Source organism: Bemisia tabaci, chromosome 1, assembly GCF_918797505.1.
Source record: "Bemisia tabaci chromosome 1, PGI_BMITA_v3".
Lineage (NCBI taxonomy): Eukaryota > Metazoa > Arthropoda > Insecta > Hemiptera > Aleyrodidae > Bemisia > Bemisia tabaci.
Genome location: NC_092793.1, coordinates 1,283,647 through 1,355,735, shown reverse-complemented (window position 1 = coordinate 1,355,735; position 72,089 = coordinate 1,283,647). Strand labels below are relative to the sequence as shown.

Below are 72,089 nucleotides of genomic sequence, written 5' to 3'. Positions count from 1 at the left end.
TTACTTTTCTTATTATCTTTCGAATGAGGTATCACAAAGGGGGGGTTGCCATTTGAAAAAAAAAGTTAGCCCCCGCCCCCTTTAAGAAGGGCACCCCTCCAAAATTTTGGGGGGACCAAAAAGTTGCTACCTTAGACCGAGGAACATTCCCAAAGTTTCAAACTTCTATCTCAATTTGGAAAAAAGTTACAGGGGTGGTCAGTGACTTTTGGATAACCCTGTATAATAACAATTATATCAGCTCGATCATGATTAATTCATTGATTTCATCGATTATACGAAGCATGAATCAACCATTTTGCTTCCCAAATTGCAACACACGGGAGACTGAATGTAAAATAACGTGAGCGACAAGCCAAGGCGAATAAATATTTTTGGTCGCATTTCGTACCCTCTTGACGGCACGCGGCATCGGGTACATTCCGGGTACATCCTGATTGCATGGCAAAGCATGTACCCTCTGCGCGTCACAGCCTTTAAAATTGCGGCTCGATTCGAAATTCGACCATTTTCTTTATCTGCCTTAGTGACAAGTTGTCGTTGTGAGACTCTGACTCAGCCGCGACGCCGCGCTCCCGGCGGATGGATGGTGAATCATTATTCATGCGGTTAGAGTTCTCAGACCTAACCTAACCTCGTATATTGCTGCTTTTGACCATAACGTCACATCCGCTCCGTGGCCGAACGGCAACGTCACTGGTCCACTTGCCGAAGTGTTCGAATCACTATAATACTTGAAAAATCTTACTGACTCTAATAATCCTGCATGATGATTTTTGGTCCAAATAAGTCACAAAACTCATTTTTTTTTTATTTTAATATTAATTTTATTTTGAAATTAGTTGGGGCAATAAAAAATAGGTCAGTACCTAGTTCAATTAAAGATTTCATGTTAAAGCTGTGCCTTCATGTTATTTTTGCGACCTGATACAAGGCCGGCGCGGAGCGCCTGCTTCAGCCAGAAAGTTTATGTGCGGTATCCGCACCACACCATACAACCACAATACCAACCAACGTCCAATTCACGGACATCTCTTTCCTCTATCCAATGGGACTGACATCCCATCTAAATGCGTTTTTGAAGAAATGATCGATCCCCATCATTGCTTCATCTCCACATATTTATTAATGTTAAAATGATGGGACGTTCCGGCAATAAGTTCTTGTGACAAAATAATTTTTGTCTCTGGAGTCTCCATAATGTATACATCATGGTGATCAAATTTCGAATTTCTCAGAAAAAGGGTTCGCGGAGGGAACCGAATGTCACTCGCGTAGCTAGTGTCTGGGGGGGGGGGGGGGCAAGGGGCGCAGCCCTTTGGCTAGGGCTAACGGGTGCGCGAAGCGCGCCCAGAACGGCTAGTAAGTCAATAAAAGTTCAATTCGAAAGTATGGTAAAATGTTTAGTGCCCCTTTACTCCAAAAAGCAATCCGATCACCTCATCTGCAAATCAAGTCTTTTCTTTTCTTATCACTTTTCATTACGTTTATTTGAAATTTAAGTTTGTAATTGTTAAAAATTATTTTCTTTTTCTCGTCAGTATAATTGACTCAAGAACGTTCAAATTAGTCCTCATTATTTCCTTCCATCAACCCTGTCTTCACTTCAAGAAAATTATGTATTTTTAAACAGGTTCGCACTCGAACTGCGTTGCCACCCAAACCAAGGCATCCCGGTGAGCATATCTAGCACCCTGAAGGTGGCTTGATCTGGTAGGGCTCGATCCTTTTCAGAAGGCATGTCCTTTTGATGACCAGGATGGCACGAGTCCTCAAAGGACTACGTGCAAAACGGGCCATTTGGGGCTCGGGGCCGATTTGAGACTTGCCCTATTCATTCACCTAACAAAGCCCCATCTTTCCTCAAAGTTTCAAGCCCCCCAAAAATTTTGGGGAGACTCGGCGGGGGGTCAAAGTTAAAAACCGGCAAAATTTTCGCGAATTTGTTACTCGTAAATCAAGAAGTTTAGAAAAACGCGGTTTAAACAAGCGTATTTAGCGTGACAAGAGCTTTCAGAAAATGTATAACATCATAGGGTTCTGTCAACTTCAGCTCGAGTTATCGCCTCCGAAGCGCCGGAACACTCAAAAGAGACCCCTTATTTTTTCACGTTTGGGCCGATTTAAAAAAAAGCCATTTTTTTATTTTGATGAAAAACTGATATGTTGTTCCTGACTCTCTGTAGCCCCTGTAGCTCTTTACCGCATACTGGGGAAATGTTTCGGTCGCGAGTTATAAGAGCGGAATGGAGCGAAGGTCGGGAAAATCGGCTATTTTAAACTGCGCGCGGCGACGGATCAGGAGACATGTGGCAACAATGCGAGGTCGGTAGAGGAGTGTGATTCGCCGAACTGAGTGGGAGGGGACGTTTTCCCTCCGATCAACGCCGCGCGCGCAGTTTAAAATAGCCGATTTTCCCGACCTTCGCTCCATTCCGCTCTTATATCTCGCGACCGAAACATTTCCCCAGTATGCGGTAAAGAGCTAGAGGGGCTTCAGAGAGTCAGGAACAACATATCAGTTTTTCATCAAAATAAAAAAATGGCTTTTTTTAAATCGGCCCAAACGTGAAAAAATAAGGGGTCTCTTTTGAGCGTTCTGGCGCTTCGGAGGCGATAACTCGAGCTGAAGTTGACAGAACCCTATGATGTTATACATTTTCTGAAAGCTCTTGTCACGCTAAATACGCTCGTTTAAACCGCGTTTTTCTAAACTTCTTGATTTTCGAGTAACAAATTCGCGAAAATTTTGCCGGTTTTTAACTTTGACCCCCCGCCGAGTCTCCCCAAAATTTTTGGGGGGCTTGAAACTTTCAGGAAAGATGGGGCTTTGTTGGGTGAATGAATAGGGCAAGTCTCAAAGGTATCGACCCCGAGCCCCAAATGGCCCGTTTTGCACGTAGTCCTTTCCTCTCGACGGGAGGTTAGAGGGGGGGGGGGAGGGGCTGCGTTGAGAGTTTGTCTTACGGAAACCTAGTAAGGAGGGACGGGCTCAAAAACTGGGTCAAAATACTTTACGTAATACAATCCTGAGTGGCCCCCAACGAAGGAAGGGAAGTACCGTACCTTATTGTTTACAATCTGTCAACCGTTCGTTCAGAGAACGATTAGCACGATGTTAGCAGGAACGTATTTTCGGGAGCAAGTGAAGCGCTGTCGTTCGGTTTTGTTTTTTAGGTTTTTTCCTCGTCAGAACAGTTGAACTTGGCGTTAACCACGAGGCCAACCACAAGGCTGGAAAGGACTAAGGAGCGTGAAAAATTCATGGATTCACTCAATTACCCCGCATACGAAGAGGTAGAGGAAGAGAACCTCTGGCAGAGCTATTTTTGCCGCGCCATCCCTCCCCTTTCCATCACCTCTCTCACTTTTTTGTATCGTCGAGTAAACATGAGCGTTGTTCGAAAGCCCCCTCTCCGCTATAGAGAAAAAAAACAGGTGTTGGCATTTCGGGCATCTTAGATGTTTTTGATGACGTAGGTCGGCACGGACAGTTTTTATCATCGATTTTCTCGGAAATGGTCTAGTTTATGGAAAAAAGTCATTCTTCAATAAAGCGTTTGAAATTATATCATGAGCTGATTAAAGTAAAAAAATCAGACGCTATGGTCCATTTTTCTTCGAATTCCGTATTTCGCTGGATGGGATGGGTATCGCTTTGGCTGCAATATGCCTCAGGTATCGGGAACTCGGAGCGGGCGCCAGACAAAAGGGTTTGGGTTTGCGAACGAAGAGGACATTCGAAACAAAGGCCTCCCTACTCGCGAGCGAGGAGGCGATGCCAATAAAATCCTGAAAATCGGCATTCGCTCTTGAGAACCCTCTCGACCCCTGGTAAGAAGTACGTTATCAAGACTAATCATGCAGAAAACATGGCCTTCATGTCAATAACATGCACTTGAGAAAATCACAATCACTTCAGAGCCCATAGGCTGATAGCAAAATTAATTTAAAGCCAATGAACCTCGGTCAAAGCACAGTGGACAGTAGCATGTCGTAGGAAGGGTTGAGGCTCACATCCAGTAACTTTTAGAACTTAACTTATATCTAATAGGGTCATCCGAAAAAACTGCTCAAGATTTGAAGACCAGCATTCGTGACATGAGGAAAATAACAATGTAATTGAAACGTGAGAGTTAGGACCATGGCACTTTCTTCGATCCACCGTTGCGGTTTCCGCCTGTCTACAAATGTACGAAATGGTATGGAAATTCATAGGTGCTGTTTGTTACGAGAATGCAAACAGGGATGTAAATGCTGATTCCTTTTGATTCTTTGGCTCAATTTCGTAGTTTCACGTAAATTACGTTTATCGCTTGTGTCAGATACAGCCGGCCAGACATAACCTAACCTCACTCATAAATTCGTTACTCATCGTTCAATATAAATAAATCACTTGAACACTTGAACAAGAGAAACTAATGAAGTAGTCTATCGGGCTCTAACAGAACAAGTAGGACTTAATGATATAAGTGTGTAAATAGTAGTCAAGATCTAAATTTAATTGAACTTATATATTAAATCTTATTCACAACTAGTTACAGTGGCAGGTGACTGGGAATTTCGCTCTCGAAACTCGGACGGACCTTAACAGAATCAACCAATGTCATTTAACCACCACTGGTTTTTACTAAATTCAAAAAATCATAGCTAAAATTTTGAAGTATGTAAGCCGATGCTGGATTATCCGTGCAACGATGCCCTATTCAGTGAGGTAGAAATGAAATCCTCATATCCTCAACATTGATCCTTTGTGGGTTCCATTGGAATCGGCCACCGTGTAAGCGAGAAATCTGTTGTTAAAGGTGGTCTTGACGGGCGGGTTTCAGTCGGTTTAGTCGTATTTTACGTAATTTCTCTTCTAAAACATTTGGAATGTTAAAATAAATTCAAAAGTGGCTTACACGGTATTATGACGCTTCGGTAGAAACCCCTTTTACGGGTCTAGGGTTTAGCGTTATCGTGAAATCAGAGTATCTTTTTCAGGACCCTGAAATTCAAATTGCCCGTCAAACGGCCCTTCGTAAAGTAAAATTCTCGTCATTTTGGGTCTTTCAGTGCTTATAACTTTTTGAAAACTCAATGAATCTTAATGAAACCCTTATGCGCCATCCGGCTTTGTTGCGTCCATAGACACCAAGATCGTTGGAATCTGTGCCACCGTTTGCTCTGAATTTCATTCTAAATCGAATCAATTTTCAGATTAAGGGAGTTACGTATGACTAAGAGTGTCGGCCACTATTTTGCTATCGGGACCTCTGTAGGACGTCATTTTTCTCGACCGGGGGTGGCTACCACCACTCTTGATAAGATATGATTTAATTCCAAAATGTAATTTAATCTGCTTTATAGCATGGAGACGGACACAGCGTAAAACTACAGGGAGAGATCCCTTGAACTCGCTTAAGTCAGGGGTGCAGAAACTTCCAAGGGTTCCCCCAAAATAAATTTAGGTTCCCCCATTTTAAGTTCTCGCAGAATTTTGCCCGACACAAAGTAACGTGGTCGACACAGGTGGGTTCCCTCCAAACAGCGCGGTCAACAGTTTGATTCCTCTTAAAACAACGCGCTTGACTGTAAGGTTCCCTCAAAGTAGCGCACTGAACAGTCAAGTGCCCCCTAAATCAAAAAAAAAAAAAAAAAAAAAAAAAACCTCCCTTGGTTCCTTCAATCTTTTCGTCCGCACATGGGTTCCCGAATTTCACGCGAACGGCCGGTCGTATAGTTGGGAAGTTTCTACACCCCTGGCTTCGTCAAAATCAAGAACTTAGACTGCGCAAATGCAGACGTGAAAACTGGGGTCTAAAACCTCATAGACTCCTAAAAAGGTGACTGTTTTTCGGGCTTGGAGAGAGAAGCTGTCAGATAATTGTTACTTATCTCTTTAGGTAAATAGAATCATGTCTTTTCCCCCGACATCTCTCCTTCACGCAGGTCTGAACTTTCCTCCCCCTCTTAAAGTAATTAGACTCACAATCAGTATGTAATGTAGATATCATTTATAATGGATACATTTTTGAGGAAGGAATTTATCTCTAATTAATATATTTTCTTTGCAAAAATAAGTCCAAACTTGATGCGTCTTCAAATGAAACTGGCATGTGTAATGTTTATTTCATCAAGTTGCTCTGATCATAAGCAGAACGGTTCAAAATGACCATAATATTCGGGAAATGAGTCTAACGAAACCAAAGGTCAAAACTAAAAATACTAACACCGTTCTTCAGCAGTATTTCTGGGTAATTTATAAATCGCTTGATCGGGGGTCTTTTGTGTCCAGTAAGATGAAGCAGAAGGCAAAGGGTTACTTTTTTCTTCTTGAGAAATTTTTACTAATTTATTTTCTCACGCATTTATGTAGACAAGCGATCCAGTTTCAATCAAGGTAAAAATATAGACTAAAAATATTCCAACTTCCTCGCTCGTACAGTATGGGGTCCCGGTCCCCCGTGTGAAATGAAATGCAAACTCTGAGTATAATTTGTCGAGACAACTGTTAACCAGCTGGCGCTCGCGTAAACAGACACAGAATTTCTCACTGTTCAGAAACGCACTCACACGCACATCCTCAGTCGTCAATTAATCCGATCTATTTTTAGACGCTGAAGGTTTACCGAGCATCAAAGTGTGGTTAGCGAACAGGATTAATTTGCCTTCAATTGCGTTGTTCTTATCTTCTTCTATTCCAATGTCTCTCCTTTACTGTTGGATTTGCAAAAAGTCCAAACCATGAATTCAGGCGTCTTTTTCAGGCAATTTTCACGCAATTATGAGGACATGCGTTTCTCATGTTCGTAAAGTGTGATCATTATACATGCTATAGCGAATGACCGAAATCAGTCAATGTTGGACATTGGCTGGCTATATTGGCCAATCCCTATTTGATAATATAAATAGGAGTTCAAATGGACTTTGGCCAGCCAATGTTGATAACAACCGAGGCTGGCCAGCCAATGTGTTAATCTTGCCACCAAAAAACCCTCAAAAAGGGTAAAAAACCCGTCAGCCCTATGAGATCTTGCACAAAATTAGTATGTATCTGAAAAATGTAAAAAAATAAGAGGGGGAAAAATATTCATCTCTCGAAAATTACAATAGGAGAGAAGAAAAGTAACTCTAACTCTGTCTGTCTTTTTCGTTTCATACATACATACATATCAAGCCGCTAACTCAGCGCACTAGAGCGCTCTGCGACTCCAAATCGCCATCGGAATCGATCCTCCCACATATCATCGGGCAGATTACACCGTCTGATCTCCCCCTCCACTCCCCCCCGCCAACCTTTTACTGAACGTCCACGCCGCCTTCTTCCGGGAGGAACCCAATCAAATACCTTTCTGGGCAACCGACTATCTGCCATTCTCCGCACGTGTCCATACCAAACCAGCTGCCTGGTTTTGATATCGTGCACAATATCTTTCTTAACTCCCATCTCTCTTTTTCGTTTCAAACCTCAAAATGTCTGATATCATTTGAGGTCAAGATTTTTTAGTGCACGCACGCCCCTGAACTACAACGAGCGAAGTGGCAGTTTATTCTGCTGAGAGTCATCTTTAGTTAGTCTCTGACGCAAGCAGCTTACCTTTGGAACAAGTTTAGTTGCCGAGTCGCTAATATAAGGAGACATTTTTGGATTTTTTTCCTACGGGAAGATGCCAAGGGATAAACCAAGCAGTTCTCCTTTCAGTTTCAAACCTCATTATCTATACTATAAGCTCCGAGACCTCCTAATTTTGCATAACTGGTAACGCTTAGTTCCAGTGTTCTACCGAGCCGATTTTCATGATTTTTGCGGCTATCGACGGGCAATTTTCTCTAGATAAGCCCGCTTTATCCAGATTGTCATAATGTGACCCAGATTTTTTTATATTGTGTGGTAAAGTTGCGAATTATCCCATTTGAACAATGTAAATGAATATTTTTTGTCATAGTTCCTTTGAGCGTTCCACTGGGCCAATTTTCATAATTTTTGCGGTTATCGACAGGTAGTAGGCCCTAGATGAGCCCGCTCTGCTAAGATTTTGTAAATAGGACCCAGGTTTTTTTACAATCACGTTATACATGATGGCGAGTTTTCAGAATGCTCCGCAACTGCTGCCGCTATGCGCGGAAGGTTCCGCTGTAGCCGAGAAGGAGCCTGCGCATTCGCTCTACTCTATGAACAGAAGATTCGTCTGTATGAATTCAAGGTTGACGGTGGCCGAGTTGTTTAAGGCATAGGAGCACCTCAATGCCATGCCGGATTGTAGGTTCGAACCCGTTCAAACCCCGTCATGAATACTTATTTGCTACGACCTGTAAATGGACCGAGTTTAACAGAAAGGAACCAAGCCACATCAGCTATTGCCAAATTTAACTGGACAATTAAATTTTTTACGATAGAATTTTTGTGCGGATTCCTTTAAAATTTTTAGGGGATTTGCCTCAAACTATGGGGAATTTTCACTGAAATTTGCACAAAAATCCGCACAACCGTTTTCATGTGAAAAATTAAATCGTTCAATTAAATTTGGCAATAGCTGATGTGGCTTGGTTCCTTTCTGTTTAACTCGGTCCAAATCACAGAAACTGAGAGTGCTCTTGAGAGCGGATCAAAGAGCGACTCTTATAGTCGCTTCTGCTCGCGAGCGCGTGCCCGAAAATGCCTCTCTAAAACTTTCAGAGAGTGAGTATGCAGCAGTCCAGGTACAAGTTCGCTCTTTGCCTTTGGACATGCCGAGTTTGCTCGCTAACGTCCGAAGAGCGCTCTTCAGACGCGAATATGTGCGATTCTCCCCACTGTGTAAAGGCCTGCTAATCCGTTCGCGCTAATCACCACTGCCCGGCCAATGACCGAGGACTGCAGCGGCCTCGGAAATTCGGTGTCTCGTCCTTCCTCCGTCTTGGCTTTCGGGAGTTTCGGGGCGGTTTTCCTTGCCCTTCCTCATCGTCCTCTCCTGATTGTGCTTGCTTCGGTACGGTTTCGTTTTCCTCCTGTAGCCATATTTTTTCTCACGCTCATCTTAGCAACTTTGTCCGAACCTGTGTATCATTTCATTTCCCAACAGAAAAATGAAACCGACCTGCTTACTATTTACTTCTTGCTAAGAGAGGACGCCGTATGAACCTCCAGACGTTGCCATTTCTCCTTCAATAAAAAACAAATTTTTCGGGAAACCTTTGAATATTTGTCTTCCGCAATTTTTCACAGAATTTAATTTGCAATTCGATTAAAGTGTGTAAAAATTTTAAGGAAAAATACTCGTGAATTTCCTCACTTTTGGAAATTGAATTCATAATATAATAATAAATGTTTTTTGAGGCTAAGTCTCTCATTTTCAATGTATCAAAAGTTCTACAGTTTCATCATGTTCGCTCCTAACTTTGTCAGCTTATGATTAATGGTTTTTAATTTACCCAACTCCTCAGCAGGCAAAAAATCCATGTCTCAACAGATACGTATAAGAATCATACGTTTCAAAGAAACCTACCTACCACTCACGAACCACCGATCTTTTCTGCAGGTGTCATGAAACATTCATGACAAATACTGTTGCAATCACCTTTATCCCACATATCTATGCATTGCAGTTTTAGTGATCAGCTCCATACTCACAATGTATTTTCTGCAAAATACAGTCCGACGGTGAAACTACCAGACCACGTATCTCGGTTTGCAACATTTTAAACTTCCTTTCATAGGTACTTTCTTCCTTACTCGGAAAACCAACCAACGTCAATTTTTAAAAACTTCTGCAATTTTTCTTCTCTGTGCGAAAGAATTTCTGTGAAAACCATGGAGCAAAATTGATCTGTTCTCCGTCAAAAGAATAAAATGGGAGCGGAGATTTTTAAGCACCGCAAACGAGATACGTCTGGTAGTTTCACCGTCGACTTGTTATGATATACCTACTCACCCGGTATCATAGCAACCCTAATTTATTATCAAGTACATGACTCGTTACAATTAAAAATCACAAAGAGTTCCAAAAATTTAATGGTTTGATTAGGCTTTCCTTTTTAATGTATCAGCTATGGAACAAGTAAAATACTTATTTTTACAAGTCCTACTCAATCCACAAATTCATGACGCAGCAGGTATCCGAGCTGTACATTTGAAAAGGCTATACGTTGAAGGACTGTTGTAATGTCTTAGAGTGGTAAGATAATTTTACCTACCGATTACATTGAAGAAAGATTGAAGATATTAATGTCCCTGTTACAGTGACTGATTCGAATGTTGTCAGTGCAGAGGGTCTCAGATATTTGGGCTAGCATGGTTTATTAATTACACAGAACGTAAGTTACCTTTATAAATTAAGGCGTAGGGGCAACTTCTGCCTCTGGTTGGCCAGAAATTACTGTAAACGGATCCAAATTCCTAAAATATATGAGAAATTACGAATTTACTGAATGCAAGCTAGGATTGAAGTGATATTTTTCAGTAGAACACGATTAACATTTTGCCGTCAGAAAGAAAACTGCGGAAGGAAAATGAGAAAGATTTTTCACTATGGCTCAAGATAATATGAGGAGGAAAAAATGAATTTAATTTCCGTTTACCCTGGTTATAATTCTGGTATTGTAGGAATTCTCTAGGTATTAGATTATTGTTATCGTGTTGTCACCGTCTATCACGAAGAAAGAGTATTATAGAGATTGAATGGAGGAGAGAGTAGATCATGGGTCATTAGAAGGTTTAGCAGAGTGTGCTGCGATCTAGTGGCCGGCCATAGAACCGGACACCTGGTGCCTTCGATTCGCGGAAAGTTACCTTTAGTACTTAGTTGAAGTTGATTGATTTTGTTTATTGTCTCATCATTTACCTATTAATATTTATATTTCTCTCATGTATTTACCTATAATATTTTTTACTTGTCTAAGTAGGGCAACATTAAAACAACTAATTTGGTTTCGTCAGAGGTGATACGTTCATCTTTGATACGTTTTTTTAAGTACTCTAGAAAAGTTATTTTTTCGGAGCCGTAATAATTTTTTTCTGTTTTTATGATAAATCAAAGATTTTTTTTGTATTAATATTTCAATACTAAAGTAATGGATCAATATTTTTTCTTTTGGATCTTGGAATTTTTTTTGGTGGGGGGGGGGGGGGCAAAGCACCATTTTAGATGTTTTTATTAATATATTAAGAATAAATTAATTTTATCATTGCAAATTTAAAAATACTCAGTTAATAGGTAGTAAATCAAAGCTGAGACTCATTAAAATTGCGCTGTCCGCATAGCGCTTCTCTAATACCCACGTATTAGAGCTTTCCCGCTTGTTTTTTTTTTTTTTTTTTTTTTTTTTTTTTTTTTTTTTTTTTAATTCATGTTTTCTGCAAAGAGTTACGAACCCACCAAGCGCGGGCCCGCCCGCAGACTTTATCTTTGGGCCTACCTCAATACCCCGCAAGGCTCGAAGGCTCGGTGATTCCATTTCAAAATTTCAGTATGACCCCGTGAGCCAAACTTAGACCTTACCCCTCCCCTCTTGAGAAACTTACGTGATACTATACGGAGTTCGGCCCAAGAAGCATAGAAAGTACCCACCATGAAAAATACAATTTACCAAAAGTTTTAATAGTTCGTTTTTGTTGTGTTGGTTCAATGTATCGTATACCGACTTTGGAAAAGAGGGAAGCTACGGGTGACGATGAGCTTTTTCATGTAACCAATTGATTACACAAATGACACGGACACGATACAAAGGCAATAATGCATTTTTCTTGCGTTATCGATGCTTAGAATCTGCCTCCAAAAAGTGTGCGACGGAACGGGACATAAAAAATTAGACAGTATGTTTGTCCATCCGACGGACGAATGGCACGAGCAATACAACTATTTTCCTTTTTTTACCAATTTTTCCTAGTGATTTGGCAAGCACGTGAAAATTGGGACTTTAAATTTTAGACTCTTTTCATTCTAGATAAGTAGGGTGCAAGAATTATTTCATCAAGGGATATTTTCGTAGCTCCGAAGAGGGCGTAGCAGGGTCAAAGCATATAGTTCTTATCGATTATTTTAAAGAAAATTTCCCATTTTTTTTTTTTGAGGGGGGGGGGGGGAGACTAAAAATTGGGCCTCCAATTTTTAGAGACGATATTACAGTAGATTAAAATGGTGATAGTCGTTTTGTACCACTTCAGAGGCAATATAGGAAGAGGCAAGAGAAAATTGCTGAAAATTCGATGATGATAATAATGTGTTAATTAACCTTTCCATTGCCTCTTAGATGGTGCCAAACGCGACCATTGCCAGGTAATTTTAAAAGCTTCTTTTCCGACTTTGAAAATTCTTTGAAAATTGAAGACCCAATTTTTGCCTCGTTACCAAATTATTAAGACTATTTGACGAAAACCACTGCAAAGTCGATAAAAATCGTGTTTGCGACCTTGATATTAGTACCAACGTGCCCAGTAATATATTTACTACAGTCTCTTAATGTTTTATAAATAGGCTTTTTAGAAATAACATAACTCTCATTTTTTCATGCTTACCCAGCCGGGTTGAAAATTCGTGGAACGTAAAAATGAAGAGACTTAAGCTTTATCGAGTGATTCCGCTGAATTATATATGCTTACACATGGAACAGGAAACCGGACATCAAGGAAACCGATAATTGCTCTTGATTTATTTTGAAAACGTTTCCCCTAAAACCGGAAGCAGATATTCCGCATGTTTGCAAAGTCACTTGAAGAAATCTATAAAATCGTGGAAACGGCGGTCGCAAATTGTGTATCCAGCTTTTCTCGGGCAAATGTAGGACAACAGATTATTTTTATCGAAAATTTAATGAGCGCGCTTCAATGAACAACCAGATGCAAGTATCAACTCCAGAAGTGAGGACCGAAGGCAATTTTTATTATGTTTAAAAAGTTTGAATGATTCTACAGTAGTGGCGTAAATGAAGGGCCGCATTGAGGGCCAGCCCACGGCTTTAAAGGGCTCACAAGCCCCCAAGTCACCTCCTGAAATTTTGAAATGGAATCCCCTCATCGAGCCTTGCGGAGTATTGAGGTGGGCCCAGAGAGAAAGTCTGCGGGCGGGCCCGCGCCTGATGAGTTATGTAACTCTTAACAGAAATTTACATGAAATAAAAAAAAAGAAGAATTTTTACACACGCTGAAGAGCGCCAGCCTGACACATTACCTATTGCGTAAGCTACTCAAAAGGTGAGGGGTCGGTGGGGGGGGGGAGGTTTAAGTTTGGCTCGCACGGGGTCTTACGAAGGGGGGGGGGGGGAACCAAGTCAAGTCTTACGTGAGCCTCCCATTTTAAGAAAGAATAATAATTTTGAATAGGAACAAAAAGTCAGCCAGTTTTCACACTTTCTCTGTCACTTTCTGGAAAATGGGGGGGGGGGGGGATCAGGGCAGTTACTTTATTTCTAAAGGGATTGAAATGTGGTTTCACTGTTGCTTTACAAGGTGTGGAGATTTAAAAAGTCGTCCAAAAAGCCGTAAGTATTACTTGAATCGCTACCAGAACAAATTAGTGAACAGCGAAATAATAAAGCGAAAACTGGCAACTATGGCGCTTTAGGACAGACCCTTTATAATGGAAATGATAAATTTTGGTCGTAAGTAGACGAGCAGAGGTGAATTAACCATCACTGCCATCATGTGCCACTTAAAATCGCCAGTTTTCGATTCAAAACATAGGCGGCCGCGCGTCGTCCCGCTCCGTTTTTGCGCTTTTGCTCCCTCAATCTATAAACCTATTATATAGCGTACCAATTCAACGCTAAAAGAACGATCCACAACTTTTACTGAAAGGTATTTTTTGATCCGGGTCTTCATAAGGACGTAAGTACAGAAAATGCCGGTCAGTAATTGTCAATTTTCAATTTCTTTTAATTTTACTCGTATGAAAATTACTTTGACATTCAAAACTATAGTTTATTCGAAAAGGAGACTCAATTATCTGCAGTTTCAAGAATATTGAGCTCTCCAAGTTTATTTCTCGCTCCGCAGTGAATCTTTGAAAATATGTCCAATTTTCAACTTCATTGGACGACCGTGCGGAATCCCCCAAGGGGATTTATGGGGACTCTTTGCTAAAAATACCTTTTCATATGAAGAATCGATTGGCCCTAAATCCAGCCGCATGTTAATTTTTCGCCGGAAACGGTCCCTATATGCCTTCGTTTACTGGAGGGGAATTATTTTTAAACGGGACCTTCGAGGTTGAAAAATCAACTTAACTTGTGTATGATAAAGTTTTGTGCACTGTATAGGAAAAATCTTCAATTTTAGGAAATGAGTTCACTTTTCATTTCAAGTTCCTAGATTCGCAAGATTTTCCAGTTTTTCTGAAGGCATTTCGAGACCAGTGATTTTCGAGGTTATGTTTGGAGTAATTTTTATTCATGACACATTGCATCTTTATGGTTTAAGGTGATTCGATGGACGCCATATTTTGTGTCAGAAAGGCTTTTATATCGCATCAATTGGTTCCATTTTTTTAGCCACTCGTCATTTTCTCCAATCTTAAGATCGCAATTCTGTTGTCAGGAGACTAAAGCACTCAATTACCAATTTTAACAAAGAAATTCAACGTAATGAAGGCGTGGTTTTTTTAGAGAGAAAACATCGCATTCGAGTGCAGTTTCGATATCAGTATCGAATGCAATGTTTTCTCTCTGAAAAAACCACGCCTTTATTACGTTGAATTTCTTTGTTAAAATCGGTAAGTGAGTGCTTTAGTCTCCTGACAACAGAATTGCGATCTCAAAATTGGAGAAAAATGACGAGTAGCTGAAAAAATGGAACCAATTGATGCGATATATCGTACTTCGTTCTGACACAAAATATGGCGTCCATCGAATCACCTTAAAATCACATGGAGTTACAGTTAAGTTTCTTAAAAATATCAAACAGCCTTCAAAAAGCAGAAAAGTCCATATATATGCAATATTTTTCCTCATCTTGTGAAGGCATGTGAAAATGTAACGTCCGAAACAGAAAAGCTATTAAACTTCATGTCATTTAACGCAGAAGTCAGTTTAGAAGTTCGTTTTTGGTGAACGATAGGACATGTTCTTCATTGATACTCCAGTAGTGTTAGAACGTATTTAGATACTTCAGTTATCATGTCATACAAAGTCGAAAAAGTGTAACGTCCGCAACGGAGAGGACGTTACACGGCTCTAGCTGTAGAGGTAATCTCACATTTAACTTGTTCGATAAGCTCGTACTAAAAATTCAGGTACTCTATAGCAACTCGATTATGTTTCAATTTATTTTCACTCATAAAGTGTGTTCAATTTTAAATTCAATTTCGGTAAAACGTGTCTTATTGTTTTCTTAGATAGTTGATACATTTGTCCTGATGATGTGCATTTAAATACAATTTAATTATTGATCGTAACTTCTTTAACCTTTCTTCGTGTTCGACAGCACGGTTATCGTGTCCAACCTGCACCTCCTACTAAAACAGCGTCACCATAGTGCACACGCGGGGACCTATATCGGGAATGCGGCTTATTGCTGCTATCTATCGATGCCCACGAAAATCACCTTATCGTGATTCTTTAACACATTATTATGAAATATTTTCGTATGCTGTGAAAAACTCGCAAGAAAACTGGGCAGTGCACTTGGCCAGTTTTGGATTGTTTTTCACTTTCTCGCACCCCTAGGGTAGAGAGGAAGTATTGTCATCCTCCAATAAGAAGAAAAAAGAAAAAAGTTGAAATGTCATCATTTCTAGACGTTTTAAGGTCCCAGGAGTCAAAATAACCATACTTGGAAAAATGTGTGTCCGTCCATCCGTCCGGCGGCGTCCCCCAAATCTGTCTACAGCGATATCTCACAATCTATCTGTTCGATTTCATTCAAAAGCCAAGAACACCATAACTATGGTCTCCTTATGCACGTCAAACGATTTTGGGGTACGCTAAAAATTTTTTTTTTGGGGGGGGGGGGGGCTAGGGGCCAAGGTCCATTTTTAGCAAAATCACACGGAAAGCTCATTTTAAAGGACTGTAAATTTTGAAAAATGCCTTTAATTCTTTAACAGTGGGCATCAAGCACATCACCTGGGTCGTTAATTTAAGTTCCTAAAAAATCTTTGGACTAAACTCAAAATTCAAGGGATTACGAGGCTTAAAAGTAGGGCACTTTGTTCCACGATATCACACAAATAGCTCATTTTCAAGGACTGTTAATTTTAAAAAAATCCTCCTCCTCCTCCCCCCCCCCCCCATGAAGAGTTTGCCATTTCATGTCATAATGAGTCCAGTGCAGTAGTTTTCGAAAATTTAAACAGTATGGAAATTCATGAAATTTCATCTCTATACTACATAGGCTGTCCCAAAACAACTGACACTAAGGCTGTCATTCGGGAACTACAATAGATATCGACTTGCGGTTTGCAGGAGGTGATAGTTAGTTAGCTAACTATCTCGTTTAAGAGCTCTTAGCTCTTAAACGAGCCTAAGCTCAGCTAGTTTGGTTAAAAACTCAACGAGTTGCATCAATTTTCCCGAGACGTCTAAGAAATACCCCTACGGGATTTTTCGGTAATTTTTCATTATTCCGTTAACTTTGCCTCCGCAAGCTGTGCAATTGGTTCAGACGTTATGAATCAAGTTTCCACTTGTCTGGATGCAAGTTTGAACTTGTCAGCTAGTGTTTCCATCACAGCTGAGAAGTTTTTTTCTGTTTGCAAAGTCAGTTTAGTGAAATTGTCTGGCCTGATAACGCGTTTTTTTTGATTCGTCATGAGTTCACCCGCGAAGTTGAAGCAAAAGCAACGATACGCAATTCGGTATTGCGTTCGTCGTAAATGATCTACTTCTGAAACTGTAAATGAAATGACAGTAACTTGAAGAGGTGTTTCAGAAGCAGATAATTCACGACGAACGCAATATCGAATTGCGTATCGTTGCTCTTGCTTCAACTCCGCGGGTGAACTCATGACGAAACACAAAAAGCGCGTTATCAGGCCAGACAATTTCACTAAACTGACTTTGCAAACAGAAAAAAACTTCTCGGCTGTGATGGAAACACTTGCTGACAAGTTCAAACTTGCATTCAGACAAGTGGAAACTTATTTCATAACGTCTGAACCAATTGCACAGCTTGCGGAGGCAAAGTTAACGGAATAATGAGAAATCACCGAAAAATCCCGTAGGGGTATTTCTTAGACGTCTCGGGAAAATTGATTTAACTCGTTGAGTTTTTAATCAAACTAGCTGAACTTAGGCTTGTTTAAGAGCCATGAGTATGAACTATCACCTCCCGCAAATTGCATGTCGATATCTACTGTAGTTCCCGAATGACAGCCGTAGTGCCAGTTGTTTTGGGACAGCATATGTATAAGCTCTGAGACCTCCCAATTTTGCGTAATTGGTAACGCGTAGTTCCAGCGTTCTACCGAGCCGATTTTCATGAGTTTTGCGGCTATCGACGGGCAATTGTCTCTAGATAAGCCAACTCTTTTTAGATTTTCAAAATATGGCCCAGGTTTTTTTATATTACGTGGTAAAGTTGCGAATTCTCCCATTTAAACAATGTAAATTTATATTTTTTGTCATAGTTCTACCGGGCCGATTCCCATGATTTTTGCAGTTATCGACAGGTAATTGGCCCTAGATGAGCCCACTCTATTCAGATTTTGGAAATAAGACCCAGGTTTTTTTACAATCACGTTATAAAACTGAGCGAATTTACAGATTGCTCCAGAACTGCTGTCGCTATGCGCAGGAGGATGCGCAGTGGCAGAGTAGCCTGCGCATCAGCTCTACTTATCAACACAAGATTCGCCTCTCCTACCTCAATCCGAGCGGTGACCGAGTTGTCTACAACGTCGGAAACGCTCACATTTTTCAAGATGTGGGTTCGATTCCTGACTCCTCGGCTACTTTTAATTATGACCTGATTATCATTATTCGTTGTTTTACTGCAATGTTTCATTAATCAGTAATTGCAAAACACGTTATTTTTACTTAAAAAAAATTGTTTTTTCTTCATTCATTAAAAACAAAAATAATTTCATTCTAAAAGTAAAGTATACCTCATATCGTAATTTTTTTGGGGGAAAATAATATCGACATTGATAGGAGGGTAAAAATAGGGTCGCGAAGCGGCCCATTGAAAGCGGCAAAGTTCAAAAAACGAAATATGAAGTGATTCAATTCAACCATTCAAATTTCATTTTTTTTTTTACAACTTTGTCCGAAATTTGGGGACTTGAAAATGCAATGTTGAACTAATTTTGAACTTACTAAGATAATGTTGAGGGAAAGTAAGGGGAAAGTCGCTCATTTCGCGAGAATATCGTATGACCTTTAAAATGACGTATTTGGGGGTCCGAAACCCCCCTTAAAATTAATTTGAAGTAATTTCTGTGATTTTTACTTAAAAGTGCTTCAATTTGGTAAAGGACCCTACAACAAAACGGCCAAATCGGCCTAAACACGGAATCCTACGATTTTCTCAGGGATGAAAGAGGGTCTTCCCGGACATTCAAAACTGGTCATATTTTTGCCTAACCGCCAGGGAAAAGGGGGGGGGATGGGGGGTCAAAGTCAAAAACCTCGAAAGTAGCATTACTTCTCAACGGTTTGTTGTAGAAAGATGATCTTGGTGTCATAATTTCCAGAAAAATGAGAGCTTTCAGAATATATGTATGAAATTAATTAAAATTTAGACATGACCCACTTTTGGGGGAATTATACAAGGTCCCCCTTTCGTAAATTTTCGTTTTTCGATATTTTCGATCGTTCGGTTCGCACGGAGCAAAACAAAAACAACCTTAAATGAAAGTAGAGGACATAAGGTTTAAAACGAGCCCAAGTTCATCTTGGGGAAACGATTAGAAGCGGAGTTATGAGTCTTCAAAGTTGACGCAGCGCGCGGGAACCTTGTATGTTCCGAGTCTCAAGGTCACCTGCGCCCCCTGGATTGCCTGCAGGTTGCAAGTTTTCGTGTTTTTATGCTTCTGTAGATTGTTTTTAATGTAAATCATTCAATGAAGAGAGAATAATCGGAATTTTTTAATTTTACGGGGGGAGCGAGAGGGGGCTTAGAGTGTCAACCATGATGTCCAGCATACCTCATTAAACATTTGCTGACGATGACGATTCTGCTCTTATAATTTAGAAGAAACCATGGACCCTCAGTTCAAATATACATATGCTCCATACAGAACCATTTAGAAATTATAACCCATTGATGTCAAATTTTGGGGTACCCCTAATTTTAAATTTGTTTAATAAATTGAGCTATAAGCTACAGCGCTTGACGGAACTCACTTGGTAAAGCCAAATAGTTTCTCGTAGAAGCAGACGAGCTTTGAGCTTCAAAACAAGTCTCCGTTATTCTTGAGAGGGCAATTTGAACGTGGAATGCTCTCGTTAAGCAATCCTAGTATTAATTTTTATGAAAGAACTCTTCAATTTGTTGAACTGACGTGCCTAACTTAATATTTTCCCCCCTTTTTTCAGAAATGACGAGGGAATCGCCGATCGAAAGTCCCGGCCTCCGCAGAAGAAACGACCTCATCCACATGAACAATGGCCACGAACAGGCCATCCCAAGCCAAATCCTCAAGGTAAGATTTGTGACCCCAAAGCACCCAACGTAGGGGAGACTATTTGTTTAATAGTCGTTCCGGGCGCACTTTGCCTGCCCGGGTCGGAATGTTCCAGAGCCTGCTAGAATATTCTATGGCACAACAATTGATTTTTCGAGAAAATTCGAGAATCGATTTTTCAGAAAGTTCGAGAGTAGATTTTTCGAGGACATGCACTCTTTAATTCTTCATGAGTTCGAAAGCGATCGCAGCATTTAATCGATAATCGAGCGGAGGTGCACAGCGCTGCGCTCTCTACCATACAGGGTGTTCGAAAAGTCCCCTCCCCCCCTCTAACTTTTGACCTAATTGAGGTAGAGATTTGAAACTTGGAGGGTGTTCCTAGATTAAAGGGAGCTACTTTTTGAACCCCCCAAAATTTTGGGGGGGTTACGGACCCTAACTTTTAATTTTCAAATGGGAAGACCCCCTTTGTGATACCTCGTTCGAAAGAGCATAAAAAAAGAAAATTTTTCGCGTAAACCGGAAGTCATTATCTCAAACCGTTTCAAAATGGCGGCCGGTCAAAGTTCCAAATGGCCGAAAATTGGCGCCTCTGCTATTTGCACATGGATTTGCTTGAAACTCGCTATCTGGAGGTATTTTGGCCCGTGAAAAACGAATTTGACGTTAGATTTTCAAAAAAACCCTAATTTTTCAAAATGGCGACCGGTTTAGGCTCAAAGTGGCCGAAAATTTGACAAACTCGATTTTTTTGCCAATGGATTCACCTGAAATTCGGTATCTGGGGGTATTTTGACCCGAGAATAACGAATTCAACGTTAGATTTTTAAACGAACCCTAATTTTTCAAAATGGCCGCCGATTAAAGTTCAAAATGGTCAACAATTGGCAACCTCGACTTTTTGCCGATAGATTCGCTTCAAACTCGGTGTTTGAGGTTATCTGGGTGGGGAATAACGAATTCGACGTTATTTCACCGAGTTTCAGGCGAATCTATCGGCAAAAAGTCGAGGTTGCCAATTGTTGACCATTTTGAACTTTAATCGGCGGCCATTTTGAAAAATTAGGGTTTGTTTAAAAATCTAACGTTGAATTCGTTATTCTCGGGTCAAAATACCCCCAGATACCGAATTTCAGGTGAATCCATTGGCAAAAAAATCGAGTTTGTCAAATTTTCGGCCACTTTGAGCCTAAACCGGTCGCCATTTTGAAAAATTAGGGTTTTTTTGAAAATCTAACGTCAAATTCGTTTTTCTCGTGCCAAAATACCCCCAGATAGCGAGTTTCAGGCAAATCCATGTGCAAATAGCAGAGGCGCCAATTTTCGGCCATTGACCGGCCGCCATTTTGAAATGGTTTGAGATAATGACTTCGGATTTGCGCGAAAATTTTTCTTATTTTATGCTCTTTCGAACGAGGTATCACAAAGGTGGTCTTCCCATTTGAAAATTAAAAGTTAGGGTCCGTAACCCCCCCAAAATGGGGCCCCCCAAAATTTTGGGGGGATCAAAAAGTAGCTCCCTTTGATCTAGGAACACCCTCCAAGTTTCAAATCTCTACCTCAATTAGGTCAAAAGTTAGAGGGGGGGAGGGGACTTTTCGAACACCCTGTAGAATAATAAAGCTAACGCCGATAGAAGGGACACTCGCGTAAGCGGCCGTTGTGACTTTCGCCTATTGTGTCCAGGTTTGGTTAGGACCTGTTGCCCTATATTTTTTTGAACCCGCCAGCTCTTTGCTAGGTTGTCAAATGTCATAGTGAGGCCCAGCTAATTGAAGGGTTGCCAAATGTAGTCAGTGGTGCCAACGAAGAGTCTAATGTTTTGTAAGTGTAAAAGTCACCGTCACAGAGTAAAAGAGTTTAAGTTTCAAAATTAATGCAACGAAAATGATTTCCACAGTCTCGTCGTGCTCATGCATGCTCATGCTGGCCAGATGACTGATAAAATCACATGTGATCAGCTACAGTTAGAGTGTTACAGTTGGCTACTGCCGCCATTTTCATTTCCTAATGTAAACAATACCCGCGAGATTGTCCTTTCTATAGACGTAGCCTAATTATTCTATGATGCTGCGCTCTCAACCAGTCGAGAATCGACACGGGTTCAACTCACTCAGCAATTTAACGTGGATGCGGAGAGCAGCCGAGGAGTGGGAGTCGCGTGCGGGGCGGGGGAAGGCAGGCAGGTAGGGAGGAAGGAGGCTGCCAGGAGGGAGCGGTCGGTGGGGGTGTCCGCGGCGCGTCGCGCGGGGGAGGAATTCCTGGCACAATTTCCAGCGAATCTTCGGCGATTTTTAGGCGCGCTTATAGCTGTAATATAATGAATGAGACCTAAGCGTCATTAAATGTTGTAAGTGTGGCAATGTCAAAACATTGTATGTATTTCCTTCAGAAAATTCACCAGCACATAAGCTGCCTCGGGTATTCTGCCGCGCTGATAACACCACATGAACATTCAATTACTGCCAAATTTCCCCTAAAAAATATTTATTTTAAAGGAGAGTAATACACATTTGTCCTTGAAATTCATGGATATCTAAGATTAAATTTCAAACAAAATTGGAAGACAAATTGATCATACAGCATACCTTTGTATCCCGATCTCCTTGAAACCTTTGTATTTCGATCTCCTTGAAATGTTTTGTTTAAGTTTCCACGCAATGATGACCCTTTCGGAATCAAGGGTTTCCGCCCTCAGGTCCTACTCGGTTCACTAGTTGTGAATGCGTCAAAATAATTAAAAAATAATGCATTAACGTAAAACTTGGGGGAGGTAGAAAGATTGGAAAAAAATTCGCAAAAGATAAATGAATTTTTAAGTTTGTCTTACCAATTTTTATGTTCATGTTTTATTTCTTAATTTGTTAGTTATTTCGACGCGGTCGCAACCAGTGAACCCAGTAGAAGGAATTACGGACGGAATTCGTCAATTTCGAAAAGACCATCGTTGCGTAGAAAATTTTTCAAGGAGATCGGGATACCAAGTTATACGATACGAATTATAGTTGCCCGATAGAGAAAGACTTCCTAAATTATCTGGGAGAAAATATTCAGAATCATCCCAGTCAATTCTTTTTTTTACCAAAGGGAATGCGGCACCGTCTGGAGTCTCACACGACATTTTTCTCTAGCAAAGCAGAGTTGGTAAGACTGTTAAATGGCTACTAGCCGTTCCGGGCGCGCTTCGCGCGCTCGCCACAGCTAGCCGGCATTCCTGTCACAACCACCATGATTACATTCGAAAAAGTTCTAGAAGCAAATGCTACTCGTTGTCTTGCAGCACTCTTCCACAAGTCTAAAATACTCTCGAAAACTCGCGAAAGAACACAGCGAGGGCCGCTATTTAACTGCGCGCCGCCTGGAGAAAATTTGAAAGACTTCGATAAAATTCGAGAAAAGCTATTGTCAGCACCGCTTTTAAGCCGTATTTTCCTCCAACTGACGCTGCGACGTCGCGCGCGGCGCACGACCGGTCTCCCATTTGATTCCATGTACTGCTTTGGACGCGGCACTGCTCCCGGAGCAGTGCCGCGTCCTGCGGCCGGCACCGCGCGACGGCCGAACTTCGATATATTCCACGCAATCAAATGGCGACCGGCGCCGCGCGACGGCATTAGGCCAGTTGGAGGAAAATACGGCTTTAAGTCGTATTTTCCTCCAAACTGGCTCGGAGCCGTCGCGCGGCGCCGGTTGCCATTTGATTGCATGGAATATATCGCAGTGCTGCGTCCTGCGGCGGCCGAACTGCGATATATTCTACGCAATCAAAGGGCAACCGGCGGCGGGCGGCGCCGCGCGACGGCTTCGAGCCAGTTTGGAGGAAAACACCGCTTAAAGCACAGCAACCGGTGGAGGATAGGGCGTCGCGGCGCCGCACCGGGGGGGGGGGGGGGAGGCTGCCGTTGCGGTGAGAAGTCGGTGGGCACGAATTCCTATTCCTGACTCGAATTTCCGGCGACTTTTAGGCACTCTTACAGCCGTAATATAATGAGTTTTAAAGATGCGAATTCAGTGGCTCGAGGATGAAGAGTCTCATAAAAAGATGAACTCTCCGAAATCATTACCCTCGAAGAGATGGAGCGGGATCATTTACAAACACTTGAAGGAAGATCAGTTGGCGGTAATCAGGTTCTAAATTTCAACTCTGAAATAGTCCATCATAATATTGTCGGGTCGGAAAATGTTGAAATTTAATGTCATCAACCACCCGGTATCGTGTAAAAATCAAGGAATTTTCTCAAAATCGGCATTAAAAAATAAAGTAAAATTAGAGAAATCTAATTTTAAACTGCAGTCACCCTGCGTGATCCCGGTGCAGATTTTCATTCCATCCCTTTTCATTAAATAATCTAATATTATTTTCATTCTAGCCGTTCTGGACGCGCCTCGCGCGTCCGTCACGACCAGTCGAGAGGCTGCGCCCCCTGGACCAGCGGTCACTCGCTACGCGAGTGACATTCGGCTCGCTTCGCGAGCCATTTTCTGATTAGTTGGATATTAGATCACTATGATGTATACATTTTGGAGCCTCTCAAGACAAAAATGATTTTGTCACAGAACCTTGTTACCGGAGCGTGCCATCACTTGCACATTAATAAATATGTGGAGATGAGGCACTGATGGGGATCGATCATTCGATCATCATCGATCTTCAAAAAATCATTTGACTGGGACGTTAGTCCCAATCGGGTGAAGGAAACTGACGACCGTGGATGCCCCTCCGCGATTTGACTTGCTGGAGTAGCAAAAGTTTATTTTTCCTTCTAAGAAGATTATCGGTGGCGTAGGGATCGAAGAACTGCTCAATGATAGTGTAGTTTAAGTTATGAATAACTATGAGCCGACTTGTGTTTATTTTAATAGTTTCATTGCATACAGGGTGTCCCAAAAGTCCGTACCCCCCCCCCCCCCCTCGTAACTTTTGAACGGTTAGAGATAGAAAAACGAAACTTTGAGAACGTTTCTATCTTAAAGGGGTCCATCTTCTAGGGGGGTCAACATTTTTGTCCCCCCCTCAGGGGGGGCTCGGGGGCCCCCAACTTTTTTTTTCAAATGGTAACCCCTATCTTGTGATACATCATTAGAAAGAGCATAAAAAACTAAGAATTTTGGCGCAAACCGCAAATCAATATCTCAATTTTTGACCGAGTTATGATAGGTCAAAGGTCAAATTTGACCTATTTTCAAAAATTCATATCTCCGGTTCAAATTATCGTAAAGAAAAAAATAAAACGGGAAAATTTACCAAATTGTAAGCACTTTCAAGTAAAAATCACAGAAATTACTTCAAACTAATTTTAAGGGGGGTTTCGGACCTCCAAATACGTCATTTTAAAGGTCATGCGATATTCCTGCGAAATGAGCCAATTTCCCCTTATTTTTCCTCAACATCATCCTAGTAAGTTCAAAATTAGTTCAAAATTGCGTTTTCAAGTCCCCAAATTTCGAACAAAGTTTTAAAAAAAATGAAATTTAAATGGTTGAATTGAATCACCTTAAATTTCGTTTTTTGAACTTTGCTTGAAATTTGGAAACTTGAAAAAGCAATTTTGAACCAATTTTGAACTTACTAAGATAATGTTAAGGAAAAATAAGGGGAAATTGGCTCATTTCGCGAGACTATCGCATGACCTTTAAAATGACGTATTTGGAGGTCCGAAAGCCCCCTTAAAATTAGTTTGAAGTAATTTCTGTGATGTTTACTTAAAAGTCCTTACAATTTGGTAAATTTTCCCGTTTTATTTTTTTCTTTACGATAATTTGAACCGGAGATATGAATTTTTGAAAATAGGTCAAATTTGACCTTTGACCTATCATAACTCGGTCAAAAATTGAGATATTGATTTGCGGTTTGCGCCAAAATTCTTAGTTTTTTATGCTCTTTCTAATGATGTATCACAAGATAGGGGTTACCATTTGAAAAAAAAAAGTAGTGGGCCCCCGGGCCCCCCCTGAGGGGGGGAACAGAAATGTTGACCCCCCCTAGAAGATGGACCCCTTTAAGATAGAAACGTTCTCAAAGTTTCGTTTTTCTATCTTTAACCGTTCAAAAGTTACGAGGGGGGGGGGGGGCACGGACTTTTGGGACACCCTGTATATATTTCTCTGATGTTTCTGTTTTACTATCTCTGATTGCATAAGTAATTATATCCTCATTTCATTTCCTTCCCCTTTCATTTGTTTTCTTTTTTGTAGTATCTGTGTCCATTTACAATTATTATTTTAAAATAGCTTCCTCCTAGTATAAATTCGATGCTTCAAACGGAACCAAATTGTTTTAATGACGTTTCCGGCTATACCATGGGTTTTCCGAGGAAGGCAGCCTCTCGTCCCTCTCGGGCTCCACTGTTGCCAGACAAGTTGCTTTTTCAGCACTTTTCCCAATTCAAATCCTTGTAAAATATTCACATTTATCCCACAATCTGGCAACCTCTCGAGTGAAGTAGAAAAATGTGGATTTGACTTAAAGTCTGAATCCTTCGAAGTTTATATTTATGATGAAATCGAATGCAAGCGCGAAACTAATTGCAAAGAAGATCTTACCAAGGCTCGCTCCATTCATTCTTCGTCTCATTTCGTTGCTCTTCCGACGTAAGGACGTATCTCTGTTTCCTCATGAGCCTGAGAAGCATTGAGTTATACGAAGGACGAGGCCTACGTGGAAATGAAAATCCACCCTCACGTCAACAGAGAGACGGTTTGTCTACCTCTTCGTCCATCAATTTCAAAACTCAGCATGATGGTATCTTTGAGGTGGTTGAAGCTTTTACTATGGGGAATTCATCATTTGGTTGTTGAACTTCTTTCCGCTGGCTACTGAGCCGATGCCGACGAGGTGGAGTTGCAATCAAGAACCACTATTTCTGGTCTTTTCAGAAACTTAAGAGCTTAATGCAAAAACGGCTTTTTTCGCCCCCCCCCCCCCCCCCCTATGGAGTTTCTTCAAGCTTGGTCTTTTGATTACTCATACTTGAGCGCTTTTCTCAAATTTTCAGATCCCCAAAAAATTTGGGGGGGGGGGGAGAGTGCTATCGGGGGTGGAAGTAGAAACCCGTGAACCTCGATATCTCTCGAAAGAAAAAAGATATCGAGGTCCGGCTTGGACAAAAAGTTGCTTTTTTTCAGTTTTTGAGTATAGAAAATTTCTTTTAAACAAAGAATACACAGATCTCAATTTTTTATGTGATTCAAAACCAGTTTTTTAAACTGTTCATCTTTTTCCGCATCCAACGAGTGGTCCATTAAGCTGGGGAACCAAGGGGTTCGAGAGTTGTGGACGATTGAAGTTTCCACTCTACGCGCGTCGACTGATTTTTGCGCGTCAATCTATGGTTCCAAGGACGGATTAAGGAGTTATTTAAACAGATTGAATGTTCAAACCGTGCAAATAAGTTTTTAGGGATTCTTGAGGGTCGCTGAGTTTAGAAATTACAGATACTTCCAAAAAAATTCACAATTGTAAATTTACAGCTCCGTACTGGGTGATTCTTAAATAATTTTTAGCGCCGATTCCGAAAATGACCCTCGTTTTTCTCCTACACTTACCGATTTTTCGAGAAATTGAAATTTTTCTCTTCAAACGTACTTTTCAGAAAATGTGACTTTACGGGAAAATGGCGCATGGTAAAGAGAAACCAAGGTCTTTTCGAATCTAGCAGACAAAAGTACGTGAGAAAACATGTTACGCATTCTTAACCAAATTTCCCCGTTGTTTTAGTTGTTCCGCGGGTTTTCCGGTCAAACGTCCTAATCCACCCATGTAGCGTAATACTGAGCCGTTCGTTTAATGTCGGAAGAGTGAAGAAACAGGAAAAATATATCACGTTGGTGTCTTATTCATCTGCTTTCTGCTGCTGTAGTGGAAAATGACCTCAGTTTTATTCTATCTTTTGTCTATTTTCCAAAAACTCGTGTTTTTTGTCACAGATTTTTTTTTTTTTTAGTTTGATTTCTTCGGAAAATTGGAAGGTAATGGTGAAAACTGAGGTAATTTGAGCTTCATCAGCAAACATTAAGCTGAAGAAGCTCCATTAGATACCTAAGTATAAAAGCCAGTTTACAGTAATGACTAGCGGGAACTGTAAATAGGAAGGCGCGGAAAATACATGATTTCTATTTGATTTGTATTTTTCTCTTATGATTTTTCACCCTTATCATTTCCTTTTGTAAGAAATCTAAGGAGGTATCTCTTCAGGACTGAAGGGGAGGGGGGTCCTCTGCTTTCCTCTTAAATGTTCGGATTTTGTTTTACAGGATTTTGTTTTGTTTTTTTGTTTTACACGGGGGGGGGGGCAGGGGGAATTAGATGAGTGAAAGGCCTTTTTTATGCGTTATTAAAACATTTTTATGGATATTAAATTCCCTGGAACACTTAAAACTCCGGTTGGAAAGAATGTAGAAAGTGCAAAATTTTCTGTTGTTAAACAATATCTCTCAAATTATCTGGAACTGTGCCTAAATACGTATCTAAACCCAATAATCAGTAAAACAGTCATCAAAAATGAAACCTGGGACAAAATATAAAGACACATGTACCCTTATTTGTTATATGAGCGAAAACACTACGTTAATGAGCAAATCAAGTCGTGTAATGTGCCATAATTTTGTCCGGCCTGCCCTATGACTCGATCCACCGTGCGACATCGTAATTTGGTCCACCAAATTTTCTTAGCTCCTAGTTACACGCCTTGTCGGTGGAATCCGAAAATGTTTTACTGTTGCCAAGTTACTGCAAAATTCCGGAGGGGGGGGGGGTTGCTGCCCCCCCCCCCCCTCCCTGATGAGATGAAAGAGATGGAGCGATGCCATCTTCCGGTAAATCTCTACCTTAAGGTGAGACTGTGCACCGAAAATAAATACAATGACATTTTGGTTTTATATTATATTCTTTAACAGCTTGCTTTGCTGATTAAAATGGTATATAACATGCTAAGCTTTCCTTTTTCGGTCTATTTTTTATGATTCTTCAAATATTGCATGATATTGTGTCAAAATTATTTTGTGTCACGAAGATATATATTATAGGGTGATCCAAAAGTTCCTTCCACCCCCTCTAACTTTTTACCTAATTGAGGTAAAGATTTGAAACTTGGGGGATGTCCGTAGGTCAAAAAGAGCTACTTTTTGGCCCCCCTAAAATTTTCAGGGGGGCCTCCTTTCGGGGGGGCAACGGACCCCAACTTTTAATTTTCAAATGGAAAGACCCCTTTTGTGATAGCTCGTTCGAAAGAGCATAAAAAAAAAAAAAAAAGTTTTCGCGCAAACGTGAAGTCAATATCTCAAACCGGTACAAAATGGCGGCCGGTTAAAGTTCAAAACGGCCGAAAATTCACACAGGTTATTTGTCAATGGATTTTCACGAAACTCGGTAACTAAAATTATTTTGACACGAGAAAAACGAATTTGACGTTAGATTTTCAAAAAAACCGAAATTTTCAAAGTGGCCGAAAATTGCTACCTCGGTTTTAGTGTATTTTCCGAAGGAAAGATACACTATTGCGTTCTCCCTCATGGTGGGGCCTAGACCTGGGACCATGTAAAGAGCACCGATCTTGAGTCGTAGATCACGAATATATATGTCATTCATTTTCTGTCATATATATATGTATGTATGTATGTATGTATGTATGTATGTATGTATGTATGTATGTATGTATGTATGTATGTATGATGTATGGTTGGTTGGTAAATACATTTATTTGGTGCTTTAACATTGAAGCCATTAACACCGTAGATGAGGAGAGATCGTCAAAAAAACATATGTATGTATGTATGTATGTATGTATGTATGTATGTATGTATGTATGTATGTATGTATGTATGGTTGGTTGGTTGGTTGGTAAATACATTTATTTGGTGCTTTAACATTGAAGCCATTAACACCGTAGATGAGGAGAGATCGTCAAAAAAACATAATGTAAATATTTAAGAAGTAGGAGTCACAAAAAGGGTAGTAGAAAATTAAAATTTAGGACAAGGAAAGAATGCATTAAATTTGGAGATGGACAAGGAAAGAATACATTAAATTTGGAGATTAATTCGTTTAAAAAAGGGAGGGATTTCATGAAAATACTTTGAAAGGATGGTATGGAGGTCAGAAAGTGGAGGGAAAATTTTGGATCTTAATTGTTGATATGTGGGGCAAGTTATTAAAACATGTTTAACTGAGAGAGGGACATTACAAGAGATGCAGGTCGGGGGTTGGACTTTCGTGTGTGTATGTGTGTGTGTGTGTGTGCGTGTGCGTGTGTGTGTTGCGGTTTACGCTAAAAATATTCCCACCAAGATTATCTTTACTTTTTTGATGATTGCATAATTTGTCAAAATCATAATTCGATTTTCTCGATTTTGACGGTTTGACTTTTCTCCGTTTATCGTATCTCCTCTCGAGGCGATCGTAGCTATGTGCACAAAACCCAGTCAGGGGACTTTCCATGAAATGCTGCCTCTATCACTAGTTGACCTTGACCTCAGTTGACTTTGAGGAAGAGTATTTCAAATGTGTTTTGTATGCTGAGGTCGAATTTGAACTTTACGTTGGAAAATTGTCCCTTAAAAGTTCCCAAATCTTGCCAAAAAATCCGATCATTAGAAGTTTTCGCACAATTTGGCAATTTAGAAAACAATTTTCGAAACATACCTCAAATTCGGGTTCTACATTAAAAACTACGTAATCTTCCCCTCTTTTTTTAACTATTATTTTTGAGACCTCCTAATTTTGCGTGACTGGCAACGCTTAGTTTCAGCGTTCTACCGGGCTGATTATTATTTTTGCGGCTATCGACATACAACTGTCCCTAGATGAGCCCGCTACTTTCAGATTTTAAAAATATAACCCAGGTTTTTTGATCTTACGTGGTAAAGTTGTCAATTTTCCCATTTAAACAATTTAAATTTCTATTTTTTGTCACAGGCCGTTTGAGTATCCTACTGGGCCGATTTCCATGATATTTGTTGTTATTGATAGCTGATAGTCCCTAGATGAGTCCGCTGTGATCAAAATTTGAAAATAGGACCCAAGTTTTTTTAATATTAGGGTAGATTAGAGAGCTTAGGAAGGGGGCAAAATTTGAAATTCCCACCCATGAATTATGGCGGGAATTTCAAATGTAGCAGAAAATTGAACGAAACGCGATTTAGCAAATGGGAGAATTTCATGTGCGGTTGTCCGCAGCGCTCCCGGCGGGCGGGTGGTGGTACCATTTCCATGGGGGAGAGCTCTCAGGTAGAGAAAGTCATACATTGCTAATTTCACCTCAACCTGCACCGAGCCCCGGTAGCTGAGCGTATAGGATGCTTGCCTGCGGTGTATGTGGTCCTGGGTTCGACGTTCGAAGGTTCCGAAATGTTTGTGGACCTAATACGAGGTCTGTTAGATAAAAAACTGGATTTTGGTGATAACTAGCCCAGTGTGCGTCCGAATTCGGTTTCCTTGAACTTTTGTGATGGCTAATAACATACTGAAGAACGCTAGGTTCACAGATTTTGTTTATTCTGATCAGTGTTTATTCTGTTTCATCATGAATACGAGTAAGTCAGGTGCGTTCTGCGATTTTTGTCATGCGATCACTGATATAGCAAAGATTCAACATTAAATTTTATTTTAAACCCGGTATACCTGTACCGAAATTTTTGGTATGCTAAGTAAAGTTTACCAAGATCATTGCATGAGTTGTTCTCACTATTTTGAGTGGGTTAAACGATTCAAAATTGGTCAGGAGTTCATCGAAGATGAGGAGCACGGGAATCGACCATCAACGGCAACTGACATTTGTCACGTGGAAGAAGTGCGGGCAGAATTGCTCGAAAATGGTCCTTTCGAGCTTGCTGACCAGTGTAATATTTCTGAAGGTTCTGGACATACAATTTTGACAGAATGTAGACATGCATCGAGTTTCAGGTACTCTTGCCCCTTGATCGTTGTCCGTCTAACAAAAATCCAACCGAATGTCAATTTCCTTTTAGCTGCTTAAACGTTCTAACAACGATCATACATTTTTGGATAGGATAATTTTCGGTGACAATACTTGACTGTACGGCTATGATATGGAGACGAAACTTCAATCATCCTTGTGGATTGAAAAATGTAGTGCAAGACCAAAAAAACAGAGACAAGTTCGGTCAAACATAAAAATCGCAGAACACCCATGAAGTTGCCTTACTTCAATTCACACACCAACGAAGCTAATCAGGATTTTTCAAATTTGTGAACGTAGCGTTCTTAAGTGTATTTTCAGCTATCAGGAAACTTCAAGAAAACCTAATTCGGAAGCATTGTGGGCTAGTTATCACCAAAATCCGGTTTCCAATCTAACAGACCTCGTAAACCCCGAATCCTGATTCTTGGTCCTACTAGGTCACTAAACCCTTTTTTTTTTTTTTTTTTTTTTTTTTTTTTTTTTTTTGCTAAATAAGCGACTTATACTGACTTAGCGGCTAGGTTAGGCTAGGTCATCGGCTCCAAAATAAATTAGCGAAATTCTGCTAAATGGACAACTTCCTGGAAAATTAATATAGTTATGGTTTTTTATTTTTTAATTTCCGACTTTTAAAATTACACGCTGTTTTGTGAAGTAAATAGTGATCACTCAACACTAGAAAAAGCGTAATAATGAAGGTCGTGCGCTATGCGCGCTGCGGACGACGCGGCGCGGTCGGCAGCGCACATGGAATTCTCCCCTGTGCTCCGTCGAACTAAGCGGGAAATGTTGAATCTTGGTCTGTTAGTAGGGTAAGTGAATCGAAGGTATGCTCCTTTGCTATAGACTATCCTAAGGGGACGAAACGCTCCGTTCTGAATGTTTAATCTTGGTCCGTTAGTAGGGTAAGTGAATCGAAGGTATGCTCCTTTGCTACAGACAATCCAAAATGGACGAAACGCTCCGTTCCCTTCATTCCGTTTCGTTTCAGTCTTGACGTGAAGTTTGAAATAAATGCCGATTTTTTCATTCGATTCTTATCGGTCCAATCGCTCCCGGCCAGAGGAAGATTGGACAAAAAATGAGAGTCGGGTATGAAAATCTTTTCATTTTTTTTCGGTCGTTCTCTTGACGACGCAGGCCTAAGAGAGCGTAAACCGCCCTCTGAGTGTTGGGCTGCGTAGCAGCCACACGTAACAATCACTTTTCTTTGATAATTGCAAACCGTAGCATTACCGTCGATGTGCCTGAAATTATTAAGCCAAATTACAACCAGTCTATCTTGCCCCTAGCAATTATGAATGGTAATTTGTATATCGAACCCATCATACTTTTTGTCGTCGAATTCAATTTTAAGCTTCGTTTTCTAAAATTTCCGCAGTGAAGTTTGCAAATCGTGCCAAAAAGCACATTTCTACCCCCTTTTTGCAGAACTTGACAACTTTGGCGAAGTTAATTAAATTCCGAGAATGTACCTTCTTACATGCATGTCATCTCTAAAAAAACGCATGAACTTAGTAAACTGGGCGTTCTGAACATCTAATATGCTGCAGAAGTTGCCAAATTGTGCGAAAAACTTCGGAAGATCGGATTTTTTTGGCAAGATTTGGGAACTTTTAAGGGACAATTTTCCAACGTAAAGTTCAAATTCGACCTCAGCATACAAAACAATCACAAAATCATTCCAACAAATCACAAGGACAAATCATTTCCTCAAGGTCAACTGAAGTGTGGTAGATGCAGCATTTCATGGAGAGTCCCCTGACTGGGTTTTGTTCACATAGCAACGATCGCCTTGAGAGGAGGTACGATAAACGGAGAAAAATCGAACCGTCAAAATCGAGAAAATCGAATTATGATTTTGACAAATTATGCAATGATCAAAAAAGTAAAGATAATGTTGGTGGGAATATTATTAGCGCAAACTGCAACACACACACACACTTAAACCGTTTCGGAGATATAAGTAGATTTTGAAAGTTTTGCATAAACGGCAACTCTACCCCTTTGCCCATTCCCCCCTGATTGAATCGACGCATGCGAAAACGTCCGTTGTCCAATACAGGGTTTCATAATTGCGGTGGGTTTCCTCTGTCCCACGACACTAACGAATAGGATCGATCTGTTTTGTAAACGTTTAATTACACTTAGGGGATTATTGATGAAATTGTTCTACATTCCTTAGGTCTTAAACCATCTTTGGTCGTAAAGTTACAACGAAATTGTTCACTCAAATTCTGAAACACTGTCTCGGACATCGGACGTTTTCGCATACGTCGATTCAACTATCCGAGGGAGCTGAAACTTTGCCCAGCCATCGAGGACACCTGTTACGACATTTGAGCAAAGTTAGGACCAAAATCAAATGGGGGCCGAAATCGGCGTTTTAGGACGAACCTGTTTAAGTTTTCTAAAATTCTAGATTTAATACGAGTGTCGGTTGTATCGTAAGTCGTTTTTGGTTTCAGCTGAAGGAGCATCATCAAATGCAACAGCAGATTTTGTTGCAGCACTTTCAGGAGGAGCAACAAAGACTTGCCGCGCGGCATGATCTCCAACTTAGACAGCGGCTTGAGGTGAGTTTGACGAACAGTTGTTTATGCCGGAAGAAAGGTCGGATAATACGAACCTCAGGTTCAGTTTTTCATAGGAATTGAAATTAGAACGAACTTCTCATACTTTTTTTTAAAAAAAGAAAAATTGAATCATTTTTTTTTATTGGAAAACATTTGATTTTTTTTTAATTTATGTTAGCGGCAAAACCCGATTCCAGGCAAAACTAGTTTTGCCTAGGCAAATCTAGTTCTGCCAGAAATGAACCGGCAAAACTAGATATGCCTAGTCAAAACCTGTTTTGCCTGATATGCGTAGGCAAAACTAGCCGACCGTAGGCGGAACTAGTTTTGCCTGCTGATGTTCAGGCAAAACTGATGAGGTCCGGCAAAACTAGTTCCGCCAACAAAGAGGCGTTGTGTCCAACCCCATAGTGTACTCTCAGAAACTCTCAGATGAATAGTAGGTGTCAGGTGGACCTGATTGACTACCAATCACAAGCAGATGGTCGATTTAAATTAGTGTTAAACTACCGGGACCACCTGACTAAGTTGTGTGTTTTGAAGCCTTTAGAATCTTAAAAAGCAGCCACGGTTGGTCCGGTGTTATTAGATATCTTTTTAACTTTTGGGGCCCCTTGTATTTTACACTCAGATAATGGACGGGAATTTGTCAACGAACTTGTAACTCAACTTGCTGGATTATGGAAAAAATTGAAGATTGTCCATGGTAAACCTCAAAAGGAGGGTTATCGATAAGGGCCGATTTTGGCCCCACTTCCAAAAATCATCTGAACCCGTATTTTAAGTACCCTAGGGTAGGTGCATTCTGGCGCAAAATATTTCTGCGATTGTGCATCGTTTTCCTGCCAAAACAGCCGACTCAATTTTTCGGCTGAAAAATGGTTTTAATTTTATGACGAGCCCAAAAAAGCTTTGTTTCATGAGTACGGGAGGTTCTTTTATGTAATTTTTTGCGTACTTTTCAATGGAACAGGCGAAAATTGTCTAAACCCACTTTTAAGGGGTCATTCTAGACATTTTCAACGATTTTTGGGGTTTTTTGGCAATTTTTCACCTATAACTAGAAAACGGATGATTATACAACAAAAACGATTGCAGATTCAAAAAGAGCGTAAAAAATCCGTTAGAAATCATTGGTTAGACATTTTCTCAGCTTAAACTGTCAACACGAAAAACAGCTCTAAACTTGAGAAAACCGAAGAAACTGCATTTTCCACGATTATTAGTCTTCATTTACACCCAGCACAATTTTGCCACATCACCAAAATTTAACAGATTAAAGTTACATACCAGTACATGAAACACGCCAAAAATTACGGCGTGGAAAAATTGTGCTCATAGTTAAAAATGTACTTTTGTTGAATGGAACCATCCTTGAATAAAAGATGAAAATTCTCTAACTCTCCGGGAAGATTCGCCAATCATTCATGGGATACCTGTATCCGGGTAATTTTTTGCGTACTTTCGATTGGAACGAGTGAAAATGGTGAAAAATCATGTTAAGTGGGCCATTCAGAGAATTTTTCAAGATTTTACGGGGGTTTTGGGGCTTTTCTGTGTGGGGGGGGGGGTAGGGGTTGTTGGGGGGCTTGGAGAGCATTTTTTGTTTGTAATACACCAAAAAAATAACAAATTCAGAAAGAACGCGAAAAATTCGATAGGATCCGATACTCGACACTCTCTCTCAGCTTGGACTGTCCACACGAAAAACGGTCTCAAACTCGAGAAACTGGAAAAAACGGCCTTTTCTCCAGCTCCCCAGTCATAATTTACATCAACAGCTTACCAAAAGGTTTTTTCGTTTTTTTTTTTCGTAAAACCCCCTCTAATGGAGATATATTTTTTAAATTTTTTCTCATTATAATTATTGATTCATTTATTTCTTTCATTATTAAACAAGTCACTTTATTCTGAACAATCATATACAAACTGTATACTTAGTACTAAAATACATCGCATTACAGTTAAAAAATTAAATAAGGGCCTTATATCTGCCTTCTGCATACACACCCGAACCACCCTCTGGTATTTCTTCAATAAAACCTAGTGGAGTTATTGACCGTTAAAAAAAAATACCGTTTTACCGTACGTCCTGACCAACTTTATTTGCGACGTGCGGTAATACGGTATTTTTTTTACGGTCAATAACTCCATCAAGAGGGGTTTTACGAAATAAAACGAAAATACCTTTTGTTAAGCTATTGATGAGCACATTACGAAACCACAATTTTTTTCGGTTCCGACAATTAGGACAGCCACTGTGACGTCACATCTGAACACGTGCGGTATTTTTTTCAAAAATTGAACTCCCCGAAACTCGAGAACCACGCATCGTAGAGGATTTTGTTACGGGACTTTTCTGCTTGTTTTGAGCCGTGGAACAACCCCTGGAAGTTTGTCGTCACTTAGTTGTTACACCTTGTATACTGCTTAACGATCTAACCTGTTAAGCTATTGATGTAAATTATGACTGGGGAGCTGGAGAAAAGGCCGTTTTTTCCAGTTTCTCGAGTTTGAGACCGTTTTTCGTGTGGACAGTCCAAGCTGAGAGAGAGTGTCGAGTATCGGATCCTATCGAATTTTTCGCGTTCTTTCTGAATTTGTTATTTTTTTGGTGTATTACAAACAAAAAATGCTCTCCAAGCCCCCCAACAACCCCTACCCCCCCCCCCCCCACACAGAAAAGCCCCAAAACCCCCGTAAAATCTTGAAAAATTCTCTGAATGGCCCACTTAACATGATTTTTCACCATTTTCACTCGTTCCAATCGAAAGTACGCAAAAAATTACCCGGATACAGGTATCCCATGAATGATTGGCGAATCTTCCCGGAGAGTTAGAGAATTTTCATCTTTTATTCAAGGATGGTTCCATTCAACAAAAGTACATTTTTAACTATGAGCACAATTTTTCCACGCCGTAATTTTTGGCGTGTTTCATGTACTGGTATGTAACTTTAATCTGTTAAATTTTGGTGATGTGGCAAAATTGTGCTGGGTGTAAATGAAGACTAATAATCGTGGAAAATGCAGTTTCTTCGGTTTTCTCAAGTTTAGAGCTGTTTTTCGTGTTGACAGTTTAAGCTGAGAAAATGTCTAACCAATGATTTCTAACGGATTTTTTACGCTCTTTTTGAATCTGCAATCGTTTTTGTTGTATAATCATCCGTTTTCTAGTTATAGGTGAAAAATTGCCAAAAAACCCCAAAAATCGTTGAAAATGTCTAGAATGACCCCTTAAAAGTGGGTTTAGACAATTTTCGCCTGTTCCATTGAAAAGTACGCAAAAAATTACATATAAGAACCTCCCGTACTCATGAAACAAAGCTTTTTTGGGCTCGTCATAAAATTAAAACCATTTTTCAGCCGAAAAATTGAGTCGGCTGTTTTGGCAGGAAAACGATGCACAATCGCAGAAATATTTTGCGCCAGAATGCACCTACCCTAGGGTACTTATAATACGGGTTCAGATGATTTTTGGAAGTGGGGCCAAAATCGGCCCTTATCGATACCCCTCCTTTGACCGTTTAAATTTCGTTTTTTTTTTTTAACTTTTCCCGAAATTCGGGGATTTGCCAACGTACTGTTGGACTGATTTTGATCTTACTGAAATAATGTGGAGGCAAATCTAAGGGAAATCGGCGTATTTCGCGGGAAAATTGAATGACCTTTGAATTGACGTATTTGGAGGTCTTCACATTGGTTCAAAGTGATATCTGCAATTTTCACTTAAAAGCGAACACAATTTGGTTAATTTTCTTTACGATAATTTGAACCGGAGTTATGATTTTTTGAAAATAGGTCAAATTTGACCTTTGATCTATCATAACTCGGTCAAAAAGTAAGATATTGATCTGCGGTTTGCGCAAGAATTCTTAGTTTTTCATGCTCTTTCGAATGAGGTATCACAAGATAGGAGTTGCCATTTGGAAAAAAAAAAGGTTGGGGCACCCGTTCCCCCTGAGGTGGGGACCAAAATTTTGACCCCCCCCCCCCCAAAGATGGTCCTTAGAGATAGGAACATTCTTAACGTTTCATTCCCCTAGCTCAATTCGTTCAAAAGTCAGCAGAGGTGGGACGGACTTTTGGTACACCTTGTATATTTTCAACAAAAAGTACGGTTCTTCAAATGAACGAATAATTTTTTACCGTCCTCGTCGGGATTCGCACTTTCTGAGACCATTTATGCTAAAGCGGCATCAATTTTACAGGAGCAACAGGGAAGGGGCGTATTTCTCTGTCTCATGGAGAGCGGGCGGATTCTATTTGCTGTAACAAAATTGTGCGAAACCATAGACATTGAAACGTACACCGTGCATCCGGCCCGGTTCTATACAAGCTAAGCGTGACAAGTTTCTTGAAGCTCAATGTTGGGCGGGTGGGGAAGGGGAGAGAGCCTGTGTCCCAAGCATTCGAAGACACTGCAGAGAAGCAATGAAGAATTCATTCGCGCGCTCGGTTCTTCGCGCATAATTCGTCTTGAGTCCATTTTCAGACAAAATTCTTAAGGACTTGAGTTTTAGAACATATTATTTTACAACCGAATTGCTAAGTGTCCCTTTTCTAAATTAACTACCAACCGAGAAACAAGCCTCAGTATCCGACGAAAATTCACTGGAGCCGCTATTGCGCTTGCGCAGACGTGCCCAATTCGGACACACGGACTCACCGATGCGAGGTCGCCGCTCTACACTCATTGGTCAGTGCAAAATGCGAATTTTTAATAGTTTTCACGCCTTCCGTAACACACGATGCACGGTCGACATGATTCAATGTTTTTACTGAAAATGCAGGAACTGAAAATTGGAAAAAATATGCGAAACTGCAGCGCAGCCGTGCTTGTAAGGAGACAGGGGTCAGTGCGCCTCCGCCGCGACCGGGGATTCCGAGATTCCCGGCGTATCGCCTCACGGCCTGCCTGTGATCCGTGCCATCTCCGCAACACGCCCTGCGTTCATATCCGAGAATTTCTCATTGGCGCGCAGCCAAATGAGGCGGCCGAACGCACTTCCCCTTGTAGGTCATTTTTTGAACACGCAATGACCTAACAAAGGAAAAAAAGTAATGATAAAAAAGAAAAAAACATATGTACCCACATAATGACGACGAATCAATCGGTAGGTTTAATTTCTGAATTGAAGAGCGGAAACCCTCAAAGACCTAATTTTACGAATGACGATGAGAGAAGAAAGAGTTGCGGACTGTACGGAAGTAACTAATTTGAGGCTCAATTATTAGAATCGTAAAGTTGATATTTTTTTTTCAAATTATTAAAAAACACGTAAGCATCAGGGAGGATGCTTGCAACGAACATGAATGTATGGACGATGCTAATACGGGAGAAATAACGCGAAAAAACACGGTAAGCAGTGACTTAGCTGCCGGGGAATACATTTTTAATGTTTAGAAATGAAACATGAGTATTCGGGGGAATGCTCGCAACCAGCATGAATTTAAGCTTATACTCAACACCAACACCGACTTGAATTTTGGAATCTGAATTGCATTTTAATCGACATTGCACTGGACGTTGTGAGAGTATCTCAAAATTCATGCCCCCTGCGGCGGCCATATTGGAGGAAGGAGGGATTGCCCCTCCCTTACCCCCTTAAGATTGCAATTCCGTTGCCCACCTCCAGTTTATTGGGTTTTTCGACCAAATTTGCAAGCGAAAAGACAAGTCACTCGGCATTGCGGAGCGCATACATCGTGGAATCATCTACAAAATCGGAAGTTAGGCTGTCATCTTTGATTTGAGGGATCTTAAGGGGTTGGAAGGACTTATTGGCCCCAAGTATCAACTCTATGACCAAAATTACATGTGAACCGACCACCCACTTGACGTTCTGAGGGAATGTCCCCGTTTATGCCTTCTACGACGCGGCGGGCCGTCTAGAAGGGAGGCGTGGATTGCCCCAGGCCCCTCCTAAGAATGTAATGTTATTGTTGACCTTTAATTTTAATATTACGACCCAATTTGCATGAAAAAAGACACTTCTCTCGGCAGTGAAGGGTAGATCTCTTGAAATAATCCTTAAAGTTGAACTTTCGACCGCCATCGTGGATTTACAGACCCCGAGCGGTTGAAATGATTTTCGACTAGAAATGTGTATTTAACAACCAAAATTGTATAGTGGACATCAAACTGGATAATATTCTCGAATTCCGGAACTTTAACCCCTGAGGCGATCATCTTGACCGCTATCTCGAACGGGGAGAGTCGGTGTCAATTTTGACCTTGACAACATTGGAAATTGAATTCTACGGGTAAAAATGAAGGAAATTATGTGTCATACCAACTTTCTTATATTAGCTGCACACATCTGCAACTGCACTACCTCGTACCTATTTACGCGTAATTTCTCATTTAATTGTCACACTCGAATCCATCATTTCACCAAAATTGTTTTGCATGTAAAAGGCACGTGCGTCCTTACTCTCCTTCATATCATGAATAAAAAGATGCCTCTTCCAGCTAGCAGTTGAAGTCCTACGAATATACTACGAATATCCTACAACTTCGATTATCCTCCGGATATCCTATATGAATATCCTGACATTTCCAGGTTTTCCTCAGAATCTCCTACAAATATCCGAAAAAAACGGCATTCATAGGATTATCTCCTCTCATGTTCAGAGGATCTCTTTTAAATATATAATATATTGTAAATTGTTACATCGTTTTATGTATGTAATTCCGCTTCGATTCCGAGAACCTTTCTGTAGGGCTCTCTGTCCCCTTTCACTCTCCCCGGCTTCAATCAAGCCCTCATTGTTTGCATTACGTTATTAGTTTAGCTCTTTGTCAGGTTGGCTTACAATTAGACGCGAGTGACGATCATGCGGAAGTTCCACGTATTAGATCCTTTTTAAGGGTGATAATTAGGCGAGTTTTGTGATTTTTATGTTTATCTAATATAGTGTTAACGTCTGAGCAAATGCGTACGTAATATACGTATGACTGTATTCGTTCATTCGTATTCGTGTATTCATGCGCATGGACGTTGTGAATAAATAAGTACGCGATTTTCGAATATTTGAAGTTCGCTTTGATTCGGCGTTATGTATCATGGGTGTTCTGAGTCGTGGAATTTTTTAATGCGGCCAATTTTTGACGAAGTCCGCTCGTTTGTGATCGGAATTTGTCTCTTCCATCATTGCTCTTCAAATTTTTCGATTCTTGTGCAGTTTCCTCTCTGTGTGAATAAGCTGAAGTGTTGAGGTTAACCTCAAACTGATAGTGTGTCCACTTCAGTGCACCGGCGATTAAGATCCTTAAAATCCCAATATTGTGCCTTAGTTTAAAAATCCAATCATTGTGTTAGTTTTTGACGGACAAGGATGAACCCCCATCTTTGGAACTTTCTGGTAAGGTATTGGTCATTTTAGCGTAAGATGCTCCCTCGGTTTGCGTCATAACCTTCATGAATTTTTAGTTAAATATAATACCCAGCGCTTAGCTTGTTATATGTATACGCTATTATTTAAGCTTGCAGCGATGGCTGAAGAGAAAAACGACTTATCTCAATTTGCAAAATGTAGGCTTCAAGTCATAATTTATTTCTCCCTTGAAAAACTATACACCGTAATTTCTTGAAATTTCCTTGATTTGTCTTCTCTTTAAATCTTTTGTACAATTTCAAGCTATGAAGTTGACTTGATACTCTCCGAAATATTAAACCAGGAGCGAAGATTTTGAAACACCGCAACGGAAACACGTGGTGTTGTACATCAGCCATCGATATTGACTAAAACGTATAAAAAATAGTACACATTCATGAGATTCATAGATACTGAGTAATTCAAAATCAGCTCGTTTATGTTAATGGTTATGCTCCGTTGCAACACAGAGGACACCAGTCATAGAAAGGCGATGAAAAGGTGTGTTGACCTTTTCATTGTCTGATGCACAAGGCAAGGAAAAAAGCTGTGGATCTGAGCAATCGGCAAACCTGACGATCATTTTCCTTTTAAGCAAGCTGCTGTTTGCTTGTTGCATTTCCAGGGACAACATTTCATTCGAGTCTTATTCAAGAGGAAAAAAGTCTGGCCAGCTTGTAAATTACACTTTGGAGCAACCGAAGTCGTACCTGATATTTTTCCATCCACCACCCTACATGTTTTCAGCCCCAGTAGTAGCTAGGAAGAATCCGATGTGAAGGCGGACAATTGTTGAGGAAGGAGATGACTTCGAAACTGCGGGTGCCATCGCTACTGATCTGATAAATGCGTTACATCATATGCCAAATTTGATGTCATGCAGGCTCTGGCATTCTTGCTTTGCATTCCTCATTCCCCCCACATATTGCGTGTCTTTTACATGCAGTTTTTTCATGTACTAAACTTACATACAGGGTTATCCAAAAGTCACTGACAACCCGTGCAACTTTTTTCCAAATTCAGATAGAAGTTTGAAACTTCGGTAATGTTCCTCGGTCTAAAGTAGCATCTTTTAGGTCACCTTTGGGGGGGGGGGGGGGCTAATTCTTTTTTTTCAAATGACAACCCCTCCCTTTGTGATACTTCATTCGAAAGATAATAAAAAAAAAAAAAATGTTTGGCGCCAACCGCAGGTCAAAATTTTGATTTTTGACAAAATGACGGCCGATCAAAGTTCAAAATGGCGGAAATCTAGTATCTCCGTTGTTTATCAACAAATTGGCGTTAAACTCGGAATCTTCGAGACGAAAAAAACGATCCTGGCATTGGTTTGCCGGAAAAATCAGTCCTTTTCAAAATGGCGGCTTAGAGCGGGAAGTAGATATTTAGGATGCTTATCGTTAGATTTGTTTGAGACTTGGTATCCGGGGGTATTTCGGCACGAGATGAACAAATCTTTCATTGGATATCTGAAATTTTGACAAATTTCAAAATGGCGGGAACTTCGTTTTATGGCTGTTTGCCGATGGATTTGCATGAAATTCAATATCGATCATTTGAGTATTTCAAGAATTTAATGAGAGATTCCTTTTTATCGAGCCGAAAACCACTAGGAATCCACCCCTCCCCCCCCCCCCAACAAAAAAATTGTGGGGAAAAAAATCAAGGGAAACGGGTGACCATTCGATTTTGCGGTTTTCTTTTTTCGGTTCAGTATACCTTTTACCAACAAGTTATATAAATATTCAAGCGTTATTCAGGTCGAAAAATGTAAATTTTTCAGGGCCGACTATGAAAAATCAGTATCTGAAAGTCGGTGAGAACGAAAACACACCAACTCGGAAATTTTTAAACGCTTCATTCTCTGTCATCAAGCTTCTTCTTCTTCTTCTTCTTCTTCTTCTTCTTCTTCTTCTTCTACTAACGACTAGGGCATGGCCCTGTTTGTCAAGCCTTCGAGTGCCAAGCACAAAATATTAAAAATGTAATATCCGTAAATCTTGGGGTCGTAAATCCGTTAATGTCTGGTACCGAGTCTGTCATCAACTTTGGTGTATCGATTTGAACTTGGTGCTTTACAAAGTCTCTAATTACTTGTCCTTTGGCACCAAAAAGGTTTTTCTTAAATTAACTTCTTCGCCAGCTGCGCAGTTTTAGCTGTTTCCTGAACAATTTTTTTTCCGAGTTGGTGTGTTTTCGAATTCACTGATTCAATTTGGAAAAAAGTTACAGGATTGTTCAGTGACTTTTGGATAACCCTGTATACATACATGTACATTCAAGTCGCTTCTACAGCGCGCCCGGGCGCTCTGCGACACCTAATCGCCATTCTTGTTTATCGACCCAAAGGCTATCTGGCAAATTGCATCTTTTAATTTCAACTTGAATGCCACCTCTCCACGATTTTGCTGGACGTCCCCTGCGACTTCTCTCAGGAGGAACCCAATCCAGTACCTTCTTAGGTAGTCTGTCATCCGCCATTCCTTGAAGATGACCATACCAGACACGCTGTTTGGTCATAATTTCATGCACCATGTTCTGCTCGGCGTTCATGATCTCACGCACTCTTTCGTTCCTTACGTGATCCCTCCTCGAGATTCCGGCTGATCTTCGCCAGAAATCCGTTTCAGTTGCCTTAAGAATCTTTTGGGTACGATCTCTCATGGCCCCCACTTCACTGCCGTGGGTCAGAATGCTTTTGATTATGGTGTTATAAATCAACCTCTTTTTTTCTTTGGAGATACTTTGATCCCAAAGAATCCTATTTAACATAGCAATAGCTCTCCTTCCCTGCAGGTTTCGATCTTATATGGCTTGGTTCATTATTCCATCCTGGGATACTAGAAATCCTAGATATTTGTAATGTTTGCAGCTTTTAATACATCGTCCAAAATTCTAGCTTTATGTCTTGCTGATCCCCTCCAATCTTCAACTTCTCTGTTTTCTTGGCGCTGACCCCTAGGTCCCACCTTCGATATTCTAGCAGTAATATTCGAGTCATGTATTCAGCGTCATCCGCATCCTGCGCAATCACCATCTGGTCATCAGCAAAACATTGAGTATACATTGTGTCAGTATCATTTAGGGGAACGCCCATGCCAGAGCACTTCTTTTTCTACTCTTTTAAAACGCGTTCTAGAAAGATCTTAAATAATGTAGGTGTCAGACAACATCCTTGTTTTAAACCTTTAGAAACATAAAAACCACCAGATAACCTCCCTTGACATTGGATTTTGGTAAAACTTCCACAGTAATATTGCTTAAACGCATTCACAAGTTCATTACTAAAATTCAATTTTTTCAGGGCTTCCCAGAGTTTCACTAATGGAACGCTATCATACGCTTTCTGAAAATCAACGAAAACTAAATGGAGCTCCTGTCCTACGGTCATTTTTTCTCAATCAGTTGTGTGATACAGAATAAATGGTCGACAGTTGATCTACCGGCCCTGAATCCTGCTAGCTCCTCTGCTTCATACGGAGCCCACTCTTCTCCGATGTTAGCTTTCAAAACTTTCTCGTAAATTTTACTAACTATCCCTACGATAGATAGCTCCCTGTAGTTTTCGCAGTCATTCCTCTTTCCTTTGTTTTGTATAGCTGAAATCCAGGACTCTTTCCACTCTTTTGGTACTTCCTCGCACCCTTAATGCAACGATCAAACAAGTCCCCTAGAAGCTGAAATAACTCTCTGGTTCCGCATTTTATCAACCGTGATGGTATATCTCCAGCCGCAGGAGCTTTTTCATTCTTTAACTCCTTGATTGCCTTCACAATTTCCTCAAGTTTAACCTCAAGAGACAGTGTTTCTGCGTTATATTCTGCAGCGCTACCTTGAAACTCGGGTCGCACTTCCATCCGTAATACTTTAAAATGGTCCTCCAGTTGGCTGATTGTTATCGGAGATAAAATATCCTTCTTCATGTTCCTTCGCAAGCCTTTTAGCAATTTCCAGCTTTCCGTACTCCCCCTTCCTCCTAGGCACGTGTTAATTCTGGGGCAGTTGTTTTCCCAGGACTCGTATATCTTTCTCATAATGAGTCTTTGTACCTTTGCTTGCGCATGTTTGTAAGCCATTTTGTCCTCATTACTCTTGGAGTGAAGGAAGGAGTGGTAATTCCGCCTCTTTACATCGATTTCTTCCTCAATCTCTTTGTCCCACCAGTAGGATTTGCATTCAGTGGTGATCTTTTCGCGCACTCCAAGGGCCTCTCTAGCCGCAGCGTGGATACAAGTCTTGATGAAGTGATACTGATCTTCGGCATCACAGAACCCCTGTCTTTCATCAAGTTTTTCATTTAACCGCTTCGTATAGAGATCTTTGACACTTTGATGGTGTAGACTATCGATGTTATACCTCTTTGGCTGGACCCTCTCTCCCTGTTGCTGCTGCTGCTGTCGAGGCACGCTTTGTGGGAAACTTTTGACGGGAAAAGCTATTTCTATTTTGAGGAAATGATGGTCACTGCCACAAGATAACCCTCGGCACACCTTCACCTGTCGAACCTTTATCTTCGACGTGTGGTTTGTTATCGCATAGTCGATGATGGATCTTAAGCCTCGAGTTTGTTTAACCCACGTATCCTTGTGGATATCCCGGTGTTGAAAGAATCCGTTTAAAATTTCTAACTTGTTTCGCTCACAGACTGCTATGATGCGGTTCCCGTTGTCATTGACCACATCTTCTCCGAATGGACCAACGACCTTCCAACCAATCCGGTGTCCTGTTCTTCCATTCAAATCGCCTATGACGATAACTTTCCAACTTTTAATATTTAATCGTTCAGGAGCTCAAAGAACTGTCCTTTAGCTCCAACTGGTGCATCATTGTTGATACCATTCACTTCAAAGAGGGTTATCTTGTGACCATACAAAGAAGATTAATTTTGACGATTCGTTGGTTCATTGGTTCCCAAGAAGTTATACATTTACGCAAGTCTTTCAGAACCAAAGTCGCCACTCCTTGCTGGGCCCGCTGATCTTTGTTCACGCCACTGAAGAACGTATCATAGTATCCCAAACTTTCAGAGCCTAATCCATTTTTCCTCGTTTCTGTAATTACTGCTATGTTAGCGTTGTTATTTTTCATCTCCGAATTAACCTCCATCAGTTTATTGGAAATGCCTGGGACAATCCACGTCCCAAATACCATTGTCCTTTTGCGTAATTTTTGTCGAAGTATCCGTTTTATCCGTTGTTCACCGAGGCTTAAATTAGGTCGTTTAGCATTGGTTGGGTTTTACGGGTATCGGGGAGTTAACCCAATGACCAAACCCCCAACCTGGAGGACCAGCGTTTGAATTCGGAGTGCGCTCTCGTAGATTGGCTGCCTTCACTACGGCTAAGAGCCCAATCAGCCCCTTCAATGGGTGGTTCATACGCCTTGAAGCCGGTGACCATCTCCATGGCCCCTTTGAGGCTAGGGTTACCAGCTGGGGTCCGCAGGATTGCTAACCCTGTGACAATACAGTCCCCCATTCGGCTATATTGTACTAAACTTAAAAAGCCCTATTTTCCACAACTAAGTATCTTTATCACACTTTTAGTTGTTATCGAGTGTTTTTTTTTGTTCGTCTGACAGCTGCCATCCTATGTACAAAGAAATGGTTCAAGTTTTTCAAGTTTTTTTTTTTTTCCACGTTTTATGTGTAAGGTGCTCCCCTGCGCAAGCGTTGTGCTTGTGAGGAATCCCACAGGATACTTCATTAATTTTGTACTCTTCTTTGTTTTTCGAATAAACTCAATTCACTTCGATGGTGTAAACTTCTAAGACTGGTGTGAATAAGTTTCAAAATGTTGCTGGTCTGTCTGAGCATTGAGTAAATCAAATCCCCTAGCTGTAAGTAGTGCAGTTCGTTACTGGAATTTAAAGAAGAAAATCTGCATCTTAACGAAAATGATTCGCTACTTTGTAGCATTAAGTAAACCAATTTTTTGCACAGCGAGAACATCTCATCAGTTATTACAGGGCAGCAATCCCCTGTTGTATCAGGATCAGAGGAGCTGTGGCAAATGTGTGGTTTATTTTTACAGAGTGGCTTGTCATTTTCATTAAGATGCAGACTTTCTCCTTATTTTCCTAATTCAAACTGCACTTTGTACTTACCTACAGGATAATTTGCTCAGACGTTCGTAGGATATTCGGTGGTAGGATGCTCGTAGGATACTTGTCTCATCAGAATGATCAGAATATCCAGAGGATATTCGTAAGATATTCGGTAGGATATTTATAGGATATTCGGTGGGATATTCATAGGTAATTCTACTTTGGCGGTCGAATAACCCTAGAATATTCTATAAATAGCCTTCTTCTAGCTGGGCTTTTATAAAAATCAGCCAAATAGAAGATAAGTTACAGTCCGATATTCGGAGTGGCAAATAAAAACTGGACTTCGTAACAAAAAGGAAAAAGAAGGGAAAAATTCCGAATTACAAATTTTAATTTGCTCAGATTTTATGGGAAATTCAATTATATCACGAATGAAGAAGTTTGGGAAAAATAACAAAGAATTGGTCACTTGCGAAGGGTCTAGGATGAATTTTGACTCAAGACAAGGGTAGAATAGTAGCAGTAGTGCATAGCCTGCCACATTCACAATGCCGGGTAGTGCGTGCCGGGCATCGCAGCGTTGTCATTTGCACGGTGCTGACGTTTCTTCGCTCGATATTCCAGAGATTTTCTGAGGTGGACCCTAATCTTGAGGAACCGCCCGTTTCGACCAATGAGATCGCTACATTTCCTCTCCGTCTCCTTTTTCTGTCGCTTTGTCTCTCAATTTCAATCAGTCCGCAGAACGGCCCGAATCTGCATCCATGTTAGGTGGAGCTTGATATTATTTTAATGACGGAGATTTTTGTCTCATTCATTTTATCAGCTCTATTATTTATTTACTTCAATAATGACTCGGGGAAAATCACCATGCATCTGATCAGACTTAAGTGCGAAACGAATTTTGATTGTTCGCGCCGCTTGCATTCTGATCAGTTGTATCGTTTGATTGATTGGTCTGCATTTGCCACGAATGCTAGTCAATAGCCTTGCATTTTGAAAGAACTGCGTCTCTCAGTTCTGCAGTTCTTGGCGTCGGACTTACAGGCAGGAAATAATGCCTCAATTTAGTCACGTCCCAATGAAATCCCCGGGTTCTCGAAAAAATCGCGACTTTTCGGGTATCATATTTAAAAACTGTAAAAAGTCCAGAAAGTTTAGAATTGAAGGATATTCATCACCCCGCACTGGAAAAAAGTCACATGGATCTAGAATCTAGACTCTTATTAACATCGACAAGAAAAAATACTCTTCATTCAATCCGATTTTTTCTTGAATCGAAGAGCCAAGCCTCTTGATTTAGGCGGATTTCCTTTTGATTCAAGCACTAAGTTCAATTGAATCAAGAGTATTTTTTCTTGTCAATGTTTTTAAGAGTCTGAACTGTAGATCCAAGCGGCTTTTGTTCAGTGCTGTTTTCACGAATAATGACGCTCTTTTTCCATCACGCAAGCTGTTATCATTGAAAAAATTGGCTAATTTATTTTTTGTTTTAATTTTGATGTGCATCGACGGATTGGACGGAAACCCGATGAAACGCTACGCATTTTAACCGTTTTTCCCAGTAACGAAAGCACAGCAAGTTCAAAAATAGGGTTTTAATGGACTATACTACAAAATACACGGTCTCTATCGGCGAATTCGATTCGTAAACGATAACTTTCGCTAGAATCGCGGTAATCCATTCTTTTTTAATGTTGTGCCTTTCGGTCAGATGAAGGCCGAGTTCGAATTTGAGTTCTATGACAATTACCGTTTACCAATGGTCATTAACCTAAGTGCCTCTCTTAGGCTATTTCCCAGTACCTCAAGTATTTTTCCTCGTTCATGACTTTGCTACTATTTTCTCCATCAGCTGATTTTTAATTTGAGCTTCGACTATTTTTATTATCATTATGTAACGCACATGATTGTATGCTCTCATATAGACACAAATATACCGTTGCTCATGATGGAGTAGCATCGCATCCAAGATCAGACTCCATACTCATCGCTGAACTTTTCACTTCTTTGCATGAGCATGGGAGTCCATTAGCAAAGACATCTTCCTTAGAATTAAAGTCCATCCACTCTTCACAACTTTTTGATGATTGTATACATTTCTTATCTAATCTATCTTGAACGAACAACATAACATAAACTAACTGAACTTAGCCAACGCAAATTTTTTTCCAAGAACACATTGCTTTCGTCTTTACCTCACCAAAATGGTCGTAATAAATTTTTAGACTCTGTGCTCGTGTAGTGTCAGAGAATATCTACACCCCACAATTTTGGTCGAAATAACTATTCCTCATCAAAGTGCACATTGAGTTCAAGATTTGGACGTGATAAGCATCCGATTTATTACTTTTACTCCGCGTTACGCGAGGACGGAATGTGGTGGAGCAGGATAATTCGTGATGGAAAGGGGTGGTATGGGATAACACGAAGTAAATTGAGCAAAATTGGGTTAAAACGGGATAATTGAGATAATTTGACCTAAATCAGCAGAAAATGGGATAAATGTAGGTAAATCGGGATTGATATGAACGGAACGGGATAGAGTTGGATAAAACGCGGTCGGATATAAGAGGATAGATTTGTACAGACCGCGTTTAATCGGGATAAAGAGGAATGTATTTTCTTAATGTTTAAACAGGAATAAAAAGAATATAATCGTTATATAATCTGCATTATCCGAGATAAATCTCATTAAAGTGAGGTAAACCGGGATAAAAGGTCATAAATCATAATTTATATTAACTTCGAAGGATTTCAATTTTTCCTTTTTCACTTTTTCATTCATTCCTCCTTTTATTCAAGTCCTGCCTGATCGTGCAATAATGTGAATATTTTACATGGGTTTGAAAAAAGAAGAGTACTGGAAAAGCAGTAAATCTGGCAACAGTAGAACCGAAAGGACGTAGGAGTAGGAGAAAGAGTAGAGAAAGGACGAGAGGCTTCCTTCCTAGGAAAACCTATGATTTATCCGGAAGTGTCATTAAAACAAATTGACTCCGTTTGCAGCATCAACTTTTTTTAAAAATAATAATTGTAAATGGAAATAGATGCTACAAAAAAGAAAAAATGAAAAGAAAATAAGACGAGAATAAAACGTGAATGGTTCCGTTTTTCTTATTTTTTTACCTTCAGTTCATATACGAGGGTCGTTCAGAAAGTAAGTTTTCCTATTTTTTTTCTCAAGAACTATAAAAGCTACAAAAAGGTAAATATATGGCTGAAAAGCTTATACTCTCAGCTTTCCAACGATATATTGGTTTTTGTTTTTTAACCAACCAATCGCTCAGAAATTGCATTTTCCCGCGACCACCTCCAAGAATTCCCAGCCGCCTCCAGCTCGCAGCAGTTAAGCGTACTTTTTCTCAACGGAAGATCATGGCCACGGTTTTTTGGGACAGTGAAGGCATCCTCCTGGTGGATTTTCTGGAAAGAGGTACTACCATCAACGCAATACGGTACAAAGAAACCACAAAGCTGAGAAGAGCCATACAGAACCGTCGGCGGGACAAGCTTACCCAAGGAGTGCTTTTGCTCCACGATAATGCGCGACCACATACAGCGGCCGATACTGTTGAGTTAATCGAAAAGTTCGGTTGGACTAGCCTTCCTTATCCACCGTATAGTCCTGGCCTAGCTCCTAGTGACTACCATCTTTTCCCAGTTCTGAAGAAGTTCCTAGGTGGTGTTAAGTTCGACACAGATGAGGAACTCCAAGAAACTGTCCTGGGATTTTTCAAACAACAGCCGAAGGACTTCTACCGTGAAGGCATCAGGAAACTGATACCAAGGTGTGAAAAATGTATCACAGTGAGAGGAAACTACGTCGAAAAAAGCTGAAGGTTTGTGCTATGCTTAATAACTTTTACAATTTTGCTCGTGGTCCTTTTTCATTTGTTTTTCAATGCAATTCTTATGCACCTCGGAGGTGGCGGGAAATTCTTCGAGGTGGTCGCGAAAAAATGCAATTTCTGAGCGATTGGTTGGTTACAAAACAAAAACCAATATACCGTTAGAAAGCTGAGACTATAAGCTTTTCAGCCATATATTTACCATTTTTGTAGCTTTTATAGTTTTTGAGAAAAAAAAACAGAAAAACTTACTTTCTGAACGACCCTCGTATTTTAGACACTTTTTAGTAGACCCCCCCTCATCCCTTTCAGTAAGGCGCCTTTTCGGCCCCCCTTCTCCTCCCGGATGCCTCACTTGATATGATCCGATTGATATTTTTTGAAAAATGGGCGCTTAGCACCAACTTTAGCTAACGTCGCAGATTTGCTCAACTCTTCTTTCTCCTTAATCAGGTAAATTTCAAGGAGGCCTCGATCCCCTTCTTATCTCAACTTTTTTTTCCCCCCTAAAAAGGATATAATTATACTTATGCAATCAGAGAGAATGAAAGAAAAACATCAGAGAAATTTGTATACAATGCTGAAACTATAAGAAAAAACCACAAGTGGCCTCATAGCGATTTGGAACCCTACCTTAACTGTCGTTACAGTTTTCAGACCGCTACCTCCACCCGCATCTCGATGGGACTGACGTCCCATCGAGATGCGTATTTGAAGTAATGATTGATCCTCATCATTGCTTCATCTCCACATATTTATTAATGTTAAAAATGATGGGACGCTCCGGTAACAAGTTCCTGTGACTAAATAAGTTTTGTCTTGGGAGTCTCCAAAATGTATACGTCATGGTGATCAAATGTCGAATCACGTAGAAAAAGCCGTTCTGGGTGCGCGAAGCGCGCCCAGACCGGCTAGTATAAGATATAAAGATGATGGATCCGGATGGAATGGGATAAAACGAGGTAAATCGGGAGGGTGAAGAAGAAAAATAGAAGAAAGACAGAAGGAAAAAATATGAAAGTAAAATAGAAAAGTGGAAGAAAATTATGAAGAATTGAGGATGGAAAGAAGATGGAAATGGAAAGAAAGAGAATAATAAAGAAGGAAGAACAGTAAAATAGAAAGAAAACAAAGAAAAAAGCAAAAAAATGAAGGTAAACATGAGATAGAAGGGGCTAAAAATACAAATCGAAAGAAGGAAAGTTGAAGAAAAAGAAGATGCAAAGAGAAAGGCAAAGAGGAAAATTTTAGAAAAGGAAAAGATGAGAAAGAAAAGAAGAAGATAATAGAAAAAAGATAACAAGAAGATTACAGGAGAAAAAAGAAGAAAATAAGAGAATAGAGAAGACAAGGAAAAGTAAACGAAAAAAGTGGAGGAGGAGGTAAAAGAGCAAGAAGATGAAAAAAGAAAGAAAAAGAAGAGGAAAAAGTAAGAAAGTGAAGGAAGTAGAAAATAGAAAGAGATGAATAGGTAGATCAAAGAAGAATGCAGAAAAATTAGAAAGAGGAACAACAAGAAGACGGAAAAGAAGAAAAAGACCGTAAGGAATGGAAGAGGAATAAAATTCATCAAAAGAAAAAGACAAGAGGAACAACAGAAGAGAAGAGAAAGACAAATAAGATAAGAGAAGGAAGAAGATGAGAAAAGGGGAAAAAAGAGAAAGAAACAGAAAAAAGAAGGGATAAAAATGAGAGAAAAATTATTAGATGCATTAAGTAGAAAAGAGAAGAGAGATAGCGGGAGAAGAAGATCAAGAGGAATTGAAAGGAAAGAAAAAGAAGGAACGAAGAAAAAAGATAAATGTAGAAGAAGAAGAAGAGAGACACGAGTAATAGAAAAGAAGAGAAGAAGAAGTAAAGAGCTTTACATTCAAATATTTTGAATACTCGATTTTCACCGTCCGGTAACGGTCGAATATTACGGTGTTATTTGTTCCCCTCTAGGTCGAGTTCGTGAAGCTTACGTTATTTGGGGAATGATTGGTTCATTCCTAAATTAGATCTGTTTCCCTTCAAATGTCTTTTTTAGAGTGGAACAAATTTTGCTGGAAGTGGATACAGGGTTGCAGGCGGTCTGGAAAATCAGGAAAGTCTGAGAATTGGCCGAGACTGAGGAAAGGCGGGGCTTTTCTAACACATTTACTAATCACTAAAACCCATTACTGATCATCCAACTTGTAACCCTTACTGATCATTTTTAAGGCTTGATATCTTTTTTTAGCTATTGATTGCCTTTTTCTATAATTTGATCTCTGAAGAAAGCAATTTTGTCTGAAGTTCAGGGAAAGTCAGCGTATTTAAAAAAAAAAAAAAAAAAAAAAAAAAAAAAAAAAAAAAAAAAAAAAAAAACATGGTCCAAATTTTGCTTGAAAGCCAGGAAAAGTCGAAAATTTAGAAATGTTGGAGTTGAAGAAAAGCAAAAAAAGTTACTCAAGGAAAAGTCCGGAGAAGTCGGGGAACTTAAAGATGAATAATTTAAGGTAACCCTATAAATACAAATATTTCTCTTAAAATTAATAAAACATTTTGTAAGCACATTCTCCCGTGTTTTTGATGATTTGTTGAAAAGGCGGAATTGGCAAGAATCCACACGGTCGCCCCCGTGCCCCCTGGGCTCTTTCCACGAGCGGAGTGAGCACTCACCCACATATATCTATATCTGTACGTTTTTATCTCGTATTTTTAGACCTATTTCGCGGCGATCGGACCGAGACGCGTCGGCGGTTACTCGCGTTTGGCGGTTTTAATCTCTCCTGTAACCTTCTGCAAGTTTAATGCTCTTAAAATAGCTTCCACCCGAAATAGATTCGAGATTCCCCTCCTTCGCGGAATGATACCACACGGTCCCCGATTAAAATAGTTTTCTCCAGGAATTAATCTTTCTCCCCAGCACAGCTTTTACTTTTGTGCACCCCCCCCTCCAGCCCGCCCCCGCCCACGGCTAAGTGACAGTGATTTTCTCGGAGCTCGGTAAACTCCCTAACGGTTGGTCCGGGTTCGAAATCTCACGCCCTGTTCAACGGTTTGTTCTGGTTGAATTCGACTTTCCGATCGATTCAAATGTTCTACAAAGACGTGTAGCTTTTTTGGGTTCCTTTTCGTTTCACTGTGTGTTTTGTTGAGCGGCCGTTCCTCGATTAAATGGACGCTAGTAGTATTACGTCTCAAGAAGGAGATAAATATCGATTTTCAATTTATTCTCATTTGTAGTATTGGGATAGGCTTGGTTATTTTTATTGTTTGGATCCAATTTTTTATCACAGAGAATCCCTATTACATGGTGACGTTACCACTAATAGCGTCTATACCTACTTTCAGTATGTGTGTGTGTGTGTGTGTGTGAGCGCGCGCGTGCGTGTGTGTGAGGGTGTGTGTGTGTGTGTGTGTGAGGGTGTGTGTGTGTGTGAGGGTGTGAGAGGGTGTGTGTGTGTGTGTGTGACAACATATGATAACTTTCATTGTGTATAAGTACTGCCTCTCTGTAGCGGGGGCTTATTGTTATTGTTTTTCTTGATGTTTGTCATGTTCTCCTGTTATCGTTAAACTGGTCTTTTGCCGTGACTGGACTGGGTTTCTGTGTTTTTTCCTCGTTCAGTTATGAATAACTCGTCTGCCGTGAGGATGGAGCGAATTTTTCTCTGAAACGTCGGCTTGTAAAATTTAGTGAAAAATGTTGCAAAACGTAATTAATTAAAATGTAAATCTCGGCTTTGTTTTCCCCGCGAAATGGTGTGGACCCAGTCCCATTTCTCCACCTTGATATATATATTACGTTTATTTGGTGCTTTCAACATTTGATGTATGTATGAAGATCTTCAGGAAATATCGACAGTGTAAGTCGGCAATCAAATAACTCGATTTCTAGCGGTTTTGAGTTAGCTGCAGAAATGAAGTGCAGTGCCCTTTACCTGCTATCAAAATATTTCAGTCGAAAAAAATCTGGAAGTCATCTAAAATCGTAGCACTCAAAACTCATATCTCGGCGTTAATTCCAATAACACATAACTCGTGCTGTCGCACCGCATTTTTACACAACGTGCGCTTTCCCGAGATGAATCGTGAACAGTTTAGGAGGGAAATTTAAAAGTTAGTACGTCACGGAATCTTCAAACAACAACATTGTTATTGTTGTAATATCGAACATCTAATCCGACGGATAACTAAGTACTTAATCGCCCGCTTATTTTTATCTTCATTTCATTTTAATTCGTAATTGTTTACCGGGGTCACTCTAGAGATTCGTTACCAATGAAAGTTTGTTAATAGGAACGTTAGGCTACTTTTAAAGTGAGAGGATACTTGAAGTGGGTGTCAAAACTCAGACACCCAGTCATGCCTCCTCCCGTAAAAAAAATGGTCTGGAGTCACATTGTTTTTCACGGGCGGTACGACAGTCGCTGTTAGATGAAAGGGGAGTAAACTTTTGGCATCAGTGTTGCATACGTGCTTATTTGAAGGCGCTTGATCTATTAGGAACGCCATTGAAGAAGATTTAATCAAGATCAATACTTTAGGAGGTGTCGGTTCCTTTTCCATCCTTTCATTTTTATACCAGTACAGCCATGAGATCTAACAATAAGCATTATTATTGCATCCGATAATCCATATTATCCGCAACGCAGGATCCATGCTGTGGGATTAGCTGAACCTTTTAAGAGGCAAATTAGAGCATACAATCCTGTTAAAATCTATATTGAGTCCTTATTCCGTTAACATCGGCAAAGAATAGGTTTGAAACAGTAATTCGCCAACCACCTATCTCGGGATTCAGTGTTGGACCTTAGTTCCACAAACACAGAACTCGGTTTTTCGGTCATTTCTCCTGACAGACGAGAATATTATTCAAAATGATGATAGAGTCTTATAAAGCATCTTATCCTTGCTGTCTTCAAGAATCATTTCTCCTCTACCTTCAAAGATGAGGCATGTAGAGAGTTTTTTTCCCTCTCCTGAAAAATCACGTTTTCCGATTTGTGTGATTGCCGACTTACACCGCCGATATAGGTGAAGGCTTGTCGCGTTTTCGTCGAGGTCTAGTGATTCGTACATTTTTTGGCTTCCCGGGTTTGTGAAGTGATTATTTGCCAGTGCAATGTACAGCATTTGACTTCAGCCGCCTTCCTACTTTTCTGTACAGAATGAATTCTGTCTGATCTTTTCAAATTAGTGCATTTTTAGTGTGCAATTTTAGTGTGCGCATTTTAGTGTAATGGAGCCAGCCACGGGGGAAAAAGCTTCCTCCCTCGCCTCATCGCCTTCACTCAATGACAATTCATCAGAGGTATCAGCTGATCCTCTTCAGCCAAATTCATCCTCCTCTCCAGCCGATCAAACAAAAACAATCTCCTCAAGCCCTTGCCCAGATGTAAACAAAACCCACAATCTTCCTCCTCTCCGTAAACCACCTGTTAACCTCTCTTTCGCTCAAGCTGTATCCATCTCCTCCTCTTCCTCCTCATCCTCCTCCAGCACTAACAACCTAACCAAAGAACACGCAATTATCATTCCTGTTATTGAACAATTAACATTGCTTGATTATCTCGGAGCAGTAGGTGAGTTCGTTCCTCCCAAAGAGATTATCTATGATTCTCGAATCTTAAATGGGAGATTGTGCATGTGTTTATCGGAAATTAAATGGGTGGACACAATGGGCCTGTTGCAAACTTTTGCTAGAGCAGAATAAAGAGTTGTTTCCTATAGATGATGCCTCAAAAATCACGATGAGCGCATCGGCAAAGTCTGAAATGCACTCATAAATTCACAATCTGCGTAAGAAATTTGCGTTATTTTGAGCTTCCCGCTTCAAAAACGATACTACTGCACAGGTGAACATTTTGTTAGATGAGTCCCTCCATCGTCGGCAATATTCATCATGGCCGACGCTTGCGCAGTTCCGCGAGTAATTCGAGGAGAGTTCAAGATCAATTAAGGCGGGCGAGGAAAATATAAACGTAAACACGCCGATTGTTATCTGGTTTAATCCTGTTCAGATGTTATCTCGTCCCATCACAGGTGTTTCGGCGGACTGGCGTCGGCCATGATGAGTATTGCCGCCAATGGAACGACTCCTTTAACAAAATGTTCACCTGTACCGTAGTATCGTTTTCGAAGCGGGAAGCTCAAAAAACCGCAAATTTCTTGGGCAGATTGTGAAGTTATGAGGCATTCAGACTTTGCCGATGCGCTCATCGTGATTTTTGAAGCATTATCTGTAAGGAACAACTCTCAGTTTTGCTCTAGCAAAACTTTGCAACAGGCCCATTTTGTCACTAAAGAAAGGCCTTTAAGAGTGCGCCGAATGATTTACCCAACAATAGGGTTGACACTGTCAAATGGTATGCCATTAATCCCTCTTTCTAAAATCATTAATGCTCTCACTGAATTTGTAATACCATGTTCTCCACCGCAGCATATTACAGCTGGAGTTAGAGACCATGATTTCTCGCATGTCTTGTTATTTAGAAGACAGATTTTTGTACAATTTGAAGAGGGTCGTCCGAAATTGCCTGACTCAATTCTTCTTCAACATGGAGAAGAAGTGAGGATTTTTATTAATATTGATGATCCAAGACATCGGTCTAATACTCTTCAACCCTCGAAAAAAAACCCATTTTAATGGTGAATCCAATCCTACTCTTGCTGATAGATTGGAATCAGCTCGTTCTTCGAAAACCCCCGAATCAATAGTTGAGGATGTCGAATTAGTATCTGTGTTTCAAACGAGTGCGTAAAAGGTTGAGGGGTCCTTTCAATTTCAAGATACAGATTTGATGGAAACTGAAATTTCAATGCCCAATAGAAATGCCAATAATGACGAACTAGCACATAAAAATGATCCGAAAATTGAATGTCCAACTCCTATAACCACCTCAAATCTGATGTGTCAATATTAGAGAATAACCCTATATCGGCTAAGAAACGTAAACCTTCTTCTCCTCTCCAGACACCCCTTAGCCCACATGATAAGAATAATACACAGAATCTGTCCTCCGAAACTAAGAAACATGTCTCAATCATTGACTCTCTCTCTCTGAATCGTTAGATGATGACCTTGAACCAAAGCGTTTGGACCTAAAATCAGCCGTTAGAAAAGCAATTAAAAAACACCCTTTTTCCATGGATTGCGAGGAAATTCTTGTGCTCCTCGAGGAAACAAAAGGAAAGAGGAAGCCTTCCCTTATCATTAAAAAGTATACTTCCGAGTTTGAAGGCATTCTCAAAGTTCTGTCTAGTGCTCACAACTGTCCCAACCGCCCAGACCTGAAAGACGGATTGTCTCGCTTAATTTTTGTACTGCACCCCATGAAACAGGATTGCCCATCAGCAGGCGATTCTGATAAATAAATTCCCAATCAAAGCAGATATGTTACTTCAGTGGAACTTAAATAGCGCGTTTCAAAGACGCACTGAACTTAGAAAACTTATTACAGACCATAATCCACTCATTATCGCTCTTCAAGAAACCCAACTAAGTCCAATCCAATCTTTTGATATAAGAGGTTATCAAACCTTCAGAAAAGATTTTCTGGGGGGAAATCGATCATGTAATGATGTTGCTATTTTAGTCAAAGAATGTTGCCAAAATAAATTGATCCCCCTCAACACCAAATCGCAGGCTCTTGCTCTACAAGTTTCTCTACAATTTAAGCTCACAATCTGCAATATATATATATTCCTCCAAATTCCAAATTAATATTACGTGATTTAGAGAATATTGTTAACCAGTTGCCCACGGCTTATATTTTCTGTGGAGATTTTAATGCACATAGTAGTATTTGGGGATCCGATAGTATCTCCACAAAGGGTAGATTAATTTAAACATTGCTAGACAATCAGGGGCTCCTCCTACATAATGATAGATCATTTACACATTTTTCATCAGCCACTGGCACCTTCTCAACAATAGATATTACTCTCAGCTCTCCTTCCTTAGGATCCATGATTACATGGCGAGTGCACAATGATTTGTGCTCGTCTGATCACTTTCCTATTTTCTCTTCTTTAGGTTCTGAAAGGGAAGTAACCTCATGTGCAAGCAAATGGGTCATTCAAAAAGCAGATTGGACTAAGTTCTTAAATTATATAACATTGCAGCCTCCAGATGAAACCTATACCTGTTATGACTTGCTTGCCAATTTAGCTGAGCAAATATTAAAGGCAGCGCATTCTTCAATACCTAGGATAGAAATGAAAATGACCCGGCCCCTTGTCCCATGGTGGAATGACCTGTGCCAAAAAACCACCAGAAATAGAAAGAAATGCTTGCGATTCTGTAAAAAAACCCAATTTTAGAAAATTTAATTGCCTACAAAAAAGCCAGGTCAATTGCTCAACGTATGATAAAAGCTAGTTGATCTGAGAGCTGGCAAACCTTCGTAAAATCAATGAATACTAACACTTCAAGTGCCCAAGTTTGGTCAAAAATTAAAAAGATTGTGGGACGTCCTCCCCCGACCCACATTTTATCTCTTGAATCACAAAATGGTGAAATATTGACCGATACTCAGCAGATCATTGATCCGCTTGCAAAACATTTCTGTTCTGTTAGCAATAATGATCACTACTCTGAAGATTTCCTTAACTTTAAAATTCAGGAAGAACAGGAAAAACTCGATTTTGATTCTGATAATTTGGAATCGTACAATCTTCCTTTCTCTGCTTAAGAATTGAATGATGCTATCACCGTCTTAAATAATACTGCCCCGGGTCCTGATGAAATACATAATCTCATGATTAAAAATCTACCTACTGAATGTAAAGAGTATTTGTTACAAACTCTTAACGATTTTTGGACTTCTAATCAATTCCCACAGCTATGGCTCGAATCAACCATTCTCCCAATTTCTAAACCAGGTAAGGACAGAACTAAACCCACAAGTTACAGGCCTATCTCCCTTACCTCTACCTTATGTAAACTAAATGAGCGCATGGTCAATAGAAGATTGACATGGACCCTCGATCAAAAAGAGTGCTGGAACAACATTCAATCGAGAGAAGAAAGAAAAGATCAACCATTGATCATCTACTGAAAATTCAATCAACTATTCAAAATGGATCTCTTTAAAAATTGGATACATATGCCGTTTTCTTTGATTTAGAAAAGGCATATGACACTACTTGGAGATACAATATTCTCAAGACGCTCCATTAATGGGGCTCTCGCAGTCATCTTCCACTTATGATCAGTGAATTTTTATAGCGAAGAATATGTCGTGTAAGATTGGGAACCTGCTTTTCGGAGGTTTTTGAACTTTTGAATGGGATTCCCCAGGGTAGTGTTCTAAGCTGTACACTTTTTGCAATCGCTATCAATTCAATACTAGAATGCGTTCCAAAATCTGTACAACCCTCTCTTTTTATGGACGATTTTTGCATCTATATTTATCTGAAAATATCAAAAAAACTACTCAGAATAACAGTAAGTGGACTTCAAACTTGGTCCAATCAAACTGGTTTCCGGTTTTCTGTACAAAAGGCCATTGGAATGATTTTTAGTCGTAAACGAAATAACCCATCCACATCCACCCCAACCATTTTTCTAATGGGAGAAAAGATACCCATTAAAGCATCTGTTGTATATTTAGGACTCATTTTTGATCGAAAACTAACATGGGCTAAACATATTGAAAATCTTGTTGCGAAAAGCAAAAAAGCAATGAACATACTTGAATATCTTGCAAATACTCAATGGAGATGTGACAGAGAAACTTTACTCACATTATACAGAAGGATAAAGCAGCCACTGAAGCATGCTCTATGCAAAACATCACCCACCATCCAGTCACTCAACAAGATACTAAAAAAGCTGTTATCAACTTTATTATCAACTATATTAACAAAGCTATTTTAACTTATCAACAACGCGTGGGAACAAGAATGGTGCTCAAGTGAACATAATCGTCTCCGTAGAGCCCAAATGCCATATCCAAGAACATCAAACCACTAAACAAGATCATGTGAAGTTCAAATTGCGCGTCTCAGGGTTGATCACACTTTTTTCAATCACAATTATATCATTTGCAAAGAAGATGAACCCATCAGTAACTTCTGCAATTTATCACCTCTAACCGTAAAACACGTGATTATGAACTGCTCTGTCCTCAGGTATCTCCAATCTCAGATTTACTTACCTACAGGCAAAAGGAACACAAACCCACTAACATGCGATGAACAGAATGTCACTACCGAACTTTTGAAACTCTTACTCCCTTAATTTAAAAATCTAAATTTTTGTATACAGGGTTATCCAAAAGTCACTGGCCACCCCTGTAACTTTTTTCCTAATTGAGATGGAAGTTTGAAACTTTGGCAGTGTTCCTCGGTCTGAAGTAGCAACTTTTTGGTCTCCCCAAAATTTTGGGGGGCGGCTCCCCTAAGGGGGCGGGGTCTAACTTTTTTTTCAAATGGCAACCCCCTCTTTATGATACCTCATTCGAAAAATAATAAAAAAAGAAAATTTTTGGCGCATGCCGCAGGTCAGAATATTGATTTTTGACAAAATGGCGGCCAAGTTCGAAAGTTCGAAATGGAGGAAATCTGACATCTCCGTTGCTTATTGACAGATTGGCGTTAAACTTGGAATCTTAGAGTTTTTCTGGCATTGGTTTTCCAGAAAAGTCGGTCCTTTCAAAATGGCGGCCTATTGCAGGAAGTGGATATTTAGGCTGCTTATCGTTGGATTTGCATGAAACTTGGTATCCGGGGGTTTTTCGGCACGAGAAAAAAGAATCTTTCTTTTCTGACAAATTTCAAAATGGCGGCGGAAAAATGGCGGGATATCAGTTTTACGGCTGTTTACCGACGATTTTGCATGAAATTTGATATCGATTATTTATTATTTCAACAATCTAAAAAGATTCCTCTTTATCCAGCCAAAAACCACCAGGATATCGAATTTCATGCGAATCCATCGGTAAACAGCCGTAAAACTGATTTTCCGCCATTTTTCCGCCGCCATTTTGAAATTTTTCGGAATTTCAGATATCCAAAGAAAGATTCGTTCTTTTCGTGCCGAAATACCCCCGAATACCAAGATTCCGAGTTTAACGCCAACCTGTCAATAAACAACGGAGATGTCAGGTTTCCGCCATTTTGAACTTTGACCGGCCGCCATTTTGTCAAAAATCAATATTTTCACCTGCGGCATGCGCCAAAAATTTTCTTTTTTATTATCTCTCGACTGAGGTATCACCAAGGGGGGCCGCCCCCAAAATTTTGGGGGCACCAAAAAGTTGCTACTTCAGACCGAGGAACATTGCCAAAGTTTCAAACTTCTATTTTAATTTTGGAAAAGAGTTACAGGGGTGGTCAGTGACTTTTGGATAACCCTGTATACAGATACACCTATCTTCCAAATTCTTTGTAAAGGCGTCAATAGCGTAAGATGCTGAATGTCTTCAAATAAATTAACTAACTAACTGCATGAATGCACTCTTATTGCCTCGCTGATCGCTCCTAGAGCGGGTACTCCAGACGAGAATTTTGGGTTACCTCGGCGCGGCGGGACGTTTGAATTGCCGTGTATTTTAATGGGCGGTTACCACTTTTTCCATCAAGTATCTTAATATCTTATGACACAAAGTTTTGAACGCCGTCTAGTTTGCTCTAATAAAGACAGGTTAAATTCCGATTTTGTGGAGCGGTTTTGAGGTCACGCAAGTGTTTCTAAACGAAATTGTCCCTTAAAGTCACCTCTGCCGAAGCGCTGTTTTTAGCGCGAATTTTGAATATCACGCTCTCGTATGAAGCTAGCCTCATGGAGGATGCTCCTATTTAAATGAGATGAAATCGAACTGCTTTAAATATTTTAATTTTGTAATTCTTTTTACTGTCACCAATATGTTGTATTAAAGTGATTTTTATTACATAATCTTCATAATTTTAAAGGGGATTTAAGAAAAAATTATTATTTCACCGAAACGTTCGTAAGTTTCTTGATTATTTTAATGTTGCGAGTGAATTTCTTGGGAGTTGGGCTTCATGCCTTACATTAATATTAATGAATATGATTTTGCTGTTTTTGTGAGGTTTATTGAAAGACACCATAACTGCAATGCTATGTAGGCAGAATAGTCTGTGTGTTGGTACACGTCTCAACATTTGGAAACTTGAGAAATATGAGTTTTCTTTTAACCTTTTCTGAGTAACTTTGTCCAAGGGAACATACTTACTTATTGGGAAGCAATTTACCCTCCTCCCATCCTCTATGGTAAAACCTGGTTAATGAAGCTTAACATGTGAATCTTTTCTTCATTACGAACTGTCACAACTGCCAACACTTACCCACGACTGGCTATTTTACTGGACTGATAGAAAATTAATTTGAAATCATGAATTGATAGTTGGTTCGATTTTTCCTTTTTTTATTTTTTTTAAAGAACCCTGCAGATATAGTTTCGTCACACATACGGCTCTATGTACCCACAATATATATTTACTAGGGGGCTCTGCTCCTCGCTGCTATGCGGCCCAACCTCCGAGGGTGCTTCGCGCTGGACACTCATGGGTGAAAAGCATAAACTGAAGAACAGCGGGCTCAGCTACAGTCAATATCTGTTGATAGCAACAAGAATCATGAAAATAGACAAACTAAAGGCCCAGTAGATACAAGAACGAACTGGGACAAGAAATAAAGATTTGAGGGGTCAGACAGCTAATAGTAATGATAATTGATGCAACAACTCCTCTTTGAGTCTGCACGGCTACTCATGTTACGTAGCATAAATTTCGACAACCACAAGAATACTGATGAGGCAGATAAATTTAACTTGTACATACACTGGTAGTGCAGTTCTATCAATATTCAATCATTGTTTGGCACAGGCTTACTTAATCAGTTACGGGGCATCGTCATGTGAAGAAATTTTTTCTCACACGGACCACCACCATTTCTTGACTTGGGCTCATTTGACTCGTTTACTTTAAAATTATTATGATGGTAGACTTACGATGGAATTAATATCAAGAACTAGCGCTTGTTGTTCGCCACCACTCTCTTGTACTTCTTCATTGATTGCCGTCAATATAGAACATAGCTCTGCTTCACCGATTTCCTCATGCTGCACTTCCCTTGTCTCTTTGACTAGATACTTATCCTGCAAAGCAATAGAAGAAACATAACAATTTTCATTTTTCATGAATTTCTGATACAGAACCCCTGACGTTGTCTACTAGAGAGATATGAGGTTCTTTTCTTTACAGCTAGTAGCAACAGCTCACTCAATCACTTTAACTTATCGCAAATTTACCTATTCCTTCAACATAAAATTGGACCTGGATCATTAATAAGTAATAAGTTAGACGGGGGGAAAATCATGGAAAAATGCTTATCTGTGAAGAAATGGTCAATTAAACCATGAGATTAAAAATACTCACCAAGGTTGGCTCATCCAAAGATTCACATTGATTTATCGTGTGAGTGGGGAACACAAGAGGAACAGCATCTGGCCGCAACCGACTTTCATTGATATCATCATACTGGCTTTTAGGGAAGTGGCACTGTGAAAGAGTAAGAAAGGAAAAATGTCACTCATAGAAATAAACAAAGCAAACATTTACCCCAAATGCAGGGACAGTCTAAGAACATCTTGCGACAGCTAAATGCCCCCAGGAGAGATATACAATGTATAGCGAACAGGGAGAGCGTCAATAGACAGCCAAATTTTTTGTACATGGAGAGGAGCAAATTAGATATTCTAATCTTAACTTCTTTCAGACAAATTGAATTCAAAAATGGAAGGACTTTACTAGACATTCATTGAAATGAAGAGTTCCTGACTGGAAATGAGAAGTAACCATGTAAGAAATCTTTTCTTTATAATGTAGCAAAGGATTGGCCAAAAGCTGGCAACACTAGAGATTCTTGTTCGCATTGCGTAAATATAACATTACATGAAGTGATCGGCTGTGCATGAAGTACAGCAACAAATTCATAGACTCTCCTCAATGGAAAGCACATTTGATAAACTTACAATAGTATGCATCAGACGCAAAATTACAATCATGTACTGATAATCTGATTCCGAATCAAGTTCACGAATGCTTGTGATGGCTCAGAGATAAAACCAGTTGCAGTTCGATTGTCTGGATTAAACAGAGGCAGAGTATGAAAAGGAAATATTAAGCATACTTACGGCACAAATGCGATGGAAACTTTTCCGCGTGAAATTTTTCCTCCGAAGCATTTGTTCCCACACTTTCGCTCTCACCTCATTTACAGGAAATCTTTTTAATTTGCAATTCTTGGCATTATGCGAGCATTGCACTGCGCAGCACGTAGCAGGCATGGTACTTATAGATTAAAAAAATAATTCAGAAACAGTTATTACATGACTAGATAAAATTTAAACGAACACTTCAACAAAACTTCAACACATGGCACATGAATATGATAACAAGGAAACATAACCTCAAACCTTCAGTCGTATGACAAGATGGCGTCGCATTGGGTTACCTGCCATAAGAAGTGAGGATCTGGAGTACCCACTCTAGGAGCGAGAAGCAAAGCAATAAGCACCTCTGAAAAGTCCAATCTCATGGAGCCCCTATATCATATCCAAGAACATCAAACCTAAAAACAAGATCATGTGAAGTGCAAACTGTGCGTCTCAGGATTAGTCACACTTTTTTCAGTCTCAATCATATCATCTTATCTGCAACGAAGATAAACCCAACTATATCTTCTGCACTTAATCACATCTCACCGTGGAACACGTGATTATTGACTGCTCTGCCCTCAAAGATCTTCGCTGCAAGATTTACTCACCAACAGTCAAAAGGAATACAAACCCACTAACCTGTAATGAACCCATATCACAACCAAACTACTGAAACTTTATACAGAGTGTAACAAAAGTCCGTCCAACCAACAGTCAAAAGTAATACAAACCCACTAACCTGTAATGAACCCATGTCACAACCAAACTACTGAAACTTTATACACGGTGTAACAAAAGTCCGTCCCACCCCTGCTACTTTTGAACGAATTAAGCTAGGAAAATGAATCTTTGGGAGTGTTCCTACCTCAAAGGAGACCACCTTTTTTTTTTGGGGGGGGGGATCAAAATTTTGGTCCCCCCTTTAGGGAGAACGGGTGCCCCCAACTCTTTTTTTCAAATGGCAACCCCTATCTTGTGATATCTCATTCGAAAGAGCATTAAAAACTTAAGAATTTTGGCGCAAACCGTAGATCAATATCTTACTTTTTGACCGAGTTATGATAGGTCAAATTTGACCTATTTTCAAAAAATCATAACTCCGGTTCAAATTATCGTAAAGAAAATTTACCAAATTGTGTTCGCTTTTAAGTAAAAATTGCAGATATCACTTTGAACCAATGTGAAGGGGGGGGGTTCAGACCTCCAAATACGTCAATTCAAAGGTCATTCAATTTTCCCGCGAAATAAGCCGATTTCCCTTAGATTTGCCTCCTCATTATTTCAGTAAGGTCAAAATCAGTCCAACAGTACGTTGGCAAATCCCCGAATTTCGGGAAAAGTTAAAAAAAAACGAAATTTAAACGGTCAAATTTAATCACCTTAAATTTCGTTTTCTTTAAACTTTTCCTGAAATTTGGGGACTTGCCAACGTACTGTTGAACTGATTTTGACCTTACTGAAATAATGTGGACTGTGGAGGCAAATCTAGGGGAAATCGGCTTATTTCGCGGGAAAATTGAATGACCTTTGAATTGACGTATATGGGGGTCCGAACCCCCCCCCCCCCTTCAAATTAGTTCGAAGTGATTTCCGCAACTTTTACTTAATAGCGAACACATTTTGGTAAATTTTCTTTACGATAATTTGAATCGGGGTTATGATTTTTTGAAAATAGGTCAAATTTGACCTTTGACCTATCATAACTCGGTCAAAAAGTGAAATATTGATCTGCGGTTTGCGCAAATATTCTTAGTTTTTTATGCTCTTTCGAATGAGGTATCACAAGATAGGGGTTGCTATTTGAAAAAAAAGTTAGCTGGCCCCCGTCCCTCCTCCTAAGGAGGGGACCAAAATTTTGATCCCCCCCCCCCAGACAGGCGGTCTCCTTTGAGATAGGAACATTCCCAAGGATTCATTTCCCTAGCTTAATACGTTCAAAAGTAGCAGGGGTGGGGCGGACTTTTGTTACACCCTGTATACAGGGTGTTTCAGATCACCCGTTCCGGGCCTTTTTCTCGGTTGTTTTAGGTCGTGCGAAGTCGGGGACCGCGGAGTTGAGTTGGGAATCGACCCCAAGGAATCCAAATTTCGTGGTCCCCCTTGGGGGATAAAGGGGGAGTCACGATGCTAAAAGTAACGATTCCCGACCGAATTGCGGATAAATCGCATCAGAATTGAAAAGCACGAAAATGTCAAGTGAAATTGACCCTAAAAATCCAAAATTGGCTCAGCCAAGGCCCAAAAATGATCTCCTAAAGAGGGGGACAGTACCCCCCTCCATAATTTCTCTTTGGTCTCAAAATTGACGTAGATTCTCCAGAGAAAGAGGGTTTCCCAGGTAATCGACCCCGAGAAATCCTTTCATGGTCCCAAAGCTCCTCTTTTTTAAAGGCCCAATTTTAAAATCGGGGCTCCTTTCCGAATCGCAAACTGATTGTATCCAAATTGAGGAGCAGAACACATTTACATCCTAAGTGACCCCCAAGAGTTCCAATTGACCCCCTTGAACGGCAGAAAGTAACCCGCTGAGGAGGGGGGCCTCGCCCCCTTCAAAAATGTCTCAAGATTCCTCTTTGGTCGCAAAATTGACGTCGATTCTCCAGAAAAAGACGGTTTTCCATTTAACCGACCCCAAGGACTCTGAATTTCCTGGTCGCTAAGCTCCGCTACCCGCCCTTTTGGGATTACTTGGGAAATTGTATTTTTATGGAGAATCGACGTCAATTTTGCGACCAAAGAGGAATCTGGAGACATTTTTGAAGGGGCGAAGCCTCCCTCCTCAGGAGGTTACTTTTTGCCGTTCAGGGGGGTCAATTAGAACTCTTGGGGGTCACTTAAGATGTAAATGTGTTCTGCTCCTCAATTTGGATGCTATCAATTTGCGATTCGGAAAGGAGCCCCGATTTTTAAAATTCGGCCCCCCGTTTACCTCCCAAGGGGAGCTAGAGGAGCTTCGGGACCATGAAATTTGGATTTCTCGGGGTCGATTAACTGGGAAACCCTCTTTTTTTGGAGAATCTACGTCAATTTTGAGACCAAAGAGAAATTATGGAGGGGGGTACTGTGCTCCTCATGAGGGGATCATTTTTCGGCCTTGGATGGGCCAATTTTGGATTTTTAGGGTCAATTTCACTTGACATTTTCGTGCTTTTCAATTCTGATGCGATTTATCCGCAATTCGGTCGGGAACCGTTAATTTTAGCATCGTGACTCCCCCTTTACCCCCCAAGGGGCGGTGAGGGGGGTTTCGGGACCACGAAATTTGGATTCCTTGGGGTCCATTCCCTATTCAACTCCGCGGTCCCTGACTTCGTACGACCTAAAACAACCGAGAAAAAGGCCTGGCACGGGTGGTCTGAAACACCCTGTATATACTAGCCGTTCTGAACGCGCTTTGCGTGTCACGGCCAGCCAAGGGGCTGCGCCCCCTGTACCCCCGATCACTCGCCACGCGAATGGCATTCGGCTCGCTCCGCGAGCCATTTTTCTCAGTGATTGGACATTTGATCACTAAGATGTATACATTTTGGAGACTCTGGAGGCAAAACTGATTTTGTCACAGAACCTTGTTACCGGAGCTTGCCATCATTTCCACATGAATAGATGTGTGGAGATGAAGCGATGATGGGGATCGATCATTTCTTCCAAAACACACTTGACGGGGACGTCATCCCATCGGGTGGCGGTAAAAGACAATCCATGGATCTCCTTCCGCGATTTGACTTGCTGAAGTAGCAACGGACCATCTTAACTTCTTGAGAAGATTATCGATGGCACAGGGGTCTATAAACCTGCTCAACGGTAGTACAGGTCGATTTACAAATCTCTATCAACCCACTCGAGTTCTTTTTCTTATACTTTCATTACATATAAATTTGTCTGTTTCTGTTTTATTTTCTCTGATTGCATAAGTAATTATGTCCTCATTTCATTTCCTTTCCCTTTCCCTTTCATTTTTTCTTTTTTGGTAGCATCTGCGTCCACTGACAATTATTATTTTAAAACAGTTTTTTCTAGTATACATTTGAAGCTTCAAACGGAACTTATTTGTTTCAATGACATTTCCCGCTAAATCATGGGTTTTCCCAGGAAAGCAGCCTCTTGTCCCTCCCAGACTTAATCGTTACCAGATAAGTTCCTTTTTCATGACTTTTTAAGTTTAAACCCATGTAAAATATTCACAAGAATCAGACTTTTTGGTCGCCACTTTTTTAGATTTGAAAATTTCGAAAAAATGCATGAATACTCGTGTTCAGCTTTCGAATATACGTCAGCCATCCAATTTTCGTGGATATTGACCTGTTTTCCGACTTTTGACCGCAGTTTGGCGCTCCGAGACCATAGCGCAGCGGTCAGAGGCCACGACGATGTCGTGACGCAATCGAAGTCCTTTTTCTTAATAAATAAAGAAAGGCGCGAGGTTATTTATAGCGCTCGTTGCTTATATTTGGCGGAGGGGGTACAAGCGGGACTGGGTATTTTAATATACTCGGTCGGTTCGTGGCAAAGAGATGCTGCAGAAGGGTTCCGTAAATCGGTTGCCTGCGTACTAGTCGTTCCAAATTCGTCACAATGACCGGCAGTGATATTGCGCCATAAGTGGGCTGATTATTAATTTCGATTAACTAAGCGACAGACAAGGAAGATAAAGGGAAAATTGAGCGATCCTGTTGGTGCTTTGAAAAAGGAAGCAATTAATAGACTAACGAACGGCAACCCACGATGGACCCTATAGTCTTTCCATCGTTTCCCCCTTAGTCAGTAAGAACCACCCGTCTAACCTAAGCGATCTTTGGGTCCTCTTTCGAAGACACCTTCAGCCGATTTTTGGCACCCGGCTATGAAGGCATCCTGTGTTTTGACTCTCTCAAGCTGCCCCACCTTTATCCTTCTATTCTTCTCTATTTTCTAAACTAAATGGCGTAACTTTCTCCTCGATCCCTCTCCTCCCTTTGAGCGTTACGTACTTTATAAACAGCCTGGCCCCTTAATTGCATTCCGAGTCTGTTAAAAGTTTCAACGCATTTCCTCAGATTTCATTTTATAAATTTTCATGAATTTTCTCAGCCCTGTGGGTGGGAGTGAATCGAGAGCGCATTGTGTGATAAGAACATTGAACTTGAGTCAAAGCGCCAAATTTGAAATGATGGTAGGAGTCCGAGCCAAGGGGACCACGATCACGGGAGCAAGGCTGCCTGTTTCGTGACACTTTCCCAATCCCCTTCCCCTCCTCCACCTTTCTACTTTCTCGGTCTTCTCCTCGGTCGCAACATAGATTAACTTTCAGCTTTTGATGCGGACTTCCAATCCCTGAACAGAACATTCACGTTGCCCTTCACGTCGCCTCAAACCCCCCTCTCCCTCGTTTCGCGTCAATCGGCCCGTCGAAAATCAGAATCACCGCACACTTTTTCTCTTTCTTCTTTCTTTTTTCTAAAGAAATATCTATGTCTAGAATAATGTTACGCCGAATACCCTGAGATGATTAGGTGCCAGGTGTAGAAAGACCCGTTTAGAACTCTCGAAAAGTTAAGAATTTTAAAAAATGGGTTCCACAGTACTTAGAGGAAAAAACTACGATTCGCATGATTCAAAACAAAGGTCCAGTCAATCTAGCATTTTTCTGGGGAAATCTATGTATAGAAGGTTTTTTTGCGGAAACATGTTGCATTAGGCTACCAGAACAACATATCAAAAGTTTACCAAAATCGGCCGTCCGCTAAGGCCGCCATCTTGAAAAAAGGGGGGGCGGGGGGCCAAAATACGCCGCCGGCGACCGGTTTTTAGCTTTTATCTTGAAAAATATCGATCCTACGGAAAAATGTCACGAACCTTCTAAAAAGATCATAAAATTTCCTATTAGAAACACTATACATTTATCAAGTTGAGACTTCTGGTTCGTGAGATATGGCGTTAGTTTCCTGCGACTAGGAAAGTCAAATGTTGCGAGAAATCACGTTTTTTCAACAAAATCTGTAATTATCTTAAAAACAGCGAGTCTGAGGCAAAAAAGTGCCGGAATGAAAGAGCATGAAATTTCCATGCTAAAAATGCTTATGAATTCACTAGGGGGTCCGCCCCCGGAGCGCTATGCGGTCCGAACCAACGGCGGCTACTACGCGGTGAGGCTCGGCTTGGCCGCGCCATGAACTGTTGCGGTCCAAGATGAAACGGTTTCACATTTTTGGTAGATTTACCGCGAGGGTAAGTCATATTATCCATTTAAATATGTGCTAATTTCCTTTCATCATGAACCCCCCCCCCCCCTCCCCCTTTAGGTCATGCTATGCATGTTGTATAGTTAACAAATGTCAACGGTCGCGCTTGAAGATAATGTTATTATTTTATGCTTTCTTACTCAAATTAAATTTGTCAAACAACAAATCCTCTTTTTTCAAAGTAACTAAAAGGAAATGAATTAATACAAAATATAGTAATAGGGAGTTTAAATTCATCCTCTGCTTCCTCTTCGATCAGTGTTTCTGCTTGATTGCTGCATCCCAAGCCGGAACAATGTAGACAAATGTCACTGCATGGTAGACCAGCTCTCTTACAAGAGCAGCGGTTACTACAGCCTTTCGAACATGTACATGAGATGATTGGTAAAAGTTCTTGGGGGGGGGGAGGGTCGGGTCAGGC

The 72,089-nt window shown here is 40.4% G+C and overlaps 2 protein-coding genes and 1 long non-coding RNA gene across 3 annotated transcripts; all 3 read right to left on the bottom strand.

Moving 5' to 3' along the window:
* Positions 1–44,934: 44,934 nt before the first annotated feature.
* LOC140226078 (uncharacterized) lies at positions 44,935–46,872 on the bottom strand. The gene is made up of 2 exons (XM_072306545.1): positions 46,676–46,872; positions 44,935–46,159 (listed from the first exon to the last, which is right to left on the bottom strand). The coding sequence occupies exons 1-2, from the start codon at positions 46,870–46,872 to the stop codon at positions 44,935–44,937; spliced, it is 1,422 nt and encodes a 473-aa protein (XP_072162646.1).
* A 9,709-nt stretch (positions 46,873–56,581) lies between these two features.
* On the bottom strand, positions 56,582–67,518 carry LOC140224421 (uncharacterized). The gene is made up of 3 exons (XR_011899685.1): positions 66,190–67,518; positions 65,810–66,089; positions 56,582–62,724 (listed from the first exon to the last, which is right to left on the bottom strand). It is a non-coding gene; the product is annotated as an uncharacterized lncRNA (long non-coding RNA).
* On the bottom strand, positions 63,685–65,804 carry LOC140224411 (THAP domain-containing protein 2-like). Its single transcript, XM_072299169.1, has 3 exons — positions 65,427–65,804; positions 64,669–64,791; positions 63,685–64,388 (listed from the first exon to the last, which is right to left on the bottom strand). Exons 1-3 carry the CDS (start codon positions 65,577–65,579, stop codon positions 64,224–64,226), a joined length of 441 nt encoding a protein of 146 aa, XP_072155270.1. The 5' UTR covers positions 65,580–65,804; the 3' UTR covers positions 63,685–64,223.
* Positions 67,519–72,089: the final 4,571 nt, after the last annotated feature.

Excerpts from the sequence above, each read along its gene's own strand:
- LOC140226078 (XM_072306545.1), bottom strand. The coding sequence starts at position 46,872 with ATGGGGGACTGTATTGTCACAGGGTTAGCAATCCTGCGGACCCCAGCT. Across the intron at positions 46,160-46,675 it reads TTCAAACGCTGGTCCTCCAG|TTGGAAAGTTATCGTCATAG; the intron begins GTTGGGGGTTTG and ends AAATATTAAAAG.
- LOC140224411 (XM_072299169.1), bottom strand. The coding sequence starts at position 65,579 with ATGCCTGCTACGTGCTGCGCAGTGCAATGCTCGCATAATGCCAAGAAT. Across the intron at positions 64,792-65,426 it reads GTTTCCATCGCATTTGTGCC|TGCCACTTCCCTAAAAGCCA; the intron begins GTAAGTATGCTT and ends ACTCTTTCACAG. Across the intron at positions 64,389-64,668 it reads CTTTGGATGAGCCAACCTTG|GATAAGTATCTAGTCAAAGA; the intron begins GTGAGTATTTTT and ends ATTGCTTTGCAG.